Here is a 72,089-nt window from a genome sequence, read left to right as displayed (position 1 = left end):
ATCGTCAAGCCCTTGGACATAGTCCCTGCTGCCCGTAACAAAGCGAAGCGGATGAACTTGCGCTGAATTGATTCGATTCGTTGAGTATCATTCTGATAGTATGCTGCCCAGACTGTTGAAGAATATTCTAATATAGGACGGACTAATGAGCAATACAGTGCTTTTAAGCAATAAACATCTCTAAATTGTTTAGCAAAGCGAAAGATAAACCCTAATTGTGATAAGGCTTTGGACACAACATACGATATATGATGTTTAAAAGTCAATTTGCAGTCTAACATAATGCCTAAATACTTTACGGTCGTTTCACGTTTGATGATACTATTATACAACAAGTATTCATGTTGATATAGAACATGCTTCCGTCCGAACGAAACAACGGAGCACTTGGAGACATTGAGTACCATCCGATTAAGCTGACACCAGGCTGCAAAAACCTCGAGTTGCCGCTGCAGAAACGTAGCATCGCTTGGGCATCTTATGACATAACAAAGTTCTAAGTCGTCAGCGTACGATAGAGTTAAGCAGCTTAGGATAAAATTAACATCGTTCATATAAAGTACAAATAAAAACGGTCCGAGATGGCTACCTTGTGGGACGCCTGAGCTAACGGAAAACGGCGACGAAACATGATCCCCGATTTTGACAGACATTTTGCGATCGGTCAAGTAGGATCGAAGCCACTTGAGTATAATGGTACTTAAGCCTAGTTTTTCAAATTTAGCAAGCGCAATACCGTGGTTCATTTTGTCGAAAGCTGCAGACAAGTCTGTGTAGACAGCATCAACTTGGTAACCTTTCTCCATTTGGCTGGTGACGAATGATGTAAACATTGCTAAATTAGTGCTGGTAGAGCGTTTGGCGATGAATCCATGTTGGTTTGTGGATACATAATGAGCGCATGTATGCACAAGCTAATCAAGTACGATCAACTCAAATAATTTGGAAATCGCACTCAAAGCAGCTATACCTCGATAGCTGACGACATTTCGTTTACATCCTTTCTTATGCACGGGAAATACATATGAGTTCTTCCAACTCGACGGGAACGTACCAGTAGATAGCGAGGCGTTGAAAATTGCGGCTAGTGGTAGCGCTAAGGATGACGAACACTTCTTGAGCAGAATCGATGGAATGCAATCTGGGCCACAACCTACTGAACTTTTCAGTTTTTTCAGTGCGCGTGAGACCATGTCGGATGAAACAGTCAATTGCGAGATTGCGAAAGAAAGTTGAGGAACGTTGTTTGTGGTGGCTGCGATGTCATGAGCGCTAAGCTTTTCGTCAGAGAAAACGCTGCTGAACTGGAAGCGGAACAATTCGGCGATTTCCTTCACAGTACTAGCTTCTGCATTGCCGTTAGTCATTGAGGACGGCAGACCAGACTGGTGTCGTTGATTATTTACGTATTGCCAGAAACCTCGTGGATCCGACTTGAGACGGCTTTGAATTTGAGTTTGATGGATGGCGAACAGATGCTCGTTGAGCCTAGAATATTGTTGATTGGCCTCAGCATAAGCAATTCTAGTTGCATCAGTGCGGTGTTTACTGTGTCTTCTCAGAGCAGCCCTTTTGAAGCGTTTTAGACGCTTAAGTTGTGGATTCGACCATTCCGGCTTGACAGGTTCGCGACGAGTTACTTTCGGCACAAACTGTTCGATGGCGTAGAGTAGGATGTTGGACATCAAAGATGCAGCATGATTGACATCGTTATCGAGGAGAATTTCTGTCCAATCTACATCGCGAAGAAAAGCATTCATTCTTTCGAAATCGGCCTTGCGGAAATTGTAGAAAATGCTGTCGGATGTGTCGTTAAATTGAAATTGGGACCAACTGTTCAAATTAACAAGCAGAGGGGGGTGATGCCTGCAGTTTTTCACTAATGGTAACGGTGCCCGCATGACAGTGTAATTGTCACAAAAATCTTCGCTAGCGAAGCACAAATCCAACGCTCGGTGATTGTCGTTTAAAGTTGAATTGAGCTGTTTGAGTCCCTCAGTGCAGTATGCATCAAGAAGGCATCTAGATGCCATTGTCATGGAAGAAAGAGATGGGTCTGGAAATAGAGTACCATTCGAGCCGCTCTGCCAGGTTATGCCACGGAGGTTGAAGTCACCCACAATAACAATGCTATCATTAGGGCCCATTTGATTAACGATCCATTCTAGTGACGCCAAATGTGTGTCAATCAGAGAATCATTATTTATCATGTCAGGCGGAGTGTAAATCACACATAAAAAGATTGTATTCTCTTTGGCAGTGATGGCAACCCACAACTGTTCAACTGCCAAATATCCGGGAGGACACAAAATGCGCGACTTGATGCATTTACGAACAGCAAGTAATACTCCCCCTCCAGAGTTTTTTTTTTGCTGTTTGAGGACGAGCGATCATGACGATACACTGAAAAGGAGCTGTCGAAGAGCTGACAAGATTCGGTGTGATCGTTGAGCCATGTTTCGGTGAAAGCGTAGATGTCGTAGCTAGCATCACTGACCGCCAACTTATAATTTTCAAGTAAGCAGTTCATACCTCCGACATTTTGGTAGTAGACTAGGACTTAGGAGAGATGAAGCAGTAGTCGAAGTGTTCTTGATCTTTGGCGATGTGTGTACATCCGGTAGCATTGTTGCCTGCGTATGGAGTTTGGAAACCCCTTTCCCTTACATCGTATACAGGACCGGGACGACTGCAGGACGCTGGCGGGACTGGCTCGACTGTAACGGGGGTTTCCAAGAGGCTTGCAGGCATGCGTCCCGTAGTAGAGAGTGCTTTCGGCAATCGTTTTGAGCTACGAACACAAGCGGCATCAGGGCAGGAATTGAACTCATATTGACGGTACTTGCCTGTATGCACAGGCTGGAAGACCCCTTCACCGCACCCATACGCAGGACCAGGACGGCTGTTGTACGCTGGCTGCACATAGAGATGTCGCAAATTAATCGATTACTTCGATTAATCGATTCATCGTTGTGATAATCGATTAATTTTGTATCGATTATTACCAAACGATTAATCGATTCAATAATCGAGAGGAATCGAGAGTAATCGATTAGTTACTAATCGATTAATCAGGATTTTACGACATCATAAGGATGTCGCAATTGGATTGATTTTCTCGATTAATCGATTCATCGTTGTGATAATCGATTAATTTTGTATCGATTACTATCCAACGATTAATCGATTCAGTAATCGACGAGGATCGAGAGTAATCGATTAGTTACTAATCGATTAATCGGAATTTTACGACATCTCTAGCTGCACAGACTCGACTGCGATGGGGGGCTTCGGGGCTTCCAAAGTGCTTAGTGATTTGTTGCGTCCTGGTTGTGGAACTAATGTCTCGGTGTAAGCAGCGGAATTAATTGTTGGGCGTTCCGAAATTGAAAAAATGTTCGATGAGCTGCGGGCGAAAACGGCATCAGGGCGGGAATTGAACTCATATTGACGGTACTTGCCTGTATGCACAGGCTGGAAGACCCCTTCACCGCACCCATACGCAGGACCAGGACGGCTGTTGTACGTTACTCGGATAAATGGGAACCGAATAATGCAACGATCATTGGATACACGACATGGACAAAAACGGACACATTGGACTCACTATGAAATGGACTGGCAACGACAACAATAATGATAATGGAAATCTAAAAAATAGATTTTGTGTGGATTCTGTACAGCAGAATACCACAGTAGATCTCGGCACAGTAGCGGTTAAGAAACACAGAGTGCCTACCAAATAAAGAAAGGAATAAAAAAAATACCATTGAATGTAATGGAATCTTAACAATTAAATTACATCAGAAATAAAGGTTTTTCACGATAAGTGGGACTTTAACAATAAAAAGGGGGGTTGATATCTACCTTTACAACAAAAAATTGAAAAAAAAAAATCATACAACATTCAGAGCAAAACAATTGATTTTACGGTTGTTCAATGGGATGACTTCGAAGGACAAAACAATTGAAAATAATGTGTTTCAAATGTTTCTCTCACTTTTTTTATTGTTTACAGTAGAAATACAATGGGATTTTACATACACACCAAAATCTGAATTCTAGTTCCAGCAAAATGAACTGCTTCAGTATATCCCGCAATCTAATAGTTTACTGTAATTCCGGCATCAGCTTTTTTTTCCTGATTGTTCAGCAATTAATAAATATGAGATGTCAAATATTTTCCGTCTATGTCACAAGCAACCGTGAATATGAAAAAAGTTTCAAAATATTTTTTTTAAAGTTTTAGATATGGTGGTTCAACTGGATTCTAATTATTATATGTTGGGTTCTTGGCTTAGCAGTCTTATCATTAACTCGAACGAACTATAATATTCTTACTACGACGTTTCGGTCCGGAGTTGGGACCTTTTTCAGGGATATTTTTTATTTAGTGGTATTGTTGAGTGCTTTACTTTTCCTGTGAAAGATGTAAATTATAAAATCATGGCATGTTTTCTTACAAAAAGTATGAATTTAAATTAGTTTCCAATTTTTTAGTGGCATTGTTGAGTGCTTTACTTTTCCTGTGGAAGATGTAAACTATAAAATGATGGTAAATTTTCTTACAAAATGTATAAGAAAAAGAAAAGTTACCTGATTAATTTTTTATTGTATCGCGTTGCTAATATTGCTCGATGATAGTCGTCGAACGATAATGAATCAGTGATGGCGGCAAGCAGCAGTGTTTTATCATTTACTCAATTTCTCAAATGGAACTAGGACACATGTTAACAAAAATGTTGCGATCTGCTTCGGCGATGGAAATCAAGGACCCCTTCCTAAAGGTCCTTGAAAGATTTGTCCCCCATCAAAATGATCCGGTAATGATGACAATACTATAGATACTCACCACGGTACAGCGGCCAATGATCCGTCGCTTGCTCGTAGAATTAGTAATGAAAAGAATACTTCGATTCGTTTTCCACTAATCACAAAAAAAAATTGTACACGTTCATCTAAGTCCAGTCATTCACCAAGTAAAATGATAACTGAAAAATTGTGTTCCTTTTATTTTTTTTAAATTCAAATTGTTCATGACATGAATATTTCAAGACCTGCAATAAAAATGTATATTTGAAAACCGGTAGAACTTTTTTTTTCATATAATAATGAATGCTATTGTTATTTTGTTGTTTTCAATTGTTATTTCATCAACATAATTAATCAGTGATATATTCTAAAAATATATATTTTAATTTTCTTTAAAACCGGTTATCTGATCACCGAGATGGAATACCTTTATAGTTTGTTTAGTTGTTGGATGAGCAATACAAAACATAAGCGAACAACTAAAACATTATATATTGTATCGGTTACATTTAAATACTTTTAAAGTAAGTACAATAAAGATTTTTTACAACCGTGAAGAATCTACAATAATCGTACAATAGGTTGTATTATTTACCATACAACCAATTGTATTCTAATGGATCATACCATACTAGGTACTGTAAATTTTTATCCATGTTCCATATAAATTGCATACAGTCATCATAAAATTCCCAACTTTTTCAATGTCATCTTCAATTTTCGTTCTATTATTTTTCTGTCGCTTCTGGATACCTCAGCAAAGAGAAAAAATGGAATTAGAGTAAATTTAACAATACTGCTGTTAAAAATAAAAATGCACATGTCGTTTTGATAAGGGATGCTCCCATATACATATAGAAGTTCGGTACAGGGAGATTTTCTTCCACTCAATTCAAACAAAGTCGCATTCAACCAAGCAATGAGCTAATACGTTAACAGCCACGATGTCTCCCATACCATCATTAGCTACTTCCTATACGTGTTCAGCTTGATGCCTTCCATAGTTCATATGTCTCTCTATATTTCAAGTCTCTCAAATGTCTAGGGTCTTCCGCTGACGCTTACCATGATGCTCTTCAAATAAAAGTGATAGGTAAGGGGCGGTGCACTAATTATGTACCTAAGGTAATTTTCGGGTTTTTTTTATCCACATCTCCCTTGTTTGCTTGTTTACAAATAAAAGTTTGCTTGTTCGGAGAGGAAGAAATTAACAGACTCCCTCCCCCTAAAAGCCCTAACGTAATTAGTGTACGGCCCCTAAGTGTGCTCAATACGACCAAGTGTACGAATGCAAACGATGATAATTGCGCGATTGGATTTCAAGTTATTAACCACCAACCAATTGGGAGTAAAGTTATAATGGACTCAACTGTCGTCTCGGGAAAACTTCGGTATTGTTATCTCCATCACACATGCCGGGGGCTCTTTTGAGTCACGTTCCATTAGAGTGCGTAAGAGGAACCGCGAGGTGGCACATCACCGTGTAATGATGACCCACAATTGAAGCTATTTAGACAATTAGCCAGCTTAATGTCCCGTGAACCGATCTTCACGTATTTAGCGTTTGTTGCACTTAGGCTGCACTGTGCAGTGGTAAGCTTTTTGGTAGGTGCTCATATCACACAGGGAATCATAAAGATGCATGCATAGGTTATGCATAGGTGTCTGAAGTATGCCATCAAATTATAAGAAAGGTATTTTTCTTCTTTCATTACATTTCGTTCGTATTGAAAATTTAAATGCTTTTTAACATGGTGTTCTATTGGGGATTCCGCGGGAAATTAGTATTATTATTATAGAGTTTTGGCACTTCCACAGCAAGCGTGATGCGAATTTTCACCTACCCCGGGCAATCTAAATGCCAAAGGGGATTAGGCTGAACACCCGGACACGATATTCTTGATCGTCTCTTCTACTGAATTGCACTTCCTGCAGCGGTCCGACGAAGAACTATCGGCCCTATATATTGCACGAAAACGTGTTTCGTGCAATATATAGTGCCGATAGTTCTTTGTCGCAATTACCCGGTCCTGGATGGCTACCATGAATCCTTCTCAGAAGAGTACTGGGTCCGCGACGTTAGGCATAAGTACGTTAGGCATAAATACGTTAGGCATAAGTACGTTAGACATAATGGACGTTTGGCATAATTCGGCCTTCTTCATGTCATAGGCAGTTTTTTGGGTCATTTTAAGTCTAACGTCCATTATGCCTGACATACATTATGCCTAACGTGCGTTATGCCTAACGTCCATTATGCCTATCGTACTTATGCCTAACGTCCTTATGTCTAACGGGGTATACCTAAAGCTGTATGTCAACAAGGGCACGGCAAACGTGTTTATCGCTTTTAACTTACTGCCGGCCGTCAAGAGGCTCTTCAAAATACCGTTGACACGATGCAAGAACTTTTCCTGCAGCTCTTTTTTGATCATCGTATGGCGAATTCCTTCCAGTTGCAGGAAACCTAGGAACTTGTACGTTTCGCCTTCAACCATGTTTCGAATCTCCTCTCCTCGTTGACGCGGAAACTGTCGGCATCCACTAGGTGACCCCGGTGTAGATGTATATGGATCGACATTTATAATACCAAACCCCATCCGGATGTCGTTGCTGAATACCGTTACAAGCCACAGAAATTGGTACAGCTTCTCCACAGATTCCGCAAACAGCTTCAAGTCGTCCATAAAGATGGTGTGGGTAATGTTTGTACTCCTTTCCCCACTCTTCAAATGATAGCCATAGTTGTGTTGGTTGAGTGTTCTGCTAAGAGGGTTCATGGCAAGGTAAAACCATATAGAACTAAAGGTATCGCCTTGGAATATGCCCCTCCTGATACTGAGTGTCTTGGACCGTAACACCTTTTCTCCATCGGTAATGTTTAGGGATGTGCTCCACATCCATTAGCATTAGCCTGATGACGTTACCGTCTATCTTTTACAACTGCAGTACCTTAAGAAGGTACGAGTGAGGTACTGAGTCGTATGCCTTTTTATAGTCGATATATCCCGAGCAGCACAAGTCAGGCAGAAATGGTTGCAGCAACTTGATTGTGACTAAATCTGGTCACATATTAGTTGCAATAACCTATTTGAAACATTTGTGCTGCTAGGGATGCCATGCTCAGGTTTCTTTGCTTGTGGGTGGTCTGCCCAACAACGACTGCAACAATGATGACCTGATCCTTGCAGCCTCGTGTGTTGCGTCGACAACCTTTTTGTTCCTCAGTCATCAGGTTGTTGACTTCACAATGGTTTGCATCCTCCTCGCTATTACCGATGATAGCACTTTGTTTAGACTCGAAAGCCACTTTATTGGTCTGTACTTGGCTGGGTTCAAAGTGTTCCGATCCTTCGGCAGAAGATGAGTGACACCCCTAGTGATGAATTCCGGTAGCTACCCGGGGTTATCTAGTACCGTGTCGAAGCATTCCGCCATCCTCCCGTGGACCGATGTGAGTTTTTTATACCAGAAATTATGCACAAAATCGGGTCCTGGCGCAGCCCAATTCCTGGTATACCGGGTAGCCTCACGTATGTCTTGGGCGGTCACGTTGATAGCGGTCACGTCTCCAATTCCACCACAATATCGCTCTTCTTCTGCCATTCACACCCCATCGCCTTTGTGTATGACGGGGTTCTCTCATAGATTGGATTAAAATTGCGTGACTTCTCCAATCTCCGGAAAGCCCTCGCCAAATTCGGCTTTATCGTTCCGGATGTGGTTGTAGAACTCCCTTTCGTTGATGTTGAACATTCGATTTTACTCCTTCCTCTTCGAACATTATCCATAACGGCGCAGCTGTTTAGCAAAAGCACTCAACTGCTGTACATGGGTGTCGGTTTTTGTGTTCTCACATTGTGGGCGCGTTCGTAATCCCAACGTTCTTACAATGGCCAATTCAGCCAAATACACGATAAATTGCAGGTTTTCAAGGTTGTCCACTGTTTCCAAGAACTGTGGCAAAATATCCTGGTAAAAGATACTCGTCAACCGATAGGAGTACTGCAACTTGGGTATCTGGTGTCGGGACATGGAGTCTGTCCCACGGAACTATGTAACTGTTGTGCCCATATGATTGACTATTTCGTCCTTCAATTGTTGTCGTTACAATTCCACTGTTGGTCCTGGAGCGGCAGCTGCAATCGAATCGCGACGGTTACTTGCGATTGATGCATCCAACCCAACTCCTTCTCGACGTATCGCTCGATCTTGCTTCCTCCTTCTCTCCTAGTTCCCTCTGAACTTCCCGTACTTTGATGTACTCTACGACTTCTGGAGTCAGCATATTATGTGACATAATAGCTCTCTGGCGTGTGTACAACTTGTTCTGGTGAAGCTGGGGTGCAAACCGAGGAAACCTCTCATTGAACATCTCCAGCATCGCCGGTCTGCCGGACATATCCGTCTCCATCCTGGTGCAAACGTAGTAGCAACGGATCACGTACTGATTCATCTCCCTTGTCCACATGATCCGTTGCCATCGGCGGTCCGCTAACTTGAGTGATTGACGTCGATCAACCATAGCAACATCAGCAGGTGCAGCATTGCCTTGGTGATTTCTTCTGCTGCCGTTTCTGTTTTGCCTTGTCGGCACGGGCTGAGCCCGATGACTAGAAGGTCGCTGTTGCACCTCTCCTTCCTCTAGCCGCCGGTCTCTCGCTCTGTCCTCCGTTCCAGGGCCAGCTCCAGTGAGGGCTCCTTCCTCGGGCAATCGCGTGGGTGGTATTCTTTTTGAGCGTAACTCCATTTCTGGGTGTGCTTTCATTCCCGGAAGCTACGGGTTCCAGTGGCGTAGCCCAGGGGGGGGGGGTGCTTTGGATATACCCCCCCCCCCAGAGACAAAATTTTTAGAAGAATTTTTGTTTGTCGAAAAAAAAAGTTATCTTCGTTAATACATTTCAAAACTTGTTGGATTTCGGGATCCTTCTGAGACTTATTAGCTATGTCCTCCTACTTCAGTGTAGTTGATGTTGCAGCAGACGTAACAATATGTTGAATCATCAGTTGTTCAGCTGGATTGAAAGGAATGGCAGGCATAGTGCTTAAACGGGATAGAACGTCCGCTAAATTCTTTTCTCCGGAAATATGTATAACCTGATAATCAAATGCCTGAAGCCGGAGTACCCACCTCTTGATCCTAGCACAAGGCCGTGAGCGATGCGTGAAAAGATATTCTAACGCCTTGCAATCCGATAGAATTTTAAAAGAACTTCCGTACACATATGTTTGAAAGCGTTCGACACTCCAAACGACAGCGAGTGCCTCTTTTTCAGTTTGACAATATCGTTTTTCGGTTTCAGTGAGTGACTTGGAAGCACAACATATCACTCTGCTGGTCCCGTCCACTTTAGTTTGTATCAGAATAGCTCCAAGTCCAATTGGACTTGCGTCAGCCATCACTGATGTTTCGTCATTTTTATTGAAAAATCCTAATTTCAAAGCTTTTGACATTTCTTGCTTAATCATGTCAAATGATTCTTGCTGCCGAAATGTCCATTCAAATTTAGTGCCTTTTTTCATCAATTCTCTTAGTGTGCATCAATAGTGGCTAAATTGGGGACGAATTTGTTCAAATAATTAGCCAACCCGAGAAAGCTTCGAATCTCGACCTCGTTTGCTGGTGGACGAAATGACAATATGGCATCAACTTTGTTCGGTGACGGGGAAATTCCGAACTCAGTAATTCGATGCCCCAAGAAGTCCATTTCCTTAGCCCGAAATACACATTTTTCCCAATTCAGTTCAATATTGCGCTCTTTAAATCTCCGTAAAACCTAATGTTTAAAAAAAATCAAACAAATTCATTTATTTCGATTAATATTAATAAAAGAGAACATTTGCTTTTTTCAAGCTATACCTCATTTAAACGCTCGTTGTGTTGTTCAAGATCATCTCCTTCGATTACAACGTCATCGAGATACCATCTAGTTTCGCAGCACCCCGCGAGAATTTGATCCATCACTTTTTGAAACATATCTGGGGCTGTGACGAGGCCAAATGAAAGCCTCTTGAAGCGAAACAGTCCTGTATTCGTGATAAATGTTGTTACATCCCTCGATTCAGGAGCCAACTCAATTTGCAGAAATGCATCCTTAATGTCAAGCTTGCTCCAGTATTTTCCTTCACCCAATCTAGCTAAATAATCATCAACGGTTGGCATCGGATGGCGTTCACGAAGGACAGCTTCGTTGACGCGACGCAGATCGAGGCATATTCTGGGCTCACCGTTGGTTTTCCCTACCACTACCAGTGGTGAGACCCAAGACGCAGGACCCTCCTTCTTCTCAATGATGTATCTTGCCAGCATTTGCTCTAACTTACGGTTAACGGCACACTCCAAAGGCATCGGTATCCTCCTGAGCGGTTGAAATACCGGTTTAGCATCTCCATATGTATCCATATGTATTTGAAGTTGCACATCCTTTATTTTCGAGAATGGTTCGTTATCTTGCTGAACTCGTTGAATATCAAGTCCAATTTTCAGTATCCCCAGCGCCTTTGCTGGTTTGTCTCCTAGCAAGCATCTTTGACCACCTTTAATGACGACCACCAAATGTTCCCAAAATTGTCAACGCTACATCACTAGCATATCCTTTGAGCATTCTGTTGACAATCACCTTTTTCTGCTTCAATGTTTCCCATTCTTTATCTGAAATCAAGTTTGCATCCGAACCTCCAATGCTACCCCACCTATTTTGCACTGTATTACATTTGACTCATTGCCTGCATGAAATGCGTAGTATGTCTTGGATGCCTCTTCGGGTGGTGATGTGTCTTTCTGCTCTTCAATTGTGCGGATCTGTTTCCTCGGATGTGACGACATTGTTTGCCTCTTCCTGAATCGACAACGAGACTCAAAATGACCAACCCGGTTGCAAGAGTGGCAAACTTTTCCTCTAGCTGGACAATTCTCTGCTAAGGAAATGTGATCACGTCGCCCACAATTAAAGCAACTGATGACTGATCTGGCCATTAATGGACGTTGGCGATCAAAAAATGTTTTTCCTGGTACTTTTCCTGTGAACGACTTTGAAATTTGAGAATGGGTTTACTTGTGATTTTCATGACCTGATGGTTCACCACCGAATCTTGATCTTTCTTTCCGAAGTCCCTCACTTGATGCTCAACACCCTCAGGTGTAACACCAAGTGCCTCAACTTTTGCAAGTGTCCGATCATGCTGTAAAATGCGCCGGCGCAGTTCCTGAGACAAACATCCCTCGATAATTACGTCGATTAGAAAGACTTCAGTCAACACCTCTCGGACCTCTGTAGCGTACTTTTCAAACCCGCAATCGGAGACTTGCTGCCGTAAGCGTAGAACGAAGTCAGCAAACCTTTCCCCATTATTTTGCTTCATTTGCCGGAGTTTGTGTCTTTCCAGACAATTTTGTCGACAAGGTTCAAAAAACACATCTAACGCATTAACTGCCACATCATACCAAGGTTTTTCAATTGCAACTAACGGAAAGTTTTCGCGATCAGGTAAATTTTGGAAAATACGTTGCAATTGGGGCCCACCCAAATGCAAAAGTTTTGCGCGTTTTTTTCGTTGATCTGTTATGTCATATGCGTCGAAATAACATTCCAGTGCACCTTTCCAGATTCTCCACTCTTTGCACGGTTTTTGCTTTTCAATATCATCACACCGGAAAGGTGGCAGTGGCCGTGTATCCTCCATCTGCAAATAAATAACATCGATACCCATTATGCAATGATCAGTTCAAATAAATATGCATCGTTTAATTCATTATAAATATTTCTGAAACGGTTGGCTGGAAAGGTTTTATTTTATTCCCTTTTTCTTTCTCATCACATTAAAAAAACTAATTTCCCGTGAGTTTACCGCATTTTATCTGTAGTCCGTTTATTTGTAAGCCCATCTCCTGCCACACCACTGCAGGGACAGCCCGTGGAAATAAATTCCACCTCCTGTATTCTACAGGTACACAACATAACCCGCGAACAATAGTTCACCTCCTGTCATTACATAACAGGTACAAACCTTTTTCTCAAATGACCCGTGAACGATTGTTCACCTCCTGCGTCCTTACAGGTACAATACGTAAATAAAAACACTTTGCCGTTCACATCTCCCGTCATACCTTGTTGTCGTTTTGTTTTTCCCCAATAACTCTCACTAGAGTTCTACAAGAAGAGTATCGTCATGTGCCACGTTTGACAGGTCTCCTGCTCGTTTGGAACGCGCATTTGTATGGAACTGACAGACGATTCTGTTCCAATTCTGACACTTGACGACACTGTTATTATAGTCACTGTAACTCTCACCACAATCAATGCATTTTTCTTCAACAGAATATTCGACTTCTCAAACTTACCAACCATACACATATAATTTTGGAAACGAAGAAAAAAAATCCTCTCCAGCCACCATATTTGTTATCACAATCTTGCACCAGTTTGCAATCCAGCTCTTCCAGCCAAATGCTATCCACATATTCTCACAGAGGAGTCGCCATTTTGGATTTGCAATAAAAAGTTCAGTCTCCGTTTTCTAGTCCACCATATACACATACATATTATTCTAAAATCCACTCACCACAAAACACAATCCTCGTCGCCAAATTTGTAAGGGATAGAAACAAACTAAACACTTTACTTTAAAAATCCTTTCTTTATTTTTCCTCTTACTTGCACTGATATCAGAAACACGACCGGTCAGTCCATTCACCTGTTTTGTTCTCCCCAATCTCTATCACCTCTCTCCACTTGCCAGGGCCGCACTCCAGTAATCATTGTTCAGTGTCGTATGCCGAGCAAAACCCTACAGAATGTTTACTCTATCGTGACCGGATGAGCAGCTGTAATACCTCGAACCTAAATCCCAACCTCATCCGTCCTGATATTACGCAATTTGACCTTGAGTCGCCACGAGTATCTTGGTATATGCCCCTTTACCCTTACTAACTGTTGATAATAAGATGATATCGATTGTAAATATCATAAAGTCTCGGCTCCGTTAAGTGCTATACACGCCTGAGCCTGTCAAATAAACGCAATAGATAAAAAAGGTTTTTTTGCAATTCCTGATCATAATATCTGGTTTACAGTTCGTCTTTGAGTCATAAAACGGCCTACTTTTCCATACCAACGAAATGAGTGCGTTAATGAACATTATGCAACTCAAATGGGTTGCATAATATTCATTATAACACTCATTTGGGTGCTATAATGAAAAACCAACATCAGTACAGTACTTACATGACGAATTACCTTAGGTAAGTGCTCAAATTGTGTATTCTCTGCGTCGCGTAACATTTTTGGTAAAGTGCTGGAACCGCCGGAGAATGGTGCCGTTGTAGGACCGACATTCGCTGCCCTGTTGGCCGATGGTTACTCTCGGTTCAAGTTCGGCGATCGGTACTATTTCACCAACGGTCCCGAGATAAATCCGGGTGCGTTCACGTTGCCGCAGCTGAATGGGCTGAGGCGGACAACGCTTGCTGGCCTCATCTGTGCCAATGTGGATCACAAGGAAGATTTTTACCAAGCGCCGCAAGCTTTCCTGCAGTCCAGTAGGGAAAACGTACCCATGCCGTGCTTGAATTATCAGAGCATACAGCTAGAAGCATGGCGTGAGGAAGGGTTTTAAATTTATTTAAAAAATTGTACAAGACACTGAAGACGGCCTTACTGTTGAGGTCGAAATACGTATCTGTCAGGATACAATTAAGTGGTGGAATTCAATGGGATTGTTTAAACTCGTCTTATGACAGGTGAAAACATTCCACTAAAAAGCTCAAAATAATTTTCTTATTAAAAAATTGTTTAAATGTTCGGAATGCTGTAACATTGTCAGAAAATTATTTGTTGTTGAATTGTTTTTAATTTAATTTGTATTTTTATTTGTAAAAATATGTTTGTTGCTAATTCAATAGTTTGATGGACATTAAATCATAAATTTCCAAAGGCAAGTACATCTATCGCTTCACGGTTTATCAAACTATGCAATGTGGCACGAAAACATGGAATCTGATTGTTCTCTACAGCAACATAACTTATTGGCAAGAATGATCATGTGAAGTTAAATCTGGAAGGAATTATACAAGTACAAGTAGAATTTTGGTACAGATTTATCATATTAAAGTTCATTTTTCGTCATTGCAAAAAATAGCGTGTGCAACTCGTTGCAAAACTCGATTTTTTCAGCACTCGTAGTATTTATCCAACTCGGCAAGCCTCGTTGGATAAACGTACAACTCGTGCTGAAAAAATCATCTTTTTGCAACTTGTTGCACAAGCTACTATTTGCTGAAACACATAAAATTAATCCTTTTTATAAATAACAGAATCGCCGTCTTCGACCAGAAAGAAAACTTAACATCTAGTATTAGACAACGGACAGGACATTTACACAACACCCAGAAGACCAGTGGAGAATTTTCCGCAATACGAAAAGTTTTCTTCTCACCATGGCGGGAATCGAGGTTTTCCACAGCACGAAAATGCGCCTAGATGACTGATGCCACTAATTGCACGGCCACGAAGCCCACGCTTTTGTATCAATTTTATATCACATGCAAAAATATTCATGGAATTCAAAATAATCACAAAAATATAAAAATTCAATTTTTGAGTGAACATTTTAAAACGTTGTTTCTGAACTATTTTAGATTTCGTGTTTCTATGATTTGCGCGCATCCATATTGTTTATTTAATTACCACCATATTTGATAAGATTTTTAGAAGATTTCATACAGATTTTGAATGCGACTGAAAAAATTCACGATGAAAAAGAAGTATGTGTAGAGGTTTGCTTTAGTTTTAATACTTATCTAAAGAATTTTTGAGATCCCTGGTAGAATTATCTAATTTTAATAAGAAGCAACCAAGGTTAGAGATTAGTTTGACCTCTAATAGCATGAAATGCTAATATGTGCAAACTTGCACTTCAAACGGGTTCTAATAAAACACGTCTTGACTTCGAACGGTTCAGTCGCTTCTCGTTTAAATTTATTAGATTCAATCACTTCCACCGAGACCAACCACATGACGAGCAAATCCGGTGCAGAACCCCACCCAATAATGTGTGCTTTGGCGTTAACCCATCAGAAGGCGCGTCATCGTCGGTGGTATCCAGCGTGGCGGCTGGGTAGACTGGCTGCTAGCTGATGGTGGCCGCAAAATTTGCGACTTCGGCTTCACCTCGGGCGGGATATCAAGATACGGTTATTCGCCACCCAACCACAAACGAGATTCCCTGCGCGGCCGCCACGCACTCCTACCGGCACTGTGACTGGTACGATCGGTCTTAGCACAGCGACATACGCCGGGCTGCTCAACCGCGATTCGGTAGAGGGATTCATCAAAAGTAAGAGTATTATCACCTTAGCTCGCTAGTTCATTCAAGCCTTTTGAAGTGTTTGGTGGTGTGTCGCGAGCATTGTTCAGAACAGATCGGAGGAGACCCGTGCCATATAGCTAGAAGAGTTTCGCGCAGCAGATTCTGCACACCTGAGGGATCGAGTAGTGGAGTGAAGTGTCGGTGGCTTCGGTAGAACATAAAGTGGTCAGAATGAATCGTTTCGTGGCTGTTTGTCTAATGCTGTCAGCAAGTGCATGTGAGTATTACACGCAAGTCGGTTCTGTGACCGGTTTACTGGATCTGTGCATTCGATCAGCAGTGGCGTGGCATCGTTTGGGATTGCGTAATTTTGGGGAAACCAAGAAAGGCGACGCTCGAAATTGAAGGGTTTAATGTTTGCTCAACGTTTACTGGCTGGTGCCGGACTAGATATGATATTTAATTACTTTTACATTTGGGTGATCATAACTATCGATTGCACATGCACATGAAAAAAAAATTACCTTTAGTGAGAGACAGCATGAATGAGGAAGCCAATTATCCGTTAGAAATGGTTTTTGCTTTCCACGAATCATCACATTTTGCAAACCTTTTTTTTGCTGCTGCTGCTCCTGTATAAGTGGCGAAGCGAAGCTGTTAATTTGTACACGGTAGGGTCTAGCAGAGTGCATGTTCTTATATACTGCTACTCCATTGATGTTCACATATTTGATATTTCTTACAATAAAATGTTTTGTCATTCACCAAAGTAAGATTGAGGTTTTATGCTTTTCAAAAGATTACAAAAGTTTGCAGAGTTTAATTAACAACATTTAGTTGAGGAACCACATTTGCGTTGAGTCTACAAATGTGTGTACTACAACCTCGTAGGAGGGTATGAATGTTGGTCTGTCTGATTTCATAAATTTCTGCAAATTGAAAAATCAACAGTAGCTCAAGCCTAAAGGCATTCTTGCATCGCCACCACCAGTTTGTTTGATAAATTTCCTGGATTGGATAGGTCGATGATTTATGTTGTGTAAGAAAAAACATTTTCAACAATTTTTATGTTTTTGATTCGATTATTCTAATTTAAATCAAATCAAAAAAAGAAAAATTATTGAAATTGTTTTTCTTACACAAAAAAAACCATCGATCTATCCCATCCAGAAAATTATACAAATTCTGAAAACTTGATTTAGCGTTACTTTGAATATAATTTGTGAAATCCAAGTCGTCACGTGATAAAATGGCTATCGGATGACCCAGCTGAAAACAGAATTCTTTGGTAGGTTCGAGGTTGCGATCCATCGAGTAAATCATTCGTGGTCAACATAATGCAAATGTGATGTGTCCAATACACGACTATTGCTTATGCGAGAACCCATATATAGTCGAATGAACGTTATGCTATGCTTATATTAGGCGTAGGATTTCAAATCCGGAGATGGCGAATTCGATTCTCGGTCCGAATGATTTCGGGTGGGAAACATTCTCAGACATAGTCTACCCATTGTACCCTCCTCACAAGATACATATTCCTGTAATTGATTGGCATAGAAAAGCTTTCAAATAATTACTTTGGAAATGCTTAAAGAACACGATGTTGAAAATCAAGTTCCAGTTGAAATGTATTTCCATTGAAGAAGAAGACGAAGTGCATTTCTAGTAGTTCACTATGACCGCGGAAAATAATAGAACCATTTGTTTTTTTTCACAACACAACAGAAACCCGAAAAAAAATGTTGCCTAAGAGCGGATTTATTGAACCGTTACTGTCAGTATTGGACTTGCTCGGAAGACGTTTATACTTGGTTGTAACATCCTCTTGAGGCTGTCGGTTGATATGTGGTTCTTGACTTGGAAATTTGGTGTCCAAAACCTCTAAAATTTACTATCAAAACTAAAACATGTTGCTTTGGAGTAGCAATAAACTGAAAAAGCACAGAAAGTCCGTCGTGCTTGCACATGTGGTGTTAATTATGGATTTGATTTCTACTTCAGTAAGAGGCAACTTTGTAATCGTGAAAAGTTGTCCCTTTATTAAACTGGGTGTCTTGTGTGACATCCTGTTTGTTGTCTACTTATAGGTGTTAATTAAGTTTTCATCATATGTGACGATGATTCTGATGATGTCAGGATATGCAAATTGAAAGGAATTAATGGTTATATAAATTAGTATTCAAATTGGTTTTCTACATAGTTGTTTTCGTTTATAAAGAAGATATGAGTTATAGAATATGATAAGAGTACTGACTGCTAAACGATAAATCACTAAACCATGTCTTAAATTCAATAGTCGTAAATAACTCAGATTTACCAACAGTAATAATTTTATAAATTAAGCATATACGTATTACAAGGCATTTTTAGCATTGTTACGGAATGGACACTAGTGAATCAGTGCTGGTAACCCAAGCAACACACTTGCCATAAACGAGTTACTGTGACCTATGTACGATCAAATCCAGTCATATACATATATGCTTCATAATCGTCGGACTTGGGCGATTTGCCTCCACGTTTAGGGGTTCCAAGGGCTGATTCTATCGCGTGCAGCCAGCGTGTTCGTGGCCTACCACGAAATTGCCGGCCTCTATCCGGTTCTATGTTGAATATTGATTTCGCTATTTTTTCTTCCAACACTCGCACTAAGTGACCAGCCCATTGAAGTCTGCCGTATTTTATGCGCCACACGCCATTTTCTAGTTGCCCTCCGCGTATTGTACGCAGCCTTTTTCGCTCGAAAACCCCGAAAGCTCTCCGGTCCGCCTCTTTTAAGTCCATGCTTCATGTCCATAAAGGGCCATTGGTAGAATCAGAGTTTCCCATAGAGCAAATTTCGTTTCCGTCTGCATGTTGCGGGACCTAGACTGGTAACGTAGTCCGTAGTAGCCCTTACTTGCAGCAGCAATACGTCTGTTCACTTCACGGCAAACGTCATTGTCTACATTCTTATACAAGTTCAAACTCATCCCCATCAAGCACTACCACTGCACCAACACCACTAGGTTTTCCTCTATCTTTTCCTGCCACCATGTACTTTGACTTGGTAGAGCTAATGATTAAGCCTATCCTCGCCGTCTCCCTTTTAGTGGAACAAAAGCCTTCACGGCTGCTCTGCGATCGATTCCAATGAACTCGATGTCGTCCGATGATAGTTCTGTTCTTCTGCACGCCAGATCTCCTAATAGGTCTTAAACGAGATTAACACTTCGTTTGCAATCCGAGTACTTGATTTCTAGCCATCCAGCATTGCACGTTTCAGTCTAATCAGTTTTCTAGTCATATATGTTGTCATATATTGTTGCATTATTATCGGTCTGAGCTGAGTTACTCGGGAAGTGTCGAAATATTTCTGGTTCGACTTCTTTCGGCTTCCCTTAGCGTATTAAATATTGTATTATTCAAATATGTGTGATTACCATGATACACGATTGCAAAAATAGGCTTGGAAACTGAATAAGTTCTTCATGAAGCTGTGAGGCGGCATTGTTTTCGTTAGGGATATGACAAATGCTACAAATAACAACATCTGCAATAATTGTCTGTTCTAGATGAAACTTCCATTATCATCATAACATGATTATAACACAATGTGTCATTAAATACGAATAGCCTATTGAGTGATAATTTCGTTCCTAATATATAATTTGTTACAACTTTAGTTGTTCGTCATCACTTTTCATGTAACACGTCGAGTTTCGTTTTTGTTCAACTGAAAATATATTTAACACCCAAAAGGCCAAGCTCTTTGAGAAAGCGATTTTTGATTTTGAAAAAATCATAACTTTTTTATTTTTTGTCCGATCTTGATGAAATTTTGACACAAGGTCCAATTTTTATTCTAGTTTTGGCTGCACATTGAGTTTTTCGGAATTTCTGGATGGTTCCGGGATTATTCCAGATTCCCTAGGGGTACCAGCAAAATGTTTCTTTTGCCAGTTACTCAATTTTTCTCCATAGAACCCATATCAAACAGTATAAAACAATATTGCCACACTAATAACGAGTCTCATAGTGATTTTACGGAAAGTTAGTCTTCCATACGCACATCCCCAGAAAGCTGGGGAAATGTCCGTATGGAACAAATGTCCTCAGGGAACCTGTAAAAGGGGACAATTTCGATTTTGCTCCAAAACATGTCGTGCGACGGTTCTTTCTTCACGATTTTCCATGAATAGGCTCGCTGTTCTTATAAAAGTCTATGGTCAGCTTGACCACTCTTGTGACGCCCGGAATGCCCCCAGGGAACCTGAAAAGGGGACTATTTAGATTTTGCTCCGAAACATGTCGTGTGACGGCTATTTCTTCATAATTTTCATGAATATACTCGTCGTTATAAAAGTGGTTTATGGTCAGTTTAGCCACTCTTGTGACGCCCGGAATGCCCCCAGGAACCTGTAAAGAGGACAATTTCGATTTTGCTCCGAAACATGTCGTGCGACGGCTCTTTCTTCATAATTTTTCATGAATATACTCGTTGTTGTTATAAAAGTGGTCTATGGTAAGTTTGGCCACTCTTGTGACGCCCGGAATGCCCCCAGGGAACCTGTAATGGGAACAATTTCGATTTTGCTCCAAAACATGTCGTGCGACGGCTCTTTCTTCACAATTTTTCATGAATATACTCGTTGTTGTTATAAAAGTGGCCTATGGTCAATTTGGCCACTCTTGTGACGCCCGGAATGCCCCCAGGGAACCTGTAAAGGGGACAATTTCGATTTTGCTCCGAAACATGTTGTGCGACGGCTCTTTCTTCACAATTTTTCATGAATATACTCGTTGTTGTTATAAAAGTGGTCTATGGTAAGTTTGGCCACTCTTGTGACGCCCGGAATGCCCCCAGGGAACCTGTAATGGGAACAATTTCGATTTTGCTCCAAAACATGTCGTGCGACGGCTCTTTCTTCACAATTTTTCATGAATATACTCGTTGTTGTTATAAAAGTGGCCTATGGTCAATTTAGCCACTCTTATGACGGAATGTTGAGGAACCTGTAAAGGGACAATTTCGATTTTGCTCCAAAACATGTCGTGTGACGGCTCTTTCTTCACAATTTTCCATGAATATACTCGTTGATGTTATAAAAGTGGTCTATGGTCAGTTTGGCCACCTTGTGATGCCCTGAATGCCCCAAGGGAACCTTTAAAGGGACAATTTTGATTTTGCTCCGAAACATGTCGTGTGACGGCTCTTTTCTTTCACAATTTTTCAAGAATATACTCGCTGTTGGTATTTATAAAAGTGGTCTATGGTCAGTTTCACTCTTGTGACGCCCGGAATACCCCCAAGAAACCTATAAAGGGATAATTTCGATTTTGCTCCGAAATATAACACGCGACGACTCTTTCTTTCACAATTTGTTAAGAATATACCTGCGTTGTTCTTTAAAAATGGTCATTGGACAGTTTGGCCATTCTTGGGACACCAGCATGCTCCCAAGGAACATTTAAATGGGACAATTTCGATCTTGTTCGAAACATGTCGTCAACTGAGGCGAAAAGTGCTATGGCGAAAAAAGCAATTTCTCGTGTCAAGTCTGCTACTGAAAAAATGAACTATAGACCTGGGTGCTGCTGAAAGAGTCGTCTTTTTGATCTCAAGCGAGTGAAGGGGTGTTTTGAAAATATTCCCATGAGCAAACATATTTTGCAGTACATTCAAAGTTAATTGCCTATATGCCGGGTATTAAGCCACCCGGAGTGGAAATTAATTACTATGTCTGAATTACTAGTTCTGAAAATGTATTGCGAGAGATCGGCTGGTACCTGGTGCTGGGAATTTGGTTTCATCAGTACCCGCTAAGCTGCGGTGGACGACGGAGGTCCTTCGTAGCTTAGTAGGGAAAGCACCTGTCATGCGAACTGGGGTCGTGGGATCAAACCCCACCGAAGGGGCGGTTACCCTCCAATACCTTTTCCGAACTAAATCTATCACATGTTGTACATATGCATAATCAAGTTTCAGACATAGTCATATTTTGCAGTTACTTAGTTCTAGATTGCTTTGAGAATAGGTCGTATGTGCAAAAGAGAGATTCTCTTTGATCACGCTCTCTTTCGCTAATAAATCGGCTAGTTTTGCATGTTTTGCTACGATTCCACTTCAGCATTATAGACAAAGCTATTGTCTTTGGATATCTTGCCAAGAAATTCTAAGTAAACTTTTGTATAGTTTCGTAATAATCGAAGAGAATAGATCCAAAGAGAGACTCTCTTTTGCACATACGACCTATTTTCAAAGCACTCTAGAGTTGTCAAAATTTCTCGCTCTTAAGATTTATCTTTCATGCTCCGTGCGCGCGCGCAGATGCGAGATACTCGACAAATCGATTTTATTCGAACCTTCCAGCTATAGACTAAAAATCAGCTAAGGCGATAAAACCTGTAGAAATAATGTCCTCACAAGTACATAATTTATTTGAAAAAGACTCACAGGAATAAAATATGTTGTCCAAATTCACAATATTCTGTAATATTTAACATAGACTGAAAAACAAATGCTGTAATAATATGTTCAAGTTCATGAAAAGTTAGTACGTACCCCCAACTCGATTTTCCAGCAGTCAGTTCAGCGGATACGGGCATCGAGTTTTTTTTAACTAATTGGTGCTTCCGTTGCAAGCAGTTTATCCTTCAATTATCTGCAGAGTAACATTAATTATGTTTTATTTCTGAGACTGCTGTTGGTAACGAGGACTAAATACGATATATCGTAAACCGTAACACACTACGTCAAAGTGATTACCGTGCTAAGGGAAAAAAATATATGTATGAATGAATGCCATCATTATTTTCGATAAACTTTCACACAGTTCTGTTTTTTTCTTGAATATCCTAAACATCATAATTCTGCTTCTCAGATTCCGCAGTAAGGGTCTGTTCTCAAATTACGTAACGCTTTTTTGGGGGGGGGGTCCAACTTGCGTTATATTTTGTTACACTAAAAGGTGGGAGAGGGGGTGGGTGCTACCAAATGTTACGCATAACGCGAATGAAAATTTATTTGAATGTCTATTTTTTAATCACTGATTGAAGTAATTGCTGTTTATCGTTATCGTATATTGGCGACATAGCGGGACTGATATGTGTAAAAATACTAAAAGGACGTTGTATTTCTCGACACCAACAATTCCACAAAACTATCTAAATGGTTATGATCGCAAATTCTATTTTCGTTTCTACTAGCTGCATTCTTGATATCCTTGATTTTTGATCATATGCCGTCCCTATTCTAACAGTGTTAAAAAAATACCAAAACCCAAATCCTTCAGAGAAGGAAAAAAAACTGCCTTTAAAATTTTTACAGTTACGCGTTAAGTGGAGAGGGAGGGTACCAAAATTGTTACTTTTTGTTACGAGGGGAGGGAGGGTAAAAACTCGGATTTTTTGCGTTACGTAATTTGTGAACAGCTCCCTAAGTCCTGGTTGAAAATTTACTTTTCCTCCGACTTCAAGACAGCTTCACTAGTTCTTTAAACTATTTCTATGTGTGGACATTTAGATTACCTGAGGCTACTGCAAAGCAGCGAAGGGCTAGTAGGATATCGTAAGGGACAATATACGGAATATCAGGTAGAAATGACAGAATGCTTCATTACTTATTCATAACTCCCATCACTTGTAACTATGAAATAATCAGCCATTGGCTGTGATTTTACTCTCTAAACATTCTAACGAATACCGTAAATTCTACTTGCTTTCATATATACTCACGATGTCAAGCGTGAATTATAGCCTATTTCTATTTGTTCCTCTTTTGACTGGTGCCGCATCAAAATCAATGACTGTCATCGTCAAAAATTCTTGGAATTCTATAATCCCATTGTATTGTATTATGTGGGCATCGATGAAACACAAAGTATTCGGTGATATATCATTTACAGCCTTTTGCAAATAGAAGCCGGTTGCGACAGTATATAGATGCAAAAGGGCTTGTTTTTATCTGAATTTTAAATCTTACTTTTCTTCGTATCGATAAAATTTTCAAATCCAGTTGTCAAGCGATATTGAGATTGTCCTGTTGTAAAAATGTAGAGCTTATTGGAGACGGATCTAGTCAACGTGCATTCTGATTTCGACGAATTCGTCTGTGATCTGAACAGCGACGAAGAGCTTTTTGAAGAGCATCCGTCTGCATACGAAGAGGGTGAAACGACATTTTAACAAATCAGAGATTTTGAAGTGGTCAACAAAGCGACTTTCCAAAGTTCGTAAAATGATGCAAAACTTGAACGTGACAAAGTTTCAATCTAAGTAGTAAAATAAGTTCACCTAAAAAAGCATTTATGGAGTTTTTCGACGAGGAGATGATTGATAGGTTAATGCTATACACAAATACGTAAGCTGCTGCAAGGAGTGATACCAATTATCGTCCTTCGACCACTTTTATAACAACAGCGAGTATATTCATGAAAAATTGTGAAGTAAGAGTCGTCACACGACATGTTTCGGAGCAAAATCAAAATTGTCCCCTTTACAGGTTCCCTGCGGGCATTCCGGGCGTCACAAGAGTGGCCAAACTGGCCATAGACCACTTTTATAACAACAGCGAGTATATTCATGAAAAATTGTGAAGAAAGAGCCGTCGCACGACATGTTTCGGAGCAAAATCAAAATTGTCCCCTTTACAGGTTCCCTGCGGGCATTCCGGGCGTCACAAGAGTGGGCCAATGACTGGACCATAGACCACTTTTATAACAACATCGAGTATATTCATGAAGAATTGTGAAGAAAGAGCCGTCGCACGACATGTTTTGAGCAAATCGAAATTGTCCCTTTACAGGTTCCACTGGGGGCATTCAGGCGTCAAAGAGGGCCAAACTGGCCCATAGACCACTTTTATAACAACAGCGAGTATATTCATAAAAAAATGTGAAAAAAGAGCGGTCGCACGACATGTTTCGGAGCAAAATCGAAATTGTCCCCTTTACAGGTTCCCTGGGGGCATTCCAGGCGTCACAAGAGTGGCCAAACTGGTCATAGACCACTTTTATAACAACAGCGAGTATATTCATGAAAAATTGTGAAGAAAGAGCCGTCGCACAACATGTTTTGGAGCAAAATCGAAATTGTCCCCTTACAGGTTCCCTGGGGCATTCCAGGCGTCATAAAAGTGGCCAAACTGACCATAGACCACTTTTATAACAACAGCGAGTATATTCATGAAAAATTGTGAAGAAAGAGCCGTCGCACGACATGTTTCGGAGCAAAATCGAAATTGTCCCTTTTACAGGTTCCCTGGGGGCATTCCGGGCGTCACAAGAGTGGCCAAATTGACTATAGATCACTTTTATAACAACAGCGAGTATATTCATTAAAAATTGTGAAGAAAGAGCCGTCGCACGACATGTTTCGAGCAAAATCGAAATTGTCCCTTTACAGGTTCCTGCAGGCATTCGGGCGACGTCACAAGAGTGGCCAAACTGACCATAGACCACTTTTATAACAACAGCGAGTATATTCATAAAAAATTGTGAAGAAAGAGCGGTCGCACGACATGTTTCGGAGCAAAATCGAAATTGTCCCCTTTACAGGTTCCCTGCGGGCATTCCGGGTGTCACAAGAGTGGCCAAACTGACCATAGACCACTTTTATAACAACAGCGAGTATATTCATGAAAAAATGTGAAGAAAGAGCCGTCGCACAACATGTTTTGGAGCAAAATCGAAATTGTCCCCTTTACAGGTTCCCTGGGGGCATTCCGGGCGTCACAAGAGTGGCCAAACTGGCCATAGACCACTTTTATAACAACAGCGAGTATATTCATAAAAAATTGTGAAGAAAGAGCGGTCGCACGACATGTTTCGGAGCAAAATCGAAATTGTCCCCTTTACAGGTTCCCCAGGGCATTCCGGGCGTCACAAGAGTGGCCAAACTGACCATAGACCACTTTTATAACAACAGCGAGTATATTCATGAAAAATTGTGAAGAAAGAGCCGTCGCACAACATGTTTTGGAGCAAAATCGAAATTGTCCCCTTTACAGGTTCCCTGGGGGCATTCCGGGCGTCACAAGAGTAGCCAAACTGGCCATAGACCACTTTCATAACAACATCGAGTATATTCATGAAAAATTGTGAAGAAAGAGCCGTCGCACGACATGTTTCGGAGCAAAATCGAAATTGTCCCCTTTACAGGTTCCCTGGGGGCATTCCGGGCGTCACAAGAGTGGCCAAATTGACCATAGATCACTTTTATAACAACAGCGAGTATATTCATCAAAAATTGTGAAGAAAGAGCCGTCGCACGACATGTTTCGGAGCAAATCGAAATTGTCCCCTTTACAGGTTCCCTGCGGGCATTCCAGGCGTCACAAGAGTGGCCAAATTGACCATAGATCACTTTTATAACAACAGCGAGTATATTCATGAAAATTGTGAAGAAAGAGCCGTCGCACGACATGTTTCGGAGCAAAATCAAATTGTCCCCATTACAGGTTCCCTGGGGACATTTGAAGCTTCCTGGGGATGTCCGTATGGAAGACTAACTTTCAGAAAAATCGCTATGAGACTCGTTATTAGTGTGGCAATATTGTTTTATACTGTTTGATATGGGTTCCATGGAGAAAATTGAGTAACTGGCAGGAAATACCCAAACACCAGTTTGCTGGTACCCAAGGGAATCTGGAATAATTCCGGAACCATCCAGAAATTCCGAAAAACTCAGTGTGCAGCCAAAACTAGAATAAAAATTGGACCTTGTGTCAAAATTTCATCAAGATTGGACAAAAAATAAAAAAGTTATGATTTTTTCAAATTCAAAAATCGCTTTCTCAAAGAGCTTGGCCTTTTGGGTGTTAATAACGTTCTTATTAATGTTAAAAGAAATTTTGTTACAATTGTTTTTGTTTTAACTACTAGTGGTACATGTTTTATAACAGAATAACAAATTTAGATACAAATTTGTTACTATCTACTGGTCGGAAAGACATTAGGGGTATTCACTTGACGGCAGTGGTGTCCTACACTCTGTGCAAAAAATTCTGCTCTTTGATTTTACTTCATCTAAACAATTTTATAATCTTAACCCTCTACAACCCAAATTTTTGCTTTCGCTCAAAATCACAATTTTGCCTTCTAAAATCGATCTAAACACGGCTGGGGCATTAAAAACTTTTAAATCGCGATTTTATCAATCTCACACTTTGGTTTTTTCGAATTTTGTTTTTCAAATTTTTTATCCAATGAAATAGTTTCTTGAATCTATTAACTTTGTTTGATTTTTCAACATATTGAGAGTTTGAAAATTCTTAATCAATGCTGACTTATATCAATTTTTAAATTTTCAGATTTAATTTTTTATTTTCCGTGTAACGAGTTTGATAAATATTTTAGAGTGTAACATTCACCACTAGATCCTTCTATTGAATAAGGTTAGTTGTAGAAAAATATTAATTATAAACCAACCCACTTCGGTGTTGAATTTTACTGACCCAACTCTTATGTCTTATGAAGTGTCTCCAATCTTCGGACAGACCTACTTCAGAGAAGGATTTTTCTTAACTCCTAAAGGTCCGATGGTGTTTTTGGTCATACAATTTTGAGCTGGGTTTTGCTTGATCTGATTAGGCTCTACAATGGATTTTATTGACTCAACCGAAACCAGTAGTTTCTTCAAACTTTCACGCCAGCTCTAGATTTTTCTTAACCCGTATCGGCCTGAGTAAAGAAAAAAAATGAAATCTCGCTTAACTTTTCAAAAGGACCTAAATAACATTTTTTTCATGAATTAATTTGAATAGCGCAATCAACAGAACGACATGAAAGCTTTTTATTGCAGTACTCAAATTAACTCATGAAAAAAATGTTACTTAGGTTCTTTTGAAAAGTTAAACGAGAATTGCTGCCATTTCGTCATTTTATGTCGTATTGGGTTGGTTTTATCACTATTCATCTCGTACGGATCTTAGAATTCAGAATACATGTTGGGACCTGTAATGTGGTCCTCATATCCGGAGTTATTCCGTTGGGTCACTGCGTCAGATGCAGTAAATTTGATCACAACTTCCTTTTTTTGCGATATAAGTCCAAGAAAATGACATTCATTTCGTCCCTATTTATACCGTTTCAGTAGATTTATATATAGAGATTATATCAGAATAAAAAAAATCAAGGTTACACCTGTTCCAGAAATGGCCAAAAACAGGTTTCTTTGAAGAACCGGCCCCAAAATGGTCAGTTCAATATTTTCGCTCCTTATTAGCAATATGGGTATCAAACTTCAGCATTTTGCAAGACAAGTGGAATAATGACATCCGGATATGATTCTGGGGACATTGTCCACCCTGGGGACAGTTCCGAGGCCCTTGACGAAGTCTCCGGAAGCATCAAAATCGTCCATTTTCGAAATGTCACAAACTATGGCAACAAACTTCAACATTTTACAAGACCAGTAGGATTACGACATCCGAATATGATTCTAGGGACATTGGCCACCCTGGGGTCAGCTCCGGGGTCTGGAGGAAGTCTTCGGAAGCATCAAAATAGTCCATGTTCGAATTGTCACAAACTATGGCATCAAACTTCAACATTTTACAAGACCAGTAGGATTGCGACATCCTTACGCTTCCTCAAGGGCCTCGAAACTGACCCCAGGGTGGAAAATGTCGTCAGAAACATATCCGGACGGCATAACTGCAAAATGCTGAAGTTTGATATTGTCATAGCTTGTGACATTTTGAAAAAGGCCGATTTTGATACTTTATCAAGGACCTCAGGGTGGAAAATGTCCCCAGAATTATATCCGGATGTCGTAATCCTACTTGTTTTGCAAAATGCTGAAGTTTGATACCCATATTGCCACAGTTTGTGACATTTTGAAAATGGACGATTTTGATGCTTCCGGAGGCTTCGTCAAGGGCCTCGGAACTAGAGGTGTGCGCCGGTCCAAGAAACAGCGGTGGCGTTTTTAAAGAAAGGGTCATCTATGGAAAAAAATCCCAGTTTCTTTTCTTTTATATATTTGAATCTATGACAAAAAGTCGAAAGACAAAAGGTCGAAAGGACAAAAAGTCGAAAGACAAAAGGTCGAAAAGACAAAACGTCGAAAGGACAAAAGGTCAAAAAGACAAAACGTCGAAAGGGACAGAAGGTCGAAAGGACAAAATATCGAAAGGCACAGAAGGTCGAACGGGACAAAGGGTCGAAAAGGACAAAAAGTCGAAAGGGACAAAAAGTCGAAAAAGGACAAAAATTCGAAAGGGACAAAATGTCTATCAAGAACAAGTTGATAACAAGTTGGGTGTATTCCAAAACAAAATTATAAAATGCATTTAACTTCAAGCAGAAATAACGCACTCAATCAATCAAAGTTGAAGAATGATCAATTTTCAAAGAAGTTGTAATTACTATAAGACAATATTATGAATATCTAGATAGTTCTGAAACAGATAAATAAGATTGTTAACAGTGTTGTAAAATGTCATTTGCATTCGTTTGTATAATTTTTCCAGAACTTTTTTCAGAAGTTGTCTATTTATTATTGATATATGACGAACTTATAGACATTGCTGTAAACATGGGGGGGGGCGTGGGAGGCAAAATGTCATTCAAATGACATAGTGATGTAAATTTTACTTCTGAAGAAAGTTATTAACAAATTAGTCAAATGACATGCAGATGACATCTTACAAGCCTGATTGTTAATCAGAAATGAATAAAGCTTGTATTTTGCGAGACAGAGTTGTCCTATACAGTTGGCAAAAAATGCTCTTTTATTTTTCACTATTTTTAACAATTAAATAAAATTCATCCAATAAGTGCCAATAATACATGTTATCTAGTAAATTAATGATTGTGTGTGTGTGTTACTTCTACGTGAAGTTAAACGATTTACAATGATATGGAAATGCTAATATCATCTTCAAAACTTAGACGTACATGTTCATGATAGAATTAGAGGCGAGAGTATAGAATTGATAGTTCCGTTAGGATACGGCAGGCATGAAGAATGTTTTTATAGAAGTCGATTTGAAAGCGAGCGGAGGGCAATATTTGTGATGGCCAGGGCCGGATTTATGGGGGGGCCGGGGGGGGGGGCGTGGCTCCGGGCCCCCACAAATCTTATGTACCAAAACCAACCTTTTTTGTACATTGTGGGCCCCCACATACCGTCGGCCCCGGGGCCCCTTTCCGGCTAAATCCGTTCCTGGTGATGGCACATATCACACGACCTTCCTTCTGCCAAGCACCCGTATGAAGGGGGAGGGAAGAAAATCAGTGTGGAAGCTGATATATCTCATCACAAATATTACTCTCCGCTCACTTTCAAATCGACTTCTATAAAAACATTCTTCATGCCTGCCGTATCCTAACGGAACTATCAATTCTATACGTTCGCCTCTAATTCTATCATGAACATGTACGTCTAAGGGTCTGTCTCAATTGGATGATTAAACTCAAATTAAACTTAAAAGTGACAGTTCAATAATTATCGAATAACCCTGCTGGATGAGCAGGATTACTTTTGACAGGTATCGAATCATTCTCGATCGATGTCTTATTGGAATTGCTGGGTAGCACGCAGCCATTCTTATGGCCGGGGGATTTTTAAATTTTCGAACTGTCAGTTTTAAGTAAAATTAAATTTGATTCGGGAAATGAGACAGAGCCTAAGTTTGGAAGATGATGTTAGCATTTCCATATCATCATGTTATCTAGGTTTCTGAATGTCACTTCGATCTGTCAAAATAGTGCACGCAGCCACGGAGCAGGCGCACGCATTGAAAATACACTGGCGTATAATACACGCCGGTGTATTTGATCGAAGTGACATTCAGAAAACTCAAACATCCATCTATTACTGGTACTTATTGAATGAATTTTATTTAATAGTTAAAAACTGTAAAAAGAAAAGAGCAGAGTTTTTGCTAACTGTGTAGGGCAACTCTGGTGCGAAATTAATTTTCTCCGTTTCAGTTTCTTGTCATGTTCAAACTTATGTCCCTTTCGACCTTTTGTCCCGTTCGACGTTTTGTCGTTTCGACTTTTTGTCCCGTTCGACGTTTTGTCCTTTCGACCTTTTGTCCCTTTCGACCTTTTGTCCTTTTCGACCATTTGTCCCTTCGACCTTTTGTCTTTCGACGTTTTGTCCTTTCGACCTTTTGTCTTTCGACCTTTTGTCCCTAACCCATATACTTTACCAAGGAAATTTTCATATTTTTCAATTGCTTTTTATTCATTTTTTATGGAAAGTTTTAAATATCTTTTGGAAAAAAAAAACATCTCTTTGTTGAAAAAAATTGGGAATTTCCAAGGTTTGTGTTGATTATTTTTCGAATTTTACACATAAAATTTGGACATCATAAAAAAATGAATATGATTGGTAATTTGGCAGAAAAAGTAAATTTGGCCGCAAATTGGTAATTTGGCCGAAAACGCACTCCTTCCTAACACGTTGTTTTGCTGAAATGGTCGTTTGGTCGAAAGGTGATAAGGCCGAGAATGTCGTTTGTACGAAATAGCTGTTTGACAGAAAGAATCATTTCGCTGAAACTGTCATTTGGTCTAATGTTCAAATGTTGATTACTGAAGGCCCAGACAACCAGAATGTATGCATAATAGGATTGTTTTTCTGTTATGCGATGCCTATGCACACAATTTTCATCGCATACTAGTCGCGAGAACGCTTTTTACGTACAAAAGTGGAGGCGATATATGTGTATTTCTTATGCGACGTTGCACGGTAGTATATGCGATGTGCACGATTTTTATGCGAGTTTGTTTGTTATACATTGCGATTTAGTTTGTGATAACAAACTCTGTTTGACAGACAATCCGATTTCATTTGAGTTTATTTGCAGGAATATGCGATGACAACAAATGAAACTGGATTAACTCGTAAAATAGCCTACTATGCGGGAAAATTCATAAATAAACTGATAAGCTTTGCACCTTAATGCGATTTTGAGAAATTTGGATCGGTAAACGATTTTATTCGTACATTCTTATGCGATGTGTGGTTGTCTGTGGCAGGGTAGAAATATTTCACAGTCAATGCAGTGAAAAACATGGATCTCAGTATAATCTGCAGTCGCCTTCATCGCCGCCGTGGTGAGTGCGACTGGGTGCAGCCGAAAAATCATTTCCAACACCGACCATTCAATTTCGCATTCAGCCACTCACAAGTCGCTCTGAAGGGCTGCTCAGTTCGCGCCTTACCGTATGACTGTGAGTGGCCCATTAAAACGCGTGGAGATTTTTTCAATTTGCTGGGTGAATGTGTACATTTTGCTGTGGTAAATTTCATCTTCGCGGCGCAGTGGGTGATGTGAGTTCTGTTGTTTACTTTTCTGCCTCTCCGGGAATGTGAGGTTGATTTCAAAGCAGGAAGAAAATGAAAACATGATATAAAAAAACATCACCTTCATCCAGTGCTGCCGAGAATTTACAACCCTGCACAATGGTCGGATTCGTCAAATTTCACGACATAAATCGATAACTCGAAAACCATCAGTGTTAGCGTTTTGACGTCTTCAGAAGAAATGATCTACAAGAAGAGATCTATTTTTAGTGTAATTTGTCATTAGGGTGGCCCTTCGGTGAAATTTTTTTGGAAATGTATTTTTTTACCCTTTTGAGTTAGGAGTTCATATAATTCTACAAAGTTGTAGAGAATTTAATTCTAAGCATTTTTGCTTAATAAACATTTATTCTATCTCATATAGGTGATGTTTTATGACAAAATTGCTAAATTTAGATAGGGTGGTCCCGACAAAATAGTTTTTAGCTTTCACTTTCATCAATTCAGAATATTTTCAAAAAGTGTCTTAGCATCGCTTCACGATCTTTGGATGGCGCATCTTTTGGTTACATAAGATGGTTGATAGCTTCATTTTCAAGCATATTATAAGCGTTTTTTCGTGAAAGAGTGATATTTTTCTGAGCATTTTACTGCAGCTAGTAGCAAATATTAGCAAAAATTTCAATCGTCATCTGAAAATATACATGCAGGCCCATCAAATCCATGGTATTTCGTTTGTCCATCTTTGTCCACTTTTGTTTGACAATAGTATTATTTTTGTACGAAAAATTAGGGTAAAACACATATATCATCTTTTGGATTTTCACAATATTTGGTAGAATAAAAGACAAGAACACCGTCTTTGACCAGATGTCGTACAGACTGAACACATAATACCCTGTGGGGTGGAGAATTTTTCGATCACGAAAAGTTTCCTTCTTACCGAGGCGGGAATCGAGCCCACGCTCCATAGTCCATGCCTCTAGACGAATGACGGCGCCAACCACACGGCCACAAAGCCCACAAAGAATCGTTCTTTATCTTAAATATTTAAATCAACTCGTGTGGAGAAGAAGTCGAAAAAATCATTTTGACATTTTAACTACTGGAACGATTTTCAAGGTGTTTTCATGAAATAAATGCTTAAGAGCGCTACTTTTGTGGCGAAATACAAAATCATAAAATTCAAGTTGGTTTTTAATGGCTAATTCCCAGAATAATTTCATTTTCACAGTTTCTAAGTGAGGGTCGCCAATGACTACATGTGATTCCATGAACATTGATAATTGATCCAGTAGTTCAAAAATTATGTTTTAAATAAATATTTTTTCCAAAATGTTGATTTTTTCGACCACCCTGGATCGAAATCGGACAAAATTAAAAAGTGAGTTTATTTATTTTCGAAAAAGAATTATTCTACCAAATATTGCGAAAATCAGAGATATGGTATATGTGTTTCCCATGGAATAGCTGATTTTTCATACAAAAATTAATATGATTATCAAACAAAAGTGGACAAACATGGACAAATGAAATACCATGAATTTGATGGGCCTGCATGTATGCTTTCAGATTACGATTGAAATTTTTGCTAATATTTGCTACTAGCTGCAGTAGAATGCTCAGAAAAATATCACTTTTTCATGAAAAAACGCTTATAATATGCTTGAAAATGAAGCTATCAGCCCGTTTTATGTAACCAAAAGATGCGCCATCCAAAGACCGTGAAGCGATGCTAAGACACTTTTTGAAAATATTCTGAATTGATGAAAGTGGACGCTAAAAACTATTTTTTCGGGACCACTTTATCTAAATTTAGTAATTTTGTCATAAAACATTACTTATATGAGATAAAATAAATGTTTATTAAGCAAAAATGCTTAGAATTAAATTCTCTACAACTTTGTAGAATTATATGAACCACTAACTCAAAAGGGTAAAAAATACATTTTCCAAAAAATTTTCACCGAAGGGCCACCCTAATGACAACCTACACCAAAAATTGATCTCTTCTTGTAGATCATTTCTTCTGAAGACGTCAAAACTCTAGCACTGATGGTTTTCGAGTTATCGATTTATGTCGTGAAATTTGACGAATCCGACCATTGTGCCCTGGTCTGTGGGAGTAATATGGTCAAAAATATCCACCCAAATAACATTTTCGACCAAATGGCCTTTCTGCCAAACGACCATTTCGGCCAAATGGCCTGTCGGCAGAACGACATTTTCGGCCATTTGTCCATTTTGGCTAAATAAAATTGTCGTCAGATGGGTTTAGGCCTAATGGTTTGCTCGGCTAAATGTCATATTAGGCCAAACACCTTTCGGCCCTGTGGTTTTTGTCCAAATGGCCCTACCTGTCGTTTAGCCAAAAACCATTTATTCGAATGCCACTTGATTGAATAACACCATATGCCGAAAGTCATCCCGTCAAACTCCATTAGGCAGAATTAAAAGTGTGCACGAAACGGTATTAGGTCGAAAATCGTTCGACGGAAAATTACATTTGGCCGAAAGCGACAAACAGCCGAAAGGCATATTCGGCCGAACTAGTAATTTGAACGAAAATGCCCAATCAATTCAATTCATCAAAATCAATTCATTTGGCAAATGGTTGGCTTGCCGGAAAAGTCATTTGACCGAAAATGTCGTTTGGTAGAAATAGCTGTTTGGCAGAAAGAGCCGTTTGGCCCGAAACTATAGAGCAGAGTGTAAAATAATCGAAAATTTTTGGTGACGTCCACTTCTCTTCACTTGTCAGCTCACTACCGGACACATTCATAGTCGGCTCTGGACTGTCAATATTCGATTGAATATTTGTCATTGAATATTTATGTACGTTCTACAAATTGATAAATTATCTGAAATGTGAACAAGGTTTAAATGAGTAAAGTAGTTTATCACATAGAACTGAATCCGATTTTCATTCACGAGGCACTTTCAACGGGAAAACATAAATATAAACAATGCTAATTAAGTTTTTTCCTGCACATAGTAAGCACATTCAGTGACAGCCAAATGAATGAGTTGGAGGAGTAGTCGTCTGACTATGTCATTCTATGTTTTGAATAAACATGCGATGTTTGTCAAAATTCGGACTGAAATTGCTTCATGAAGATGAATATTTCATGCTCTGCTATAGAGTCATTTGACCGAAAATGTCGTTTGGTAGAAATAGCTGTTTGGCAGAAAGAGCCGTTTGGCCCGAAACTATAGAGGACTATAGAGGACTAATGTTTGTTGGATTGCGGCCTTCGGCAAAATGGCTTTGTGCTTAATGGCCTTCTCCGTTCAAAAATTCTTCTGCAATGAGATTTGTTTTATTTCAACGGGAGATCCTTCCAAATTTACACTTGAATTTTTTCTTAGTTTTCTCGAAGAGAATTTCTGAATTTAGAAGGGAAATTGTATGAAATGTTTAAGGAAATCATTGATATTTCCATGAAAAATTCTCTGGAATTTAACATGATGTTCTAGGGATCAATTGGGAAAATCTACGAAAATTCCGATGAATCTTCAGAATTTCCACGGGATATTCTTCACGGGATATTGGACTTCTTCAAATTTGAATCGGCGTGGAAAATTATAGACCACCAGCGTGACAAATTTTAAACAGCGGCGCACCGATGCAAAAATGTCGTCGGCGGCGGCATGCGCACACCTCTATTCGGAACTGAGCCCAGGGTGGACAATGTCCCCAGAATCATATCCGGATGTCATTATTCCACTTGTCTGAAGTTTGATACCCATATTGCTAATAAGGAGCGAAAATATTGAACTGACCATTTTGGGGCCGGTTCGCAAAGGGTCACTTCAAAGAAACCTGTTGTTTGCCATTTCTGGAACAGGTGTCATCATGATTTTTTGGTTCTGATATAATCCCTATAAACAAATCTACCGAAACGGTATAAATAGAGACGAAATTAACGTCATTTTCTTAGACTTATATCACCAAAAAAGGAAGTTGTGGTCAAATTTACTGCATCTGACCCAGTGACCCACCAGAATAACTCCGGATAGGTGGACCACATCACAGGTCCGAACATGTATTCTGAATTCTAAGATCCGTATGAGCAGAACAGTGATAAAACTAACTCTATACGACATAAAATGACAATGGAATTTGAATGTTTTCCCTTCACTCAGGCACGCAATAAAGATTTCGCAAAGGGCGCTAAATGTCCACGCTGCGGCTCTGCAGCTACTGCTTTGCACCGGAATTTCAATTTTTTGAAAAATTTGAATGGATTTGAGCAAATAACGGAGACTAGTAGATAACATAATAAACTAACGCTTTAGTTACTTTTTAAAATATATGGCAAACTAGGAAAATATCATTATATAAAAACTGTGCTTCTCCCCTTTTGATACATTTTAGACTTCCGTTCGCTAAGGTTTTATTCACTAGATAAAAACATTTTCTTGGTCCCTTTAACATATGTCCAGAAGAACAAATTAGTATTGATTGAGAATAGAGTGAGCAAGAAGTAAAAAAGAAAGAAAAGAAGAAAAAAGAAAGATGAGAAGCACCCTACAGTAAGAAATGAAAAATGAGATATGATAAGTGAAAAATTAGAAGCAAGAAGTAAAATGTGTGAAATAATAAGCGCGCTACTTGTTGTGAGAAATGATAAGTGAAAAGTGAAAAACACAACAGGAATGTGAGAAATAATAAATGAGATGTAAAAAGTGAAAAACGAGATGTAAGAAGTGTAAGAAGATATGGAAAATGAAGCGAAAGGTGAAGCAAGAGGAAGCTAGCAATTGAAATTGGAGAATTGAGAAATAAAAAGCAAAAAAGCAAATGAGAGCAGTAAATAGTGTGAATATAACCCAAAATAGAGTTTGTTTCAGAATAGTAATAAAGGCCATGACAATGGCCACAATGATCGTAATACAGCAATTCTAGATATTGCAAGGGAAACGGTAATCACTTGAATTGGGATGGATCAATCCCTTCAATGATGGAAAAACTTCCATTCCTTATTCGCGTCGATCACGAACTGACACTTCTGAAAAGGCGTATTTTGGTTAAATCTAACTTAGAAGTGAAGATGCGAAGAATACACATCATTGGGTCTTGGATTATCAAACAGATCAATCGATCACATGACACGAGATTCGCGGTGCCCTTCTTTAATCCCAATTGTAAAAGAAGGTTCAAACCTCAATGCTGTTTGTGCTATGCATTTTCACGAAACGACAGAATGATACAATTTAATATAATGGGGCTCCAGTTAGACTTGTGAGCAAATGTTGTTTACCCCATCATACATTTTTTTACACGGACTTTTGAATTTTGAACATGATTTGCATCCCCCGAGTACAACCTTGGTTGAAGTCTATGTATTTTTTATTTATTGCTTACTTCCTGATTATAAATTTGAAAAGGTATTTAAGTTTTCATGAGAAAAACAAAGCAATTTTGAATTAATTCAAACACATAAAGACATCTAATTTCAATACAAATTCCCATTTGATCCACAATTAGGCTTGTTGGGCGCGGAAGCAAGTAAAGAAGAAGAAGTGACGACGACAGTCGCGTCGCGTGTGTTTGGGGAACCCTAAACCTGAAGTTTGTAATCGAAAGTATTTCAAGGCCGAAGATTGACTCAAAACCAATATGTAAACTTGTGACATTGATTCCCAATAAAAAAAAAATGCAAAATGTCTTCATCTGTTATCGCCCCGATAGTAACCGCCTCGACCTGGTCAGGTGTTAACGAGAAGCTCAAGCATCAATAGGCCGTTGCGCCCACAATAAATTTCGCTAATTCGGTATACAAACATTAAAAAAACAGATTGGCACAATTAGGTCCCGACTTTTTACACCTCATCATCTATTGTGTCGGCTTTCGCCTTCACGCGTAAACACTATTAATTATGTAACTCCAAAACGTGCATCGGTATGGGCGTGCTGTTGCTGCACCATTTCAAACATTTTAAAACTAGTTCGACACATGTATCATAAATGCATCTACACCACCATATCGATTAGCATTGGTCAGGCTGCAGACTCTTTTACTCTGCCTCACACTTTCTGTCCGATCGTCTGATGTAATGATGCAGTCTGGCCGACTTGCAGCAAAGCTCTTACACGGTTAGTCATTGGTAAAGGCAAAACTCGGATCTATTCGTCTCGCTATGCAGTGATTGGTATTTTGGACTTAACGGGGATCGAACATCCTGGAGGTGATTTACAAAGGCTTACATATTCCACAATTAGACTGGTGACCATAGCGTTAGATTTATAAAGTTTCGAAAATGCTTTTACATTTACATTACACATAGTATCAATTGTTATTTATAGTATCGTATATATGTAAGAATTAGATATTTCGATGAAAAATTATGTTTGGCCCGCTTTGTTTCATATCAAAATTAAAATAAGGTTAGTTATTTCTAATTAACCTCATTACTTTGCGTTACGTAAGGAGTCAACTTGAATCCTCGTTCAAAAATAATTGCCTCCATTGTGGCTGAAGATCCGTCGTTGATAGTCCTACCGGATTTTTAGCCGTTATTTGGGTAATTACTTTCGATACATCTTATTATCTGCATAATATAAAAATGAAATGGTCTGTGTTCGTATCCGCATAACTCAAAAACGGCGGGATGGATTATTTTCGTTCCTTCAGCAGATATGCTTGTTATAGTCACTGGCGGAGTTAAGCTGGGGCACGTGACCCACCAAATCGAAAATTTCCCTGTAATTTTAATCTGATAAGAAAATTGTTTTGAGCTTTTAGTGGAATGTCTTCACTTATCATAAGACGAGTTTGTACTATCTCATTTAATTCCACCACTTCATTGTATCTTTGACAGATACGCTCTTTGACCTCAACAGAGAGACCTTCTTCAGTGTCTCGTACTTGACTCGACTCGCCGAAGACGGCCTTACTGCTAAGGTCGAAATACGTATCTATCAAAGGTACAATGAAGAGGAGGAATTAAATGGGATAGTAAAAACTCGTCTTATGACAGGTAATTATAGGGAGGTATTTTCGCTAAACTCATCCGTACCAAATCGTAAGCTCAAGAAAAAAGTTCTGATATAGTGGAGTTCTAGCAAATGGACGTTGCTTTCGTTGGTTTTAACCCCCAAGACCATGGACGGAAATTCCTGCCGTGTCCCTGTCTGCTGAAATTGTAAAAAAAAATCTGGGATTTTTATTAATAAAAGAATTCCTGATGGATTTTCCGAAGGAATTTCTAAATGAATTTCCGAAGAAATTCCTAGAAGAATTTGTAAAGCAGTTCTATAAGAAATTTCGAAGAATATTTTAAGGAATTCGCGAGGAAATTTAGAAAAGCAGGCTTTTAAAAAAAATGAAAAATTTAATTGTAATTCCGAAAATAACTTGGAAGATTCCTTTGGAAATTCCTCAAAAATTCAAAGGAGGAATTATTAGAAACGTCGAAAGTCATTCGGATATTTCTTTACGAATTCTTTCCGGAATTTCTTCAGAAATTCATTTAGAAATTCCTTCGGAAAATCCATCAGGAATCCCAACGGAATTTTAAGAATTCTGCTAGTACTTTCTCAAGAAATCCCTTCGGAAACTCTAGGAAGAAATTCTTGGAATACCTTCGAAATTTTCTATCAGATCTTCAGGGATTCTTTAGAAATTCTTATTGGAATTCCTTCGGGCATTCCCCCCGATTTTTTTTAGCTACTCTTCTAGAAATTCCTTTAGACCTTTTTCCTTTTCCTTAGAGCACTCTTTCGGGAATCTTTTAGAAAATCCTTTAGAAATTCTCCTAGGAATCCTTTGGAAATTTCATTTGCATTTTTTTTTGGAATTCCTTCTAGAACCCTTCTATATTTCCGTTAGAACTCCTACGAAAACTACTTTAGGATTTCGTATTTCATTCTTCAACAATTTTCCGGTCGAATTCTTTCAACAAAATTTCCGGAATAATTCCTGCTGAAATTTTGAAAGAAATATTACATTGTTTTTAAAGGAATTTCTAGACAAATAAAAAAAGGCCTTTGAGAAGTTCTACGGAGGATCCCTGGAAGAATATACAAATGAACTACTGGGGCTATTTTATAAATTATTCCTGAAGGAGTTTCCGAAAAAATTTCTAGAGGATTTCCTGGAGAAATTTTGGAAGAAATTCCTGCAGGAGTTTCCAAATGTATTTGAGGAGGAATTTCAGAATGAATTCTCAAATGAATTTCTGAAGAACAACCTGATTAGATTTTCGAGAATATTTTCTTAACGAATTTGCTAAAGAACTATTGAAGGAATCCACGAAATAATTTTCAATGGAATTTTCAAATAAATACCTACTGTAATTTTCACATAAATTTCTAGATTTCTTCGGGAATTCATTCGGAAATTTCTTCAGAAATTCTCGCTAGAACTCCATTAGGGACAACTGAAGGAATTCCTTCGGAAATTCCTGCGAAAATCCGGACAGTAGTAAAACAAACCCCTGTTTTGAATGCCGAAATTTCTCCAAGAAATCCTCCAGAAATTCTTTCGGGAACTCCTTCAGGAATAATTTATAAAATTACCCCAGTAGTTCATTTGAAATATAAACCCAAAAATATCGGGATTGCAGTCGATCTATCATCATACTTCTTTGGATATTCTCAATAATTTCTTGGGAGTTTACTTTTAGGACTTGCTTTGAAAATTTATCCAGAAATTTCATAGAGTATTTATCCAGGTGATATTTCATGAATCTATCCAAAAGTTCGTTCGGAAAATCATCCAGATAATTTTGCGTAAAAAAGATACCCCCAGAAATTAATTCCAGACCTTTCAGACATACCTTCAAAAATTTCTCCAGGAATTCCATCGTAAATTTCTCTAAGTAATCCATCGGAAATTCCTCCAGTGATTTATTACTAAATACCTCAAGGAATTTCTTCAAAAATCCTCAGCAACTAAATCTAGAAACACCTTCAGAAATTAGGAATTCTTTCGAAAATTTCTTACAAAATTTGGCTAAAACTATTTTAGAAAATCCTCCTTTAGGAATTCATTTAGCAATATGCTCAGAAATTCTTTCAGGTATTTCATTCCCACGGCTCCCGTAATTCCGCCAGAATTACTTTCAGGAATTTCCAAACAAATTCCTAAAGGAATTTCCAAACGAACTTGAAATTCTTGAATTTCTCTATAGAACCCTCCAAAAATTCCTTTGGAATTTCCTCCAGGGATTCTTTCGGCAAATTCTCAGGAAATTACTTCGGAGATAGATACAGAAATTCTTTTCGAAAGCATCTAGATATTCTTTCGAAAATTCGAAGAAGAAATTCTAGATTTTTTTCTGAATTTCCCAAAGGAATTATTTTACTAATTCCTGTAGGAAAAGCTTTGAAGTTGCATCTTGAGATTCCTTCGGAAATTCCTCAAGAGATTCCTTTTTCATAACGATTTAAACAAACAAAATCTTTGGAAACTCCTTTGGAAATTTGGTCAGAATTCCTACGGAAAATTCTTCGGAAATACCTACAAAAATTGTATCAGGAAAACCTTCCGAAAATCCCTTAGGAGATTTGTTTCGGATTTTCATCGTAATTACTTTAGAAATTCCTGCGGAAATTGGTTTAGAAATTCCTTCGAATTTTCTTTAGAAATTACTTCAGCAATTATTTCAGGAATTTCTTATAGAAATTATTCCAGTAATTCCAGAAGACAGCGGCCCTCAGCCTTTCTCTTGGGAGGTACCCCTTCGAACTTTTGCATTCACTGAGGTAACCCCTATTTTTATCGCCATTGATTACCCAAAATCTTTTGTTGTTCCGTGAAACTCTCCAACTCAAATTAAGTTTATACGTCAAGCTTCCTACAAGACTTTGAGGATCGATCCTCTTAAATGAAGGCTTCCGAGCCTTTTGAAAGGAGGATCCCGAGACGCTTGAAATGACACATGTGAACCTGTTAAAGAATGCTTCCGAGCCGTTTGAATGGTAGTCTCTGAGCGTCTTAAAAGAAGGCTTCCCAGTCTCTTAAAAGGAGGCTTCCGAGCCTTTTGAAAGGAGGATTCCGAGGCTTTTGAAATTAGGAAACCAAACCGTTTGAAATGTGGTTTCTGGGCTTCTGGAAAGTGGTCTTCCGAGCACCTTGAAAGAAAGCTCCCAAGCTTTTCAAAGGGAGGATTCCGAGTCTTTTGAACGGAGGATTCCGAGTTGTTGTGGATATAACTGAAATGAGGAGTGATTACACGACACAAACCTCTTGAAATAAGACTTCCGAGCCTGTTGAATGGATGCTTCCGAGCCGTTTGAAAGGTCTCTGAGCTCCTTCAAAATAGCTTCTGAGCCTTTTGAAAGGAGGACTCCGAGCACCTTAAAGGAAGCTTCCGAGCCCTTTGAAAGGAGAATTTTGAGCCTTTTAAACAAAGAATTCCAAGCCTCTTGAAATGAGGCTTCCGAGCTGTTTGAAATGTGGTCTCTGAGCTTCTTTGAGCCTTTGCAAAGAAGGATTCCGAGTTTTTTTTAAATAAGGCTTCCGTGCCTCTTAAGAGGAGGCTTCCGAGCCTTTTCAACTGTAGTGAATAGATGGACTCGGAGCTTCTTGGAAGGATGCTTTCTTGTCTCTTGAAAGCAGGTTTACGAACCGCTTTGAAGGGGGCTTAAAAGACTGTTGCAAAGGAGCTAATAAGATTTCTGCAACTCGAATGGGGACTTCCAAACCTTAAGAGAACCGCTGCCTTGAAAGATCCTTGCAGAAAGAAATTCTTGGAATTCCTTCAGAATTTATTCAGAACTTCATCCAGGAATTCTTTCGATTGTTTTAGGAGTTCCGGACATTCCTCCTAAATTTGCCCATAGCACCCTCCGTGGTTACGCCACTGCTGTACGATTTTCCAGAGGAATGTATTTATGTATTTGTTATCACCGTCTCGCAAGCATTAAAACTAGTCTACATACTGCATCTTAACTTAGAGCCTTAATCATATTTTTAAACAATTTTTTTGACATATTGCAATCAAAAACATCACTAACGCTGTTAAACAAACGAAGACATTGATCAAATGGGCTGTTAAGCTCTCGTTCTCGCAGTTGTCAAGAAGGAGCTTGAATAGCTACGTTATCCAATAATTCAATGCAGTCGAGATTTCCGCTCAACAATTCCTGGAGGTACTTCTAGAGGAATTTCTGGAATTACTTGAGGAGGAATTCCTGGAAAAAGTTTCGAAGAAATTTCTGAAGGAATTTCCGGAGGAACTTCTGGAGTACCTTCGTGAGGAGTTCCTGGAGGAGCTTTCGGAGAAATTCTTGGATATACTTCCGGAGAAATTCCTGTAGAAATTCCTGGAAGAACTTCCTGAGTAATTCCTGGAGGAACTTCCGGAGAAATTTCGAGAGAAACGTCCGGAGGAATTCTTGGAGTAATTTCTGGAGTAATTCATGGAGGAACTTCCGGAGGATTTTTTGGACGAACTCCTGGAGAAACTTCTAGAAGAATTATTGGATGAACTTCCAGCGGCATTCCTGAGGAACTGTTGTCGGAACTTCTGAGAGAGCTTCTGGAGGAATTCCTGAATGAACTTCCGGAAGAATTACTGGAGGAACTCTCGGAGGATCTTTTGGATAAACTTCCAGAGGAACTCCTGTAAAAACTTCTAGAAGAATTCCTGGAGAAACTTTCGGTTGAACTCCTGGAGAACTTCGGGTGGAATTCCAGGACGAATTTCCGGTGGAATTCCTGGAGGATATTCCGAAGAAAATCCTGTAGGAACTTCTGGAAGAATTTTTGGAGGGCAAGGCTGGGTTCGATTCCTGGTACCGGTCAAGGCACTTTTCGGGTTGGAAATTGTCTCGACTTCCCTGGACATAACAGTGTCATCGTATTAGCTTCATGATAAACGAATGCAAAAATGGTAGCTTGGCTTTGAAACCTCGTGGTTGATAACTGTGGAAGTGCTGAATAAACACTAAGTAGCGAAGCGGCAATGTCCCAGTGGGGAATGTAATGCCAATAAGAAGAAGAAGACATGTCTGATTTGATCTAATAATCCAACTCAGATGCGTCTTCAATAGCTGTTCCGTTCCAGGTCATCCAAGAATTCCAAGGAACGTCATCCAAGGTCATCCAAGAAATAGGCCTTGAGGTCTACACGCGTAACCAAGGGGCTGTTATCTCTTTCTAAAAATGGCTCATGCCCTTTTGAATCCAATAAATTAAATTAGATACGCCTCCAATAATAGTAGATACGCCTCCAAAATGTTTCATGTCCGTAGATCCAAATAGGATATGCCATCAATTTCTATTTCTATTTCTATTTGCATGAGTATATATCTCCAGGTTGACAATCCAACGTCTTTGTTCGCAAGGCTAACTGGAGACCCCGTACTGCTAGCTGTTTTTATTCAAATTACTTTTAAAATATTTGAGAAGTGATCCAAAAATTTCTTCGTATGCTCTCCCATGTATTTTTGCCTTTCTCGTATACTAAGTATACGGTAAAGGCTATATGATCGCTCCAAAAACAAACTTTTTATAGAAGGCCCGGAGACCCATAGTGTTATATACCAATCGACTCAGTTCGACGAATCGAGGTGATGTCTGTGTGTGTGTGTGTGTGTGTGTGTGTGTGTATGTGTGTGTGTATGTGTGTGTGTGTGTGCGCAAAACTACTCAACAAAATGTCACTCATTTTTCGGACACTTATCCTCAACCGATTTGCTCGCAACAAGTTGCATTCGACGCAAAATCCTGTCCCATTGATTCCTATTTGAAATTGGCCAGATCGGACTATGGGATCGAAAGTTATGGCCAAAATACAAAATCATACGAAAAAATCGCGTAAAAAATGTCACTCATTTTTCGGGCATTTATCCTCAACCGATTTGCTCGCAACAAGTTGCATTCGACGCAGAATCCTGTCCCATTGTTTCCTATTTGAAATTGGCCAGATCGGACTATGGGGTCGAAAGTTATGGTCAAAATACAAAATCCTACGAAAAAATCGCGTAAAAAATGTCACTCATTTTTCGGGCACTTATCCTCAACCGATTTTCTCGCAACAAGTTGCATTCGACGCAGAATCCTGTCCCATTGTTTCCTATTTGAAATTGGCCAGATCGGACTATGGGATCGAAAGTTATGGTCAAAATACAAAGTCATACGAAAAAATCGCGTAAAAAATGTCACTCATTTTTCGGGCACTTATCCTCAACCGATTTGCTCGCAACAAGTTGCATTCGACGCAGAATCCTGTCCCATTATTTCCTATTTGAAATTGGCCAGATCAGACTATGCGATCGAGAGTTATGGCCAAAATACAAATTCATACGAAAATATTGCGTAAGAAATGTCACTCATTTTTCAGGCACTTATTCTCAACCGATTTGCTCGTAACAAATTGCATTCGACGCAAAATCCTTTCCCATTATTTCCTATCGAAAATTGGACAGGTCGGACTATGGGATCGGAAGTTATGACCAAAATACCTTTTTTCATAAAAATCACAAAAAATGTCACCTATTTTTCGGACACCTAACCTTGATCGATTCACACGCAACAAGTTGCATTCGATGCAGAATCCTGTCCCATTGTTTCCTATTGAAAATTGGCTAGATCGGACTATGGGATCGGAAGTTATGGCCGAAACACCATTTTAGCCTTTTTATACGAAAAGGCTGTATTTTCGCTCCAAAAACCAAACTTTTACAGAAGGCCTGGAGACCCATAGTGTTATATACCAATCGATTAAGCTCGACGAACTGAGATGATGTCTCTGTCTCTCCCACTTCATACGGGAGTTTGGCAGAAAGACGGTCATGAGATTTATATCATAACAAATTGCCCTCCGCTCGCGTGATGGGAATGACATTTTCGTTTTCTTTTTGTGTAGTCGGAGCTTCAGTTCAACTAACATCCAAAAGTGATATCCTTAAAATATATGACTGGTGAAATAAAACAGGGTTATGTACGTCAAAAAGATTGGAAAAGGAAACAAAAATGTCGAAATTCTTATTAGCATATTGTAGATCGAGCTGAAAACCGAACCGAGGTCCCGCGAAATCGCATTTCCGGATGTTGCAACTGCATCGCGAGTAGTGCGCAACTGTGCCATAGTCGGGCACCACTCGCGATGCAGTTGCGACATCCGGAAATGGGACAAAATATGATTTTCGGTTTTCAACTGGATCTACAATATCTTTGCCATAAATAATCTGATTTTCATAGAACGGATAAAGAAATTTGTCTTTTTTACTCCTAGCCACTAGCTCATCTTTTTTCAAGCACACACATTTTACGAAGGTCGAGAAAGGCACCATCACCGCTAGGTGGATTAATCTGGGTTTTGTTTTTCAAAAATCATGTTTTTGTTTTGTTTTCTTCATACAAAACCAAATCTCCAATTACTTTCAAAGAAAACAAAAAGCTGATCATACTGAAGGTTGTTGGGTTTGAATTTGGGGCTTTCCAAGGCACATGAATCGCGCTAGCCTCACTATACACGAATGCATGACTGGTAACTTGGCAGAAACCTCAAATATCCTAGCTATGGGATTTCCAGTGAAGACTGCGATTCTGGTGGAAACCTGATACCACACATTGTGTTTTTAACTTCAAATCGGATAACATGTAGTGCCCACTAGTCGACATTTTTAGACAGCTGAGTTAAGAAAATCGTTTTTATTGTCACATGCTAAAAAACATCCATTATTTCTTCATATGTAGTATGTGAGTCATATTATGCGAGTCAATAACAGTCTGATACGCTTGAGGTAGCGACTACCAATTATCGTTTTCGGTTAACTACGCAAAAGTGTTTCATGGTTATCGATTCGCTTTGGATACGTCCAAAGGCGTTCATACATACAATTGAAAAAGCTGGCACTACGAAAAAGAAGCATACCGCGGGTGAATTGTTCTGGCAAGTCGTATTTTATTAGCACCCTCAATCTCATTTGTATGGAGGAATGCATACAGCTAAGGAAAGAGAGAGGAGGAGATTGTCTTGAACTTGGCCGGCCTTTTCTATGGCTATTGTTATGGGTGGTACCAGACATGGAAAACAAACGAGTCTTACATTCGAGTGACACGTTTTTTCATGATTCCGTTAGCGACGAACCCTATAGCCATCGATCGATCGATGGTAATGCCGCTGCTTGGTCCAATTTGGAACAAGCGATTGATTATGCAGCAAAATTTATCGTTTAAATATGGTAACTAGGTTATTCATGTACCTCCTAGACTTATCGTCCTATATTTAACGTAACGGGTTCAATCATAGCTGTTATTATGGTCTAGGGTTGATCGGGGATGATCAAATAAAAACAATCGGGGCTCAACATTTATTACAGCGTACAACAAGGGTCCTGAAGAGTATTTCCAATTTTTGAAAGTGAGAAATTCCAATTTCAACAGATCTCATTTCCGATCACAACCGGCCAGAGCCGGGACCCTACTTTGCCATTGTGCGAGACAATGATCTCAATCCATTTGACCGAAATATGTATCGATGTGGAGTAGATTGCATCATAATTGTTTCGGTCGTGAGCATACCGGCCATTATGTCGTTCAACTGGTTGCCCTTGCACGTGTGCATGTCCTGTCTGCTTGATACTCATAAATACACCGCGGTCATGCCGCAGTGCAAGTTCCGAAAAGTGGTCGATAACAGCCTAACAGCCGGACAGTGCAACGTTATGTGCGCTTCAAAATGTCGCCGATGTAATTTGTGACTCTAAAGCATTGATTGGTAGACGACGCCTTTTTCGAAAGTTGTTTCCGACAAAGCGAGACAAATGAAATGAAACTGAAAACCAGCCTAGTGATATAAGCAAGAAATGCCGACTTGACAAGGTGGTTTAACCTTCGCGTCCTGTGGGTTGAGTGTTTATTTGGACTACAAGGAATACATGCAAGGTCACCAGAAAAAGTGTAATCAACTGTGCTGCAAACAAACAAATCAAAATCATTTGTTTGTTTATAATTAATTAATGTCCATTTATTTAAGTCGTACAACAAAATGTTATATTCTAATTTGTTTGTTATCAGTCTAGAAAGCGAGTTTTATTCTATTCACTATCATATCACTATCACTATCAATCAATAGGTATATATTTATACCGATCTAACATTCTATTTATTTCCTCGTTTCGCCGCTCATCTGATATGAAGGTGCATTTTGACAGGCAACGGTAAATCGAGTAAAGTCCGAATTATTGAAGACGACCTCGAAAAGCGAGTATCTGTCATGTAAATCACCAGATATATTAGAATAACATCAGTAAATCGCTAAAAGCCAGGGGTTTAGCTCTATCTACAAAACCATTTCAATCTAGAGCATTTGTTCAGTAATAAGAATTTCCGTGTGTTCCTCTCACTACCATTGTTCACCACTTCATGAAGAGTTGGTGCGTGCTTAAACCCCGAACTCGATATTTCCAGCAATCAGTTCAGCCTAGGACAACGAGCACCGAGGTTTTATTTTTTAACGAATTGCTTTCGTTATTGCTAAAAGTTGCTTTCACTACATAGAGTTTAGCCTCAAACGGAGTTCGAAATTTTAGTCTTTTAACCATCTGCAGAGTAACATTAATTGTTTTATTCCTGAGACTGTTGTTGGCAGCGAGGACTAAATACGATGCATATTTAATTACCAAAACTCATTGCACTAGCTAGAAAAAATGATTAAGTTAGGGATCTGTTTGGTAGATTTTACACCGTAACACACTACGTAAAATTGATCTACCGTTCTACGGGGAGCAAATGAAGTTAGTGAAGTGAAATAGAGGGTTGTATTCTGGATGAATATCCTATTCTCGATTTTCTAGATATCGACGGAAATACTGGATTTTATTTAGGGAAATTCGGATCGAACATCTTTTAGAGGTGATACAAATAAGTATTTTATTTACTATGTGGTTTTATTTGAAAGTTTTAGCACACCTACAAAACAAATCATAAATTATTGTATAAAACCTTGGCATTAACAATTCTGCAAGGTTTCAATACAAAAATGTTAGCTTTTCTACAGATCTTTTTCTTCTTCTTATTGGCATACCCACACTGGGACTGGAACAGAGCCGCCTCGAAGCTTAGTGTTCATTAAGCACTTCCACAGTTATTAACTGCGAGGTTTCTAAGCCAGGTTACCATTTTTGCATTCGTATATCATGAGGCTAGCACGATGATATTTTTATGCCCAGGGAAGTCGAGACAATTTTCAATCCGAAAATTGCCTAGACCGGCACAGGGAATCGAACCCAGCCACCCTCAGCATGGTCTTGCTTTGTAGCCGCGCGTCTTACCGCACGGCTAAGGAGCATTTCTACAAATACTGTATTAAAATGACGCAAAATTGTAAGATTTAAATGCAATGCAACTGGTGATATTCGTCTCCTTTACGATAACTCACGACGCTTGAGTGGAGCAAGGATGAAAAGGACTTTCCTGCATGGAATATCAGATCCCCATGTTGCAAACTTTGTACAAAATTTGTCAAAATCAATTTCTGTATCCGGTAGCTGTCCCCCGGGTCCGGACAATTAGTTTGATGTGATCAAATAGTCATTCACCTGTTTACTTCAATTCAATTGTTTTCTCTTGCTGGGGTATCAGGAAGCCACAGAAATAAGCAGAAACAAAAATTGAAGATGTCAGACCGCATCGTGCTTTCGTGCTGTGCGGTTCTTTCTCTCTTTGCGGAAGGATGTTTTTAATACTACCCGAAGCTATTTTAATTTCAACAGTGCTTCTCAGCGCTATTTGTACCCATTGATCCCGTTACGATCTTTGCAAGGACCTGTGCCTTCGTTTTACGTTGGACCCGTTTGCGGAAGTAAAATTCCGACAAGCGGTGGTAATCCTGCAGGGACACCGTTTTGGGAAAAAAACCTCTTAGAAGGTCACGTCTCCACGCTCAGCAATGAGCATTAATAAAAACAAGAGGAAGGGGGAGTGACCGCCGATAACGATACCAGCAGAGAAATTCGGAGGCGCATAGTGGCTGGAAATCGTACGTACTTTGGACTCCGCAAGACGCTCCGATCGAATAGAGTTCGCCGCCGTACCAAACTGACTATCTACAAAACGCTTATAAGACCGGTAGTTCTCTTCGGACACGAGACCTGGACGATGCTCGTGGAGGACCAACGCGCACTGGGAGTTTTCGAAAGGAAAGTGTTGCGTACCATCTATGGTGGGTTGCAGATGGCGGACGGTACGTGGAGGAGGCAAATGAACCACGAGCTGCATCAGCTGTTGGGAGAACCATCCATCGTTCACACCGCGAAAATCGGAAGACTGCGATGGGCCGGGCACGTAGCCAGAATGTCGGACAGTAATCCGGTGAAAATGGTTCTCGACAACGATCCGACGGGAACAAGAAGGCGAGGTGCACAGCGGGCAAGGTGGATCGATCAGGTGGAGGACGACTTGCGGACTCTCCGCAGACTGCGTGGTTGGCGAAGTGCAGCCATGAACCGAGCTGAATGGAGAAGTCTTTTATGTGCAGCACAGGCCACTCCGGCCTTAGTCTGATGATAAATAAATAAAGGAAGGGGGATTCTCTGAATTCTCCACTTCCTTCAAAGAAACAAGGTTTCAAGACCGTCCTGCCCAAGCGCGGAAAAAATAGAAGGAAGCTGGAGACTTCAGATATTCCTTCTAAATCTAATGTTGACATTGTTTCTTCTCCTATCGAGCTGAGAAATCAGATCAATTTTATTAATAATGAAATTGAGCAAATCGAATCTACCTTTAGCCCCGGTGATTCGATTCATGCGAAGAAACAAAGGATTCCGCCAATTGTGGTATCTGTTGCCGAGTTGTCTGGCTTCCGGAATGAAATCTTGAGTAACCTTCAGGGGATCAAAGTTACATTTCAGATTGAAAGGAAGGGTGACTGCCGCGTTTTGCCGGGATCCTTTGACAATCGCAAACGTCTTCTTCATTATTTAACTGAGAAGCGCCATAAATTCTTCACATACGACGACAAAACTGAGCGAATGTTCAAAGTCGTCTTGAAAGGTCTCCCCAGTGATGATAAATCACTGGATGAGATTAAAATTGAAATTTCTCAATTACTTGGATTTTTACCAGTTCAAGTAATTAAGATGAAAAAGAAATTCCACTCTGGTTCTTCCCAGAGGGGCATTTCTCAAGAATTTTATTTAGTTCATTTTAACAAAAAGGAACTAAATAATATGAAAAGTTTGGAAAAGGCCTGTATTATGTCTCATCTCCGTGTTACATGGGAACATTTCCGCAGGCCTGGGGGAAATTTCCAAAACCCCACCCAGTGCCGCAAGTGCCAAAAGTGGGGTCATGGAACCAAACATTGTCACATGGATGCTAAATGCATGATTTGTGGTGGAACCTCTCACGCCAAGGACGCATGTCCTGTGAGAGAAGATTCCCATAAATTTAAGTGCGCAAATTGTGGGGGCAATTATAAATCCAATTTCTGGGAATGCCCTTCACGCAAAAAAGTTTTGAATTCCCGTGCAAAATTAATGACGAGAAATTCCAATCGAATCCTAGATTCGACGGGTAGAAATTTTTCAAACGCGCAAATTTCGAAACCAGTTACCGGTCGAGCAATTCATACTCACCACAATTCACAAACAAATTTTGCCGCTCGTCAACGGTCAACGTAAATTCCAATTTTTCCAATGTATCTACGTATGCAAACATCGCTGCTGGTAGACAAAATTTCTCTTCTCAAAATGAGGTTTATACCCATATCCCAACGGAAAATAATGGTCATGTTGCCGATTCAGGTAGCATGACTGCTTCCGATTTTGATTTTTTAACTGAACAATTGCATCACATGATTGATGCAATGTTCAAAGCAAATACCATACCTGAGGCTGTTCAGGTTGGTATGAAGTACACACAAAAAATTGTTATCGGACTCCGTTTCAATGGATCCAAATAATTGTGTGAAAGTTCTAAATTGGAATGCTCTGAATTATTCAACTTCCTAACAGTTCATAATGTGCATATTGCCATTATAACAGAAACTTATTTAAACCAGGACTCTCCATTAAAAGAGATTCAAATTATTTTATCCACAGAAATGATCGTCTTAACAGCGCCTGTGGTGGGGTCGCCATTGTCATCAATAGACGTATCAAACATAAATTATTTTCTTCGTTCGAAACCAAAGTTTTTGAAACCTTGGGAGTTTCTGTTGAAACAAATTTTGGACAATTTTCCTTCATTGCAGCCTACTTGCCTTTTCAATGCAATGGGCAGCAAAAGAATTTGTTGAAAGCTGATCTTCAAATTCTGACTCGCAACAAATCAAAATTCTTCGTAATTGGTGACTTCAATGCCAAACACCGTTCATGGAATAATGCTCAAAGCAATTCCAATGGTAAAATTTTATTTGAAGATTGTTCTGCGGAATATTATACTATTCATTATCCCAATGGACCAACTTATTTTTCTTCCAGTTGAAATCCTTCTACAATTGATTTAGTTTTAACGGATTCAAGTCAGCTGTGTGGCCAATTGGTAACTCATGCTGACTTTGATTCTGATCACCTTCCTGTGACGTTTGAAATCTCACAAGAAGTCATTAATAATCCAATCAGCTCTACTTTTAATTATCATAGAGCTGATTGGGATTTATATAAAACGTATATCGATAGGAATTTTGATGTTGATATTCCTCTCGATACCAAAAGTGATATTGATAATGCTATCGTATCTTTGACAAATTTAATTGTCGAAGCCAGAGGCATTGCAATTCCTAAATGTGAAATTAAATTCAACTCCATTATTATTGACGACGATCTTCAGCTACTGATCCGTCTAAAAATGTGAGGCGAAGGCAATACCAAAGAACTCGCGATCCCGCGTTGAAAGTTATTTGGCGAGATTTGCAAATGAAATTAAAAACGTTTCGCTATTCTGAGAAATACCAACTTTGAGAATAATTTCTCGAAGCTGGATCCCAGTACGAAACCCTTTTGGAAATTAACGAAAATTCTTAAAAAACCTCAAAAGCCAATTCCAGCGCTTAAAGAGGGAAATAAAATTTTATTAACAAATGGCGAAAAGGCTCAAAAACTTGATCAGCAGTTCGAGAGTGCCCATAATTTTAGTCTAGGTCTCACTAGTCCAATTGAGGATCAGGTTACACGGAGCTTTGAAGACATTTTCAATCAAGAGAATGTTTTTGACCCTTCGTTGGGAACTAATTTGGATGAAGTGAGATCTATTACTAGAAAATTTAAAAATATGAAAGCCCCGGGTGATGGTATTTTCTACATACTTATCAAAAAACTTCCTGAGAGCTCTTTATCCTTTTTGGTTAATATATTTAACAAATGTTTTCAATTGGCATACATCCTAGATAAATGGAAAAACGCCAAAGTTGTTCCTATTTTGAAGCCGGACAAAAATCCAGCTGAGGCTTCTAGTTATCGCCCAATCAGTTTGCTTTCTTCAATAAGCAAACTGTTTGAAAAGATTATTTTAAATAGAATGATGGTTCATATTAATGACAATTCTATTTTTGCTGATGAGCAATTTGGTTTTCGACAGGGGCATTCAACCACTTATCAGTTATTAAGAGCTACGAATTTAATTCGGCTCAACAAATCTGAAGGATATTCGACTGGAGTTGCTCTTCTTGATATAGAGAAAGCATTTGACAGTGTTTGGCATGAAGGTTTGATTGTAAAATTGTTGAATTTTAATTTTCCTCTGTACATTATTAAACTGATCCAAAATTATTTATCAGATCGCTCACTGCAGGTAAACTATCAGAACTCTAAATCTGATAGATTACCTGTAAGAGCTGGTGTTCCCCAAGGCAGCATACTGGGGCCCATATTGTATAACATTTTTACTTCTGACTTACCTGATTTACCACCAGGGTGTCAAAAATCTTTGTTTGCAGATGACACGGGCCTTTCAGCCAAAGGGCGAAGCCTTCGTGTCTTTTTTAGTAGATTGCAAAAAAGTTTGGATATTTTCTCCACTTACTTGCAAAAATGGAAAATTTCCCCGAATGCTTCCAAAACTCAGCTTATAATTTTCCCACATAAGCCGAGAGCTTCTTATTTGAAACCTTCTAGCAGACATATTGTCACTATGAATGGGGTTCCAATTAATTCATCTAGCAAAGCTAAATATTTAGGACTTCTGTTAGATCAAAAATTAACTTTTAAAAATCACATTGAAGGCCTTCAAGCCAAATGTAACAAATATATTAAGTGTCTATATCCACTTATAAACAGAAAATCAAAACTTTGTCTTAAGAACAAACCTTTGATTTACAAACAAATTTTTAGACCTGCCATGTTGTATGCTGTGCCAATATGGACTAGTTGCTGCAATACCAGAAAGAAGGCACTTCAGAGGATTCAAAATAAAATTCTGAAAATGATTCTGAAGTTGCCTCCGTGGTATAGTACCAATGAACTTCATAGAATTTCTAATATTGAGACATTGCAACAAATGTCCACCAAAATAATTTCCAATTTTAGACAAAAATCGTTGCAATCTTCTATTGCAACGATTAACTCCTTGTACCCTTAATATAAAATAGGTTAAGTTTAGTTTAAGTTGAAAACATTGTAATTCCTGCATGGTTCAATTCAACCAGAGGAAAAAATTCTAACTGCCAGAGGCAATTTAAATGTATTATTAATAACTAAAAATATGACATAGCAAATAAGGATGATAGTGTTAAGAAAACACGGAACACCTACTCTAAGAGATGAATGCATGTATTAGATAATTAGCAAATAAAATTAGTTTAAAAAAAAAAGAAGATGTCGTTAAAATTGAGGGAATTTTGAGTAGGATGTAATCTCAATTTATTATATTCTTGTAGAATCAAATAATTTCTTCTGGAAATATAATAAAAAAGTATAGTAGGAAAATATTACTATTCTAAATCATATACGTTCCGACACACCGTCAGGTACGGTTACCACTTTGCGCGGTCTCGACGAAAAAAGCGATTTTCCGTGTGTTTCGCGATTGCCGCGGCCGAACCCTTGTCGGACTAGTGCGGGAAGTAATATAGAAAAGTCCAACAGTGAAATTCCGGTGATAATCGGTGAAAAAACGGAGGAAAAAAGTGATTTCGATTGTGCTTCAAAGGCTGTGCAAAACAAAACAAATCATATTCATCCGGCTGCACGACTGGTTTCATTGATTTTTTTTTGGTGGTGTGGTGGACGGTGCGTCCAAAGGGAAACCTTTTGGGAAAAAAAAGGGGCGAAAAGTTTCTAAGAATTCGCAAATTATCTGTAGAAGGAAAGTAAACGATCGATATCTGAAGGGTATTACAGTGCATTTCGTAAGTGTGTATTCACAGTGCGGCACACAATTTTGTGAACACATACAGAAAACTAACGTCGAAGGGATAAAACAGGTAGTTTATTTTTATGTTAAGACCTTTTATGTTGATTTTGGGGTAGGCAACGGTGACCGCTGCCGACTGAGTAAACCCGACGTAGAACGTGATGCCGGCCGCTAGTAGCGGCGACCCGGGAGGGTCAGTCAGACGAAGAGTTCCAACGTATATGGACCCGACCAACAAGTTTGGTGAACTGACATTCTTACTGCTGACCGTGAAAGATGGTGTATCGCTATCGTCAAACGTGTATACTGTTGGAAAGTCAGTTGAAGCCTGTGCCGGTGGACTGATTGAAAGCGCTAGATCCGAAGCACAAGGATCAAAATACACACTCCGCGTTAGAGATCCAGCCCAAGTCGCAAGACTCCTCAAGTTAACGAAACTCATCGACGGAACAGAGGTAGAGATAGTTCCCCATCCGAGTCTAAATACTAGCAGATGCGTTATCTCCTGCTACGAACTGATTCACATGGCCGAAGAAGACATCCTAGAGGAGATGGCCACCGATAACGTCATCCGTGTACAGCGGATTACAAGGAATGAAGGTGGAAAACGTGTCAACACGCCTGCGTTGATTCTTACCTTCTGTAAGACCACGTATCCGGAACATATTTTGGTCGGCCGGCTAATCAATGTTCCTACTCGTCCATACTTTCCGAATCCCATGCTGTGCTATGGCTGTTTCAACTATGGTCATACACGCGCTCGTTGCCCTGGACCGAAATGCTGCTATAACTGCTCAGGGGAGCTCGGTGGGTCCCACGGAGAAAATGAATGCGATCAATCCCCTATGTGTCGTAACAGCAAGGGAATCACAGACCAACCAGTCGTCAGTGCCCGGTGTACAAACAGGAGGTTGAAATCATACAAATAAAAGTTCGCGACAATGTGTCTTTTCCGGAAGCTAGAAAGCGTGCTGAGTTGCAAGCCAGAGGTAGCTACGCTCAGGCAGCATCACAAGAATCGAAGGTAGAAGCGATAGAGAAAAAGTTGAACGAAGTAATAGCAGCCTTGAAAGCAAAAAGTGATGAGCTAATCAAAATGCGCGAGGAAAGTAGACAAAAGGACGAAAAAATGCAACAGATGCAGAACCGCATTACGCAGCTGAAGTTGCACATCACCAGCCAACAGCGTAACGTCAACAACCAAAGTAGTAGCCAAACAAAATGTCATCAGCAACCAAAACTCACTAATCAGTCGCAATGCAGCCAAGAAAAATCGCACCATAATCGAGAACAAAAAGCAGCTCATACGCAAATAGGCCCAACAACCCGATCTAGGAATAACTCCCTGTAGTTCAGGAAACGAAGCGCGGACGCCATCTGAAGCACAACAACGGAAAACCTGTCACGTCACCAGAAACTAGCCCACCTCCTAAGAGATCAGCAACAACGTCGCGCCCCATCGAGGTAGAGTACTGCAGTGAAGAGACTGAGGAGTCGACATCCAAGAATCAACACATTCGATAACTTCACTCATCAACACCGTTTGGATAATAATGACAACCCACGCACGAACACGGACAACGAGAGCAATCGGGCAAGTGCAGCAGGTCGAAGGAACTATCCGGGACGTCTTACCCCAACCCGTTGATAGTGAATTCACCTCTGTAGCCGATGGAAACAACAATGTAATCATAACTCAGCAAACTCGAGAAAGACAACAGGGAGAAGGAATGGCCCTTCTGTGCCCTGGCCGCTACTCTACACAAACAGATGGAATCGAACTCACGCCAACAAAAAACCATTCAGCACCAATTTCTTACACCACATCGAGCAACGAAGCAGTCGACTATACTACACAAAGTCTTTCCCCAGTGCCGGCTGTTGCCGGTAGTTCTGGAAACAACAGTGTAGTAGTTTCGGCAATGGCTGGCACTGTGGGGCAAGACGTCCCACAGGTCAGTCTTATATATTCCCATCCGTTGGCAGATTCTGCTGCGCCTGATATATTTACAGGTTACCGCAAAACGTTACTTCCATCCCTGGAGAAGGACCATCCAACATACGACGAGCGAATATTACACAAAGCATTTCCCCAGTGCCGGCTGTTGTCGGTATTGGTAGAACAAGTGTAATGGTTTCGACAGCGGCTGGCACTGTGGGTCAAAACGTCCCACAGGCAAGTTCTAGTTTTTCTCACTCTCTAGCAGAAACTACGGCCCCTTCTCCTTTTACAGCCGACCCTTCGCACCGAAGAGCGCAGATGCGAAGAGAATCTGCTTCTTCTTTATCATCTACAACAATATCTGCAACGAACGGTCGCTCTGGCGGCTGCTTTGCCCTGCAATGGAACCTGCGTGGACTCCGAGCGAACATTAACGAACTGAAACTTCTCATCGCCGACCTTGAACCATCAGTCATTGCGCTCCAGGAGACTAAGGTCAACCAGACGGTCGTATCGCCGAATCTAATCGGCAGGAATTATACGTTGCTCCTACAATCGAACAACGTCCATTATTGGCAACACGGAGTTGGCCTTGCTATCCGGGAAGGCATTCCCTTCGGGCGTTTGCAAATCAATACCACCTTAAATCTTATTGCAGCACGTGTTCACGCACCAATTCAGATAACTGTTGTGTCAATATATATTCCGCCGAGCTCTGTTCAGTGTCAGACAGCATTGAGTGAACTGTTTGAGCAGCTGGAGGGTCCGGTAATATTCCTGGGTGATTTCAATGCCCATCATCTCGCGTGGGGTTCGCAGTCGTGTAGCACACTTGGCCGTTTCATCGCTGAAACTTCGTTGGAAAAACATTTGGTTATCCTGAATGATGGCTCCCCAACTCGAATCGACCCAGCAACGGGAAGAACTTCGGCAATCGACGTCACGCTCTGCTCAGAAAGAGTAGGCCACCGATTCCCCTGGCGAATTCTGACGGACACGCATAACAGTGATCACTTCCTGATCGTGGTATCTATCCCGGGATGATGGTCACACTTGCAAATGACGCGACGTAAATGGCTCTACGACCAAGCAGACTGGTCGTTGTACGAACGTATCACCGCCGAAACTATTCACCCAGATGTCGATTGGGATGTCGACAACTTCTCAGAGCACATAATAGCAGCAGCAACTAAATCCATACCACGAACTAGCGGCCGTCGTGGACCAAAATCGGTACCATGGTGGTGCCCTGAAGCAAAGGAAGCAATTCGGTGGCGAAGGAAGTGTCTAAGATCCCTTCGACGCCTACAAAAAAACGCTCCTGATCAACCCGAAGCTCTGGCGATGTTCCAGGAAGCCAGGTCGGCAGCACGAAAGGCGATTAGGCAAGCAAAACAGCAGTCGTGGGAGAATTTTGTGTCGACAATATCACCGAGTAGTACGACGACGGAGCTATGGAGAACAGTGAATACCTTGCGTGGCAGTAGGCAACAACGAACTGTAGTACTCAAGCAAGTGGACGGGTTCACGAATAACCCTGAAGAAGTAGCGGAAGAACTAGCGACGTTCTACAGCCAGAGATCGGCAACCTCCAGCTACCCTTCATCATTCCAGAAGACAAAGGCAGTAGCAGAACGAAGGTCTATAGAAATTTCGCCCAATACCGATGATGAGTACAACATAGACATCACCCTGAATGAACTATTGTGGGCCCTCGACAAAGGGCGAAGTGTCTCTACAGGTTCCGATTCGATAGGGTATCCCTTGCTTCAACGTCTACCCCTATCCGTGAAGATAACACTCCTTAAATTGCTCAATAAAATCTGGCACAACGGTGAGTTTCCTGACAGCTGGCGAAACGCCATTGTCGTTCCCATTCCAAAACCACACTGCCACGAGCCTGGAGCCGATTCATTCCGACCAATATCGCTCACTAGCTGCATGGCGAAGCTGCTGGAGCGGATAATCAACCGCCGATTGATAACTGAGCTGGAATCAGCTGGACGGCTTGATAAGCGCCAACACGCTTTCCGCTCAGGCCTTGGCACCGATACCTACTTTGCCGAACTGGAGAGATCACTACCAACCGTTGACGAGCACTGCCTGATAGCCTCGCTGGACCTGTCAAAGGCATATGATACCACCTGGCGGCATGGCATACTGCGTACTCTTAAGTCATGGCGGATACGTGGTCGGATGATAAACATGCTGCGAAGCTTTCTTTCGGAGCGAACGTTCCAAGTGTCCGTGGGAGGACATCTGTCTCGTGAGCACCAACTGGAAAACGGAGTACCGCAGGGATCAGTTCTCTCCGTAACGCTATTTCTCGTTGCGATGCAACCCATCTACCGAATACTGCCGAGCGGAGTTGACATTCTCCTGTATGCGGACGACATGCTTCTCGTTGTACGTAGACATGAAACCGAAGTACTGCAACGTAATCTGCAGGCTGCCGTCAAGGCCGTCGACAAATGGGCCAAGAGTGTCGGATTCGCGGTGTCAGCAACGAAGTCTCAAATATTCTACTGCAGCCCGAATGCGCGTCGTGAACCAGCGCAGAATATCACCATTGACCGGAAAGCCATACCAAGGACAAACAGACTGAGGATCCTGGGCGTAACCTTGGATCGAACGCTGACCTTCAAGCCACATTGCCAGATGATGAAGAAATCATGCGAGTCTCGACTACGGATTCTGCAAATAATCGGCGCCAAGCTTCCGCGTGGCCACCGAACGACTTTGCTGCAGGTCGGCTCCGCCTTAGTGACCTCGAAACTTACCTACGGAATCGGTCTGGTGAGCTTAGGAGGTCCAGGAACATTACAAACACTTGCTCCCACTTACAACAAAATGGTTCGGTTTGCTTCCGGAGCCTTCGTGACTAGCCCGGTAAACTCGATCATGGCTGAAGCGGGAACTCTCCCCTTCGAATTACTGGCGGCGCAGTTTATAGCGCGTATTGCTATCCGAATACAAGCTAAAAACCGAAATAACGATACCCTTCCTATAGTTCCACGAATATTCGATCGTTTGACTGAATTGACGGATACAGCGCTCCCCGTAATTAGTCGCCTTACTAGGTATGGTGATCGTGAGTGGAATTCTCGAAAACCGACGATTGTGTGGGATGTGAAGAAAACTGTTCGGGCAGGTGACCCCCCGGAGAAAGTACGACCAGTTGTTCAACAGCTACTAGCTTCCAGGTTCCACCACTCGACAATTATATACACTGACGGTTCCAAGAGTGAAGATGCCGTAGGAGCCGCATTATACAACACTGGGTTCACAAGGACGTATAGCCTTCCGAAAGAGTGCAGCGTTTTCTCTGCGGAAGCATACGCCATTAAAATGGCCGTTTCGATCCCAAATATTGAAGATGTGGTGATCCTTACGGATTCGGCTAGTTGCTTGCTGGCTTTAGAAGCAGGTAGATCCCGACACCCGTGGATCCAAGATATTGAAAACGTCATAAAACATAAAGCTGTACGATTTTGCTGGATTCCAGGGCATGCTGGCATCACTGGAAACATGGAAGCTGATCGCCTAGCTAACGAGGCGAGAAGCCAACATCCTATGAATATACCCATTCCAAGCGAGGACTCACTGAAAGTTGTGAAGCATGCCATACGTCGCCACTGGGACTACGAATGGTACGAATCCAGAGATGCAAAATTAAGAGAAGTGAAAAACGACACCTATAGATGGACAGACCACAATATCACGATGGATCAGCGCGTTTTAACGCGATTGAGAATCGGCCATACTCGATACACTCACTCGTTTCTTCTAAAAAGGAACCCCGCCAATCTGCGAATGCTGCGGAACCGTGCTGGATGTTCGGCACCTTATTTTAGAATGCAAGAAGCACGAAAAGGAAAGACGTGAAAATAACATCGGCGATAGTTTACGCGAGGCCCTGGGTAATGCAGAAACTTCAACTGAAAACCTATTGAATTATTTACACCAAACACAATTGTACGAAAAACTTTAGAATTGTAAGAGAACTTATTTTTTGACACAAATGCACCCCTCTGGTGTAACGTGTCAGTAATAAACAAACAAACAAACAAACATTACTATTCTAAATGATGTCTTTACTCATGTAATAGGAACCACGTCATATTTGAACATGATGCAATGATGTTCAGTATTCGGGACACTAGAGTCATATACCAGAAACTGTTACTCATATGAAACAAAATCCTGACACATTGGAATTGCTGCAACAAAACCGATCTGAATTGTGCTACTAGGGCACTTTTCTGAACCGTGACAATTTTATCCAAAATTCATCATCAGAATACATCGTCGAAAAACGATTTCAAATGATCAAATATAGTTTATACGAATCATCAATGATCATATTTTGTGTATATGGTATACACGTAAACATAATCCTGATAATTAGAGAGTTTTTCGTTAAATAGCTCATGTGTCCAGTACTGACTGAGGGATCTCCTCCTATATTGACCAAATTTAATTCGCAACGAGGTTGACAGTGCGACTCTATTTGAACGTTTCTATGTTCCCGAGCTTGTTTTGCGGATCCGACAAATGATACAATTTGCCAAAGAGGAACACAAGCTATGGAGCAAATGACCCTATGGTTTCTGTGTGTAGAACATTCCGTGAAGCATATCATCTATTCGATTTCAATACGTTAGCTGAATCGGTTTGACAAAACGCTTGAGGATGTCACGATTATTTAAATAATCAATGATATTTAAGTAATAATTTCATTGAGACCAATATGTCAGATGGAAAAAAATAATAATAATTTTATAGGTTTCTTAGAATTCAATGTTTTGCTTTCAAAACTGTTTTTTAATTTGTTCAATCGAGGTATTCAGGTCTTATCGATGATGAATCTTAAAGTTGTACTAAAAACCTTTGGATTTAGATCCGCTGAGTCACATAAATGCTATTGCGTTCAAAATCATGGAAGAGTAACGTCCTTGACTTCGAAACATTGAAACCTGGAGTAGCAAAGAAAGGTTTAAGTCCTATGTAAAAAATGCGGCGGGTTCTGGCATGAGGAGGCAAGCTGAAGTACTGTCAATAAGAAGCTTTCAATGAGTGAATTCGAACCTCTGAATCCTGCTCTCCTTAGCCGTGCGGTAAGACGCGCGGCTACAAAGCAAGACCATGCTGAGGGTGGCTGGGTTCGATTCCCGGTGCCGGTCTAGGCAATTTTCGGATTGGAAATTGTCTCGACTTCCCTGGGCATAGAAGTATCATCGTGTTAGCCTCATGATATACGAATGCAAAAATGGTAACCTGGCTTAGAAACCTCGCAGTTAATAACTGTGGAAGTGCTTAATGAACACTAAGCTGCGAGGCGGCTCTGTCCCAGTGTGGGGATGTAATGCCAATAAGAAGAAGAAGAAGAAGAATCCTGCTCTATGATAATGACTACTCTCCCGTATCAAGAGAGAACGAGTTTTTTTTTCTTCACGTCTATGGAGACACCCGGTTGTTTGTAAAAGTGAGTACTCGAAAGAGAAATAATTGGCCTTTTAGACAGTGAAGCTAATCGATTAGTATTGGGAGCAGAGTGCTAGTTCATAAGACTCCTGAAATTTATAATATTATTATCAGATGTGTACGTTGGGAATGCATCAGGATCAACTGTATTGTCAAATTTTGCGTTACGTATATTAGCTAGACTAATGGCTGACAGAAAAGAATCAAGTCCACCGCAGAAAGACATGGCAGCACGAAGAGAGTTTGATAGCTGAAGTGCAAGACAACGTTACATATCAAAACGACATGAGAAGGTTTTATGTGACGGTCAAAGACGCCCAGCACAAGACAGCGCTTATTCCCACCATGTACAATGACCGACAGGGAAATTTTGTTTTGAAAATTTGGGGACAGCCATGTGGAAGAAGCACTTCCAGGATTTCTTGATCGATGAGAAGGAAGACACTTCCACTGACAACTGCTGTTCGGACGAAAGTGAGCGAAACCGTAACCCTCAGATTAAGGAATGTGACCTCGCCGAATTCGATAGATGTTCGGATTTCCCGCGACCTTTTCGATTGTGAAAACAATTGCGAGAAATAATTTGACAGCTCTTCGTGAAAAATCGGGCGTAGCCACGACTCTCACTTTCCCAATCTTTCCGAAGCTCTCCTTGGACTCGACCTTGATCGTCATTCCGCGAAATTGAGCAAACCAGGAAAAATCGCGAGTTATCGTTTTATAGTAGCTCGATTGCTGTTGCTTTGCCTTGACCTATAATTTGGCATAGTTGGACTTTGACTTTTTTGGAATTTAATGAGTTGTCGATAATTATTCATTATTTTAATAAAGCATTTCTTTGCATAATGTAGCAAAGGCTACAAAACAGAATGGACATAGTCGACGACGGTCAAGCTGTGGAACCACAAATGCTGGATAAGATTGAGAAGATTTTAAATGAGTTGAAAATGCAGACTCACCATCTGTTCAATGATTTCAAGGCAGTGTACGATTCAGTGAAAAGAAATAAGCTGTGGCAGATTTTGTCTGAACCTAGTCTGAACGTCTGAACAAGCTTTTCCAGCAAAACTGTTTCCGACTGGTAGTCAAGTAGTCGGATTGCAGACGAAGTGTCATTCAATCAGCCCTGTGCATGGATTGAATCCTAAAGAGAAAGAGCAAGTCTTTCACTTATCATCTCTGTATAGATATACGATAGCATACCGCGAGAAACTTTTTTCGCAAGCTGTCATGATAGAGAACTGATTCGGGATGCTATACCCCATGATTAATTTCTTTTAGAAAGCTCCAAATCCGGGGAGCACTGGCTCTGATGATGCATTTCAACTTGTTCTACACATCTGTGCAGTAACCAACACGAAAGGTGCGAAAACAAAGCGAGATTTAGTTTTTGCCTTAGAACAGTTTTTGTCTCTCTTTTAACGTTGTTCGTTATCTATTAAGAGCGATTTCTGCAAACCCTGGCCACCAGTTTGATTTTGTGAATTTCGACCTTTAAGCTATTCGACCTCGCAGTTTTTATGAATTTTAACGTCTTAGTCCAACTATGATTCCCTCATACAAGCTAGTCAATAACCATTTTTTGTTCTATTTAATTACAGATGCACAGCAGTTCAAATGCCCCCCGAAGGATGGTCAATATGAAGATACCGTTCAGTGTGACAAGTTCTATGAATGTTACGATGGGCGTGCCACCGAAAAGTTATGCCCAGATGGCTTGGTGTTTGATCCTCTAATCAGAAAAATCAACAAATGTGATCAGCCATTCAACGTAGACTGCGGAGACCGAGTAGAATTACGTGAGTGCCGACTGGATTGACTAATATTCTTCTAAAACCAACTCAATTGCTATACATTATAGAGCCACCAAAGGGAAATACGCTATGTCCACGAAAGAATGGATTCTTTGCTCATCCTGACCCTGCCGTTTGCAACGTGTTCTACAACTGCATTGACGGTGATGCTAACGAAATCAGCTGCACGGCTGGTCTGCATTTCGACGAATACACTGGCACCTGTGTGTGGCCCAACGATGCCGGTCGTACGGGGTGCAACCCTGGAGTTAACAGTAAATGTTAACCATTTTGAAGTACTTGGATCATTTTATTAACAGTGCTGAAATATCTTGCAGCCAAGCTGAAGGACGGATTCACCTGCCCAAAGGAGCAGAGCACTGACAATTCAGGGCAGACTGTTGCTCATCCCAAGTACGCTCATCCAACCGACTGTCAACGATTCTACGTATGTCTGAATGGCGTGGAACCACGTGACCTTGGATGTCAGGCCGGTGAGGTATACAACGAGGAAACGCAACGGTGTGATGCCCCAGAAAATGTCCCTGGATGGTAAAAAGTTTTAACGAACAGCAATCAAATACAAACAATTCTAATGATATTTCTTCGTTTTAGCGAGGACTGGTACAAAGATAGTGACGAGAAGAAACCATAGACTGCTGAGTAGAGAGTAAGTCATCGAAAATTTTCATTTTTTATCATCCATAAGACTACATCAATCAAATTGGTTAAGATAATAAATAAACCTTTTTACTTAAAACAAAATCAATGTTTGCTTTTTACTAGTTCCACTGAATCCCACGTTGTTTACTATTTATAATTTTGACTCAGCTTGTGGCAAGGCGAGTTAGTGCTATTCCTTTTTATTCCCGTTTGTACTTGACTCGAATTGGTCAAATAAAGAAGCGATAAATAATTTCCAAGAGTTGAGTCCATCCTAAAAAAAAGTTCCTACTTAGGAAACATTTCACTGATACAAACGCATCTTAAAAGACATGAATCAAGTGCCAATTTTTGTTGGTCCTTTTTGCTAATTTTTAATAGCATGAATATGAAAAATATGAAGTAGCCCTACTTAATAATACATTGAATAATCACCATAGTTGTTCCATTAGGCTTTCAGCGATCGTGTACGTACACGCACGTTTCACTCACACTTTTACTCGGTTTGTTTGCAACCATGAGCAGCTGTCACGGCAAAATCAAATGGGATTGTTTGCAACCACGAACCTGCGTTCGTGTTGGTGAGAAATGTCGGAAATGTCGATAATTAGGGTCTTTATCATGTTCTGGTTGAGCCTATTCATTCATTACTTCTAAAACAAATAGATTCGGGGGTGTATTGGTCAAATACCACTTCTTTAGAACATCAGCTCATTAGGTTTTCCTAAGGCAAATTTCCGATGACACTGACTTATACTCGTTTGAATCAGAACCACCACAGAAGTGACAGATGCTGAAACCGTGTTTTCAGCGCGTTTAATTACTAGCACCTTTACCATGCGATTTAGCGTAATGGTATTTTCCAGACATTTTATCAGTAAGTTGATGAGCTTTTTGGAAGTATTCAGCGTAATGATTGGGGAGTGTGCTTAAAAAAATATTTTTCGGCTTTACAACATACAAGGTTTGTGTCTTCGCAAAAGTTTTCTTTAAAAACTTTGTCGTCTCTTGAAAAACTCGCCAAGCTCATTTTTTTTAAATTTTTTGCGGTTTGTTACGTTAGCTCCTTAAAATGGTTTCGTTTCGCCCAAAATTGATTTATTCTCTGATTAGTTTTCGAGTTATGCAGAAATTTCTGTTTTATTTGTATGGGAGCCCGCCTTTCCAGAATGGGGAGGGGTTTAGAACCACCACAGAAACATATCTTCCCTTCCGAAACTTCCACATGCCAGATTTGGTTCCATTCGATTGATTAGTTCACGAGTTTAGAAGAAATTGGTATTTCATTTGTATGACCGCCCCTTTCCAAAGGGGGTTTAAGGGGCGAGTCTATAAGGTTTAGACAGACAGAAATTCATTTTTATGTATATAAGAAGAAAAAGATAGATTTTTTTAATTCTTCAGAAAGTTTTAGATCAGAGCTACACAAACTTTTTGGTGATGTGACCCTCTTAACAAAGTCTTACATTGCTTGCAAGCAGGTACATGTACAGGTACAAAAAGAATAGATTTTTAGAAATTGGATATAAATGAGTTCGCGTTAGATTAAGTAAATCATAACAAATTGTTTCATAACCCTTTATTCTGATCGCAAAATTTCTGCAGTTTTTGATTCTATTTCTGAGGTAGAAACCCAGATTTAGCAATCATGTTATTATCTTTCTTGAAGAGAAAAGTCATGTTGAAAGGCTTCAATTTCCTTCAAAAATAATCGTTCGGTTTTCAAAGAAATTATTGAGTTTGTTCATTATCGGTTGAAGCGTAGATTTAACGAAATATATGGATTGATTCATAGGGATTAATGTCGTACTACTAATTTGAAAGACAGCTTCTGGACATTTTTCAGCTAGTGAGGAAAAATTGGAGGACGATCTGGTTATCATCACTTTTCAGTTAAATAGTTCAACAAAAAAGTCTGTTAGAAGCAAAATATTATTGATATAGCTTTTCATCTATTAGATCATGATGTTCAATTATTATTATTATTTTTAAATGTATAGTCACTCTTTCAATAAATGTAATTTTTCGATTATTTTCAAACTTTTTAAAGAGGACTTATTTTTAAATTCGCATATTCTGCCGAACAAAAAGGTTTTAAAATTGTGTATTAACACGCCGAATACCGTGATCAGAAAATCATGGGAACTAAATGTTCAAACAGCTGGTTTTCAGCCGTCTTTTGACCGATTTTCACAACGGATTTTTTACGGATGTCTTACCCATCTCAGCTAGTTTCACCATACTGGTGAGTTATGTTTCTAGGGATGCTCATTTTTCCCTAGAAGGGCGTGAGTAAGGATGGTTTTTTCAAAAAATAGTAAAATTTACTTTACATGATATATTTTAGTGTGAACAACATTTACAGGTTCCAAAAATGTTTTATGACACTATTCTAGCATTGACTATACTATGTGTGAACAATATGTTTCTTCTTGACATCCCTAGTGACTCAAAAATGACAAATGAAAGATGATATGCAAAATTTGCCGAAGAAAACTACGAAAACCCGTGCCAATGGAAATCCATCATGTCCATGCCAGTTCGAAAAGACCATATGTACGATGTTTCACTCAGTTTTGCCTAAACCAGATGTTCTCGGTTCTTCGAACTGTTCTGAAGTTTGTATCAATTGGTCTACCAAGTCAACTGCGTTCGATAGCTATTTGAAATCGAACAGTCAGGTCTATACAAGTCCATAGAGCCCAAGCATATGATTTGCAGGCCAGATATACCCAAACCAGATGTTCTAGGCTCTTCAATGTGTTCTGGAGTTTGAATCAATTGATCTACCAGGTCAACTGCGCTCGATAGCTATCCGAAATCAACCAATCATGTCCATACAAGTCTGTAGAGCCCACGCGTATGATTTGCAGCTCAGATATACCCACACCAGATGTTATAGGCTCTATAAACTGTTCTGGAGTTTGGATAAATTGGTCTACCAAGTCAACTGCGGTCGATAGCTATCCGAAATCGTCCAGTCAGGTCCATACAAGTCCGTAGAACCCATGCGTATGATTTGCAGCTCAGATATACCCAACCAGATGTTCTAGGCTGTCCAATCTGTTCTGGAGTTTGGATCAATTGGTCTACCAGGTCAATTGCGCGCGACAACCATCTCAAATCAATAAATCAAGTCCATACAAATCCGCAGATTCCACGCGTAAGATTTGAAACTTAGATATGTGCACATCAGATGTTTTAGGCTCTCCAAACTGTTCTGGAATTTGGATCCATTGGTCTACCAGGTCAACTGCACTCGATAGCTATCTGATAGCTTATTCAGCCTTCAATGCCTTTACTCGGTATGTTTTTAATCTTAAAAAGCATGATCATATATCGAATAATGCAGATTTGCTGTTAAGTTGTACGTATAATCTTCTTTAAGATGCGTACCTGTACCCAAACTTACAAAATTCTAAATAATCCCCCAAAAAATCTTGAAAACTTTTTTACGTATGGGCGATCAACAAGAGCAGCCATAATGATTGTTTCACGATGCATGACTAATTATTTGAAATGTTCTATCGACATAGAGCCGTTAGCATTTGGAATAATTTGCCAACTAATTAACGAACTTCAGAGCAGTCGTCATTTGTTCACTGAGAGTATGTCTAGTTTTATAAGAAATCGTTAGAATACATTGGCACTTATGAAATAGTGTATATGATTTGAAACTCAGTAATACCCGAACCAAATGTTCTAGGGTTTTCAACTGTTCTGAAGTTTGGATCAATTGATCGCAAGTTCCTCCATGAATTCCTCCACGAATACCTCCTGAAGTTCCTCTAAGAAAGTCTCCGGAAGTTCCTTCAAGAATTTCTCCGGAAGTTCCTCCAGCAAAACCTCCGGAAAGTCCTGCAGGAATTTCTCCGGAAGTTCCTTCAGCAATTTCTCTGGAAGTTCCTTCAGAAATTCCTCCAGAAGTTCCTCCAGGAATTCGTCCGAAATTCCTCCAGGAAGTCCTCCGGAAGTTCCTCCAGGAAGTCGTCCAGAAATTTCTCAAGGAATTCCTCCGGAAGTTCCTCTAGAAATTCCTCCATAAGTTTCTCCAGGATTTCATCTGTTAATTCCGCCAGGAATTCCTCCGAAAGTTTCTCGAGGAATTCCTCCGGAAGTTCGTTCTAGAATTCCTCCGAAAGTTTCTTCCAGATTTTTTTTCTGGAATTCTACCTAAAGCTCCTACAGAATTAACCCTGAAAATCCTTCTAAATTCATCCGATAGGATCTGGTTAATCTGGTAGACCAATTTGTTCGAACTTTAGAACATTTTGAAGAACCTAGAATATATGGTGTGGGTATATCTGAGCTGCAAATCATACGCGTGGGTTCTACGCACTTGTATAAACATGACTGGTTGATTTTAGATAGCTTTCGAGCGGAGTTGACCTGGTAGACGCATTGATCCAAAATCCAAAACAGTTTGGAGAACAAAGAATATCTGGTTTAGGCGAAACTGCGTCGCATATCATACGAGTCAACGCGTATGACGGACTTACATGGACATGACTGGTTGATTTCAGATAGCTTTCGAGCGCAGTTGACCTTGTAGACGCATTGATCCAAACTCCAGAATAGTTTGGAGAACATAGAATATCTGGTTCAGGCAAAACTGCGTTGCATACGCGTAGGCTCTACTGACTTGTATGGTCATGACTGATCGATTTCTGATGGCTACCCTGCGCAGTTGATTGCTAGACACCTTTGATTCAAGCTCCAGAACAGTTTGGAGAACCTAGAGCATATGGCATGGGTATACACTACCCGCCAAAAGTATGGAAGCGCAAAAATAAGTATTGCAACACCAGCTTTGAATATGTAACACCCCCCAAAAAGTTAAGCATCACTTCAAAACTTCCATATTCGTCATCATGTGTCATTTTGAATAATGGAACCTTCAACAAAATTATTCACGACGACAAAAGCATTAGGACGGACGTCAATTTAGCTCCTGGGTGCCTTGGCCACTGGTGGACATCCGGATGCTCCGGATTCTGGAACACGTGTGAAGTCACAATTTAAAAAATGCATTCATTCCAGCGAGAGGCGGTTTTCATCATCTTTCGTAATCGCAATATAACAGGAAAATCAATGCTGACTGACGTTTGCTTGACCAGTTAGTGGTAGCCTCCCACTGATTCTCCGGGAGTTCCGGAACATCCGGTAAAGTGGTCAATTATTAATATTCGTCCCAGAAAGCTGCGATTTTTTCTAAACGGTTTGCGGAGGCATTGTGAGAGAAAAATCAATGAAAGCATCACTAATTGACCCCAGGTGGTCTCCCAGTATTCCTCCGGAAGATCCAGAATATCCGGTAAAGTGGTCAATTATTTAAATTCGTCCCAAAACGCTGAGATTTTTTCTAAACGGTTTGTGAAAGCATTGTCAGGGAAAAATCAATGAAAGCATAACTAATTGATCCCAGGTGGTCTCCCAGTATTCCTCCGGAAGATCCGGAAACATCCGGTAAAGTGGTCAATTATTTAAATTCGTCCCAGAAAGCTGCGATTTTTTCTAAACGGTTTTTGGAAGCATTTTCGGAGAAAAATCAATGCAAGCATCACTAATTGACCCCAGGTGGTCTCCCAGTATTCCTTCGGAAGATCCGGAACATCCGGCAAAGTGGTCAATTATTAATATTCGTCCCAGAACGCTGCGATTTTTTCTAAACGGTTTGTGGAAGCATTGTGAGAGAAAAATCAATGCAAGCATCACTAATTGACCCCAGGTGGTCTCCCAGTATTCCTCCGGAAGATCCAGAATATCCGGTAAAGTGGTCAATTATTCAAATTCGTCCCAAAACGCTGAGATTTTTTCTAAACGGTTTGTGAAAGCATTGTCAGGGAAAAATCAATGAAAGCATAACTAATTGATCCCAGGTGGTCTCCCAGTATTCCTCCAGAAGATCCGGAAACATCCGGTAAAGTGCTCAATTATTTAAATTCGTCCCAGAAAGCTGCGATTTTTTCTAAACGGTTTTTGGAAGCATTTTCGGAGAAAAATCAATGCAAGCATCACTAATTGACCCCAGGTGGTCTCCCAGTATTCCTTCGGAAGATCCGGAACATCCGGCAAAGTGGTCAATTATTAATATTCGTCCCAAAACGCTGCGATTTTTTCTAAACGGTTGGTGGAAGCATTGTCAGAGAAAAATCAATCCAAGCATCACTAATTGACCCCAGGTGGTCTTCCAGTATTCCTTCGGAAGATCCGGAACATCCGGAACATCCGGTAAAGTGGCCAATTATTTAAATTCGTCCCAGAAAGCTGCGATTTTTTCTAAACGGTTTGTGGAAGCATTGTCAGAGAAAAATCAGAGCAAGCATCACTAATTGACCTTAAGTGGTCTCCCAGTGTTCTTCCGGAAGATCCGGAACATCCGGTAAAATGGTCAATTTTTAAATTACGTCCCAGCAAGCTGCGAGTTTATCTAAAACGTCTGTGATAGCATTGTGAGAGCAAAATCAATGCAAGCACCACTCATTGACCAGTGGATAATCCAGTGAAGTGGTCATATTTAATGGTTTTATAATGCATCCCAGAAAACTGCGATTTTTCCTATACCGTTTGTACAGGCAAACCTCAATGAGT

The 72,089-nt window shown here is 40.1% G+C and overlaps 2 protein-coding genes across 2 annotated transcripts; both read left to right on the top strand.

Annotated features, from left to right (window-relative positions):
- Window positions 1–14,006: 14,006 nt before the first annotated feature.
- LOC134206652 (chorion peroxidase-like) lies at window positions 14,007–14,439 on the top strand. The gene is made up of 2 exons (XM_062682379.1): window positions 14,007–14,053; window positions 14,097–14,439. The coding sequence occupies exons 1-2, from the start codon at window positions 14,007–14,009 to the stop codon at window positions 14,425–14,427; spliced, it is 378 nt and encodes a 125-aa protein (XP_062538363.1). The 3' UTR covers window positions 14,428–14,439.
- Window positions 14,440–16,103: 1,664 nt separating this feature from the next.
- LOC134205357 (protein obstructor-E-like) lies at window positions 16,104–65,600 on the top strand. The gene is made up of 5 exons (XM_062680539.1): window positions 16,104–16,396; window positions 64,644–64,841; window positions 64,904–65,110; window positions 65,174–65,387; window positions 65,451–65,600. The coding sequence occupies exons 1-5, from the start codon at window positions 16,351–16,353 to the stop codon at window positions 65,488–65,490; spliced, it is 705 nt and encodes a 234-aa protein (XP_062536523.1). The 5' UTR covers window positions 16,104–16,350; the 3' UTR covers window positions 65,491–65,600.
- The last annotated feature ends 6,489 nt before the right edge of the window (window positions 65,601–72,089 follow it).

Source organism: Armigeres subalbatus, chromosome 1 (assembly GCF_024139115.2).
Source record: "Armigeres subalbatus isolate Guangzhou_Male chromosome 1, GZ_Asu_2, whole genome shotgun sequence".
In the NCBI taxonomy this organism is placed as follows: domain Eukaryota; kingdom Metazoa; phylum Arthropoda; class Insecta; order Diptera; family Culicidae; genus Armigeres; species Armigeres subalbatus.
This window is presented reverse-complemented; position numbering and strand designations above follow the sequence as displayed.

Excerpts from the sequence above, each read along its gene's own strand:
- LOC134206652 (XM_062682379.1), top strand. The coding sequence starts at position 14,007 with ATGAAAAACCAACATCAGTACAGTACTTACATGACGAATTACCTTAG. Across the intron at positions 14,054-14,096 it reads TACATGACGAATTACCTTAG|TGGTAAAGTGCTGGAACCGC; the intron begins GTAAGTGCTCAA and ends GCGTAACATTTT.
- LOC134205357 (XM_062680539.1), top strand. The coding sequence starts at position 16,351 with ATGAATCGTTTCGTGGCTGTTTGTCTAATGCTGTCAGCAAGTGCAT. Across the intron at positions 16,397-64,643 it reads AATGCTGTCAGCAAGTGCAT|ATGCACAGCAGTTCAAATGC; the intron begins GTGAGTATTACA and ends ATTTAATTACAG. Across the intron at positions 65,388-65,450 it reads CCAGAAAATGTCCCTGGATG|CGAGGACTGGTACAAAGATA; the intron begins GTAAAAAGTTTT and ends TCTTCGTTTTAG.